At 39.6% G+C, this 72,089-nt stretch overlaps 1 protein-coding gene and 2 pseudogenes across 1 annotated transcript; all 3 read left to right on the forward strand.

Moving 5' to 3' along the window:
• The first annotated feature begins 5,571 nt into the window (after nt 1-5,571).
• Nucleotides 5,572-10,980, forward strand: LOC117724108 (uncharacterized protein C2orf78 homolog). Its single transcript, XM_034523706.1, has 3 exons — nt 5,572-5,578; nt 7,164-7,925; nt 9,140-10,980. The coding sequence occupies exons 1-3, from the start codon at nt 5,572-5,574 to the stop codon at nt 10,978-10,980; spliced, it is 2,610 nt and encodes an 869-aa protein (XP_034379597.1).
• Nucleotides 10,981-21,846: 10,866 nt separating this feature from the next.
• Nucleotides 21,847-27,933, forward strand: LOC117697354 (uncharacterized protein C2orf78 homolog; annotated as a pseudogene).
• Nucleotides 27,934-70,445: 42,512 nt separating this feature from the next.
• Nucleotides 70,446-72,089, forward strand: part of LOC117724251 (uncharacterized protein C2orf78 homolog) — a 5,414-nt pseudogene continuing 3,770 nt past the window's right edge.

Raw genomic sequence — 72,089 nt, forward strand, 5'->3', positions numbered from 1 at the left:
GAGAAAGGAGAGTATTTGGCAAGCCCAAGAGAGGAGGCCTTAGAGGAACAGGGTTTAGAAGAATTTGAAAAACAAAAAAGGGCAGAGCACTGAGTAGTATCCATAATTCTGCCTTCTTTGTTTGTCCCTTGGTGCGCCAATGTCCACGTGTCTCATTATGTTTTTTGTCCACATGTCTCATTGTGTGAATGATTGGTAGTCTAATGTTTCATGTTGTCCTATGTTTAATGTTCAAAGGATCATTAAAATTGCTTGATCCAACCCTTGGTCTGGTTTAACTTGGTTTTCAAAGGCAGTATTAATATGCAGAGCAGCGGCTGATAAGTTTGCTTGACACCTGTAGCTAAGAGTGGAACTGAGCTGGAAAAGCTTTTGTCACAGTTGATTGTCTTTATAATCTACCTTTAAAGGGACCAGCAGGTTTTTTCTTGGATTCAATAAGGAAGCTAAGAGTTATTTGTCATAGAAAAATCTCTGTGATAAGGTGCTTTTATCTTAAAATTACAGCTAGAGAAATCGAGAAATTTTGTTTGGTTTAAATATATAAGATGTGTTGCCACTTCATTTTTGTTTCTAATTGGTATTAAGGTATAAATACGTTCTACATGTCTTGGTTATATATTATTGGCCTAAAGTTATTGGGTATGAAAAAAACTTACACCCTTGGTAACAAAGGTTAGCTTAAGATTGGTAACTCAGGGCTAGAGTCATTCAGAAACCAAATGTATAAAGATAAGATTTAAGAATAATGTCTCTTTCGTGAAATATTAAAAGCTGCACTATCATGCATTCATATATAAAAATTGGCAGCAAAACTTTGTAACGTAAAGGTAATCTACTTGTTGTTGATTTTAGAGAAAATAGATTGCTTGCATCGTTAAAAATTGGTTTTGTTTCTCAAAATTATGGTTATACTCTAATGTTGCGAAAGAGGCTTAAAAATATAGTTAAACTGCCAATATTCCATTGGCTACAGTTGGCAGTTCAATCGAGAGTTTGAGAATTTTTGATTTACCCATGTTTATAGAGAAAAGATACAACACCTATCTTTTAGAGTTTAAAGTTTAAAATTAAAGTTTAAAAAAAAAATATTGCAGTAGTACTGGCCTAGCCAGGCCTCAGAGAACAGGCCTGAGATTAAGAACATTTACATTTGAATTAAGACAATGTAGACTGAGCTCAGAAGCCCAGGTGCTAAGCATCCCTTTTGTCCAGCGCCTAGAAATGTATTTACCAAAATTTGTCTTTTGCCTTCCTAAAAAAGATTGGTTATTAAATTAATCTAAAAGAACGTTCAAATTTAAGATTTATGAAATTAATGGGGCATTACAGCCTGACTTGCCTACTCCAGCTGCCATTCCAGTAAATACAGAATTATTATAGATACAAAAGATGTTTTTATACCATTCCTTTATATTTCTGGTAAAGGTGGGAGATTTACAGTCAGTAAATTTATTCGTAATTTTTAAGAGCCCATGAAGTGATATTGTTAGAAATGACTGTTTCAAAGAATGGTTAATTGCTTTACTATATATATATATATATATATATATATATATATATATATATATATATATTTGTTACTTTGATACTAGAAATTAGGAGTTTAAATCTTTTAGTGTATATTATTCATTGAGTGATACTTTATTAGCAGATTTCTCTAAAGAAATTTTTCTACAAGCCTTTGCTCCAATATAACGAGCTTTAAAATTTTTTTGGAATACTTGTTGCTCCAAATAAGATTCAAAGGCAGTATCTTTTCAATATTTGAGACCTCAGTTATACCCTAAGCAGATTGTGGCACAGAAAATTCTAATAAAAATAGATAGTTGGGGCTAGAGAGATGGCTCAGCCGTTAAAGGCTAGACTTAAAATAAAAAATATAGGAATTGAATTCCCAGCAACCACATGGTGGCTCACAACCATTTGTGGTGGGATCTAGCGCCCTCTTCTGGCTTGAAAGTGTATATACAAAAAGAAAATAGTTTGCTTTTAATCTTCATTTGTTTTTAATGATTTTTAAAAGTTGTTAAGAGATATTAATTGGCTACAACCTCATCTTAAGCTTACTATAGGAGGATTTAAACCTCTGTTTGATATTTTCAAGGGGATGCAAGTCCTAATTCCCCTTGACAACTAACTAATAAAGGAGAGATAGCTTTGCTGAAAATAGAGTAAGCTGTTAGTTATCAACAGATAAATTACATAGACTAATAAATAGTTGGCTGTTTGTGTTATTACTACTTATATGCACACAGTAGCCCTTTGGAAAAAGAAAGCATTAATGTGGAACAAACAGAAATAATAATACTAAAATGGGATATTCTGTAATAAATAATCACATATTGGGTTGAAATCAATGATATACAGCCAATGAGAACAAAACAAATATAAATGAAGCCAATAGTTGATTTTCTGAAGAAATCAGTAAGAGAGAAAAACCCATATGCAAACTATCTAAAAATCAAGGAGAAAATATACAAATTCACAATATCAGAAATAGCAATGTGGACACAAAATGCCCCCATAGAAATCCACAGTATTATTAGGACATCCTTTTAAACTTTTACTTCACCAAATTGGAAAATGTTAGAAAAATGGATAATTTTCAGGATAGATTCCACTTGATTATGTTAAATCAAGAGCAGATAAACAAAGGAAATAAACCTCTAACTCCAGTGTTATAGACTCAGTCATTAAAAGTCTACTAACCAAAATGAAAGCCTGGAAAAGATGCTTTTAGCAAAGAATTCTACCAGATTTTTAAGGAAGAGTTAATGCCAATACTCAATTTATTGCAGAAGCAAAAGGAACATTGCCCAATTTAATATATGAGGCCAAATTACCTGGATACCCAAACACAAGAATACTTGACAATGAGAGGAAATTATAGACGAAATTATAGACTAACTTTTCTTAGGGAAAATATGCTAAAAATGCAAGAAGATACATATAAAATGAATAAATACCCACATAAAACAACATCTACCACCACTGAGAGGGCTTCATTTTAGAGATGCAGAGATGATTCAATATATAAAAAACAGGAAATGTAATTTACAATATAAACAAATTTCAAGAAAAATTAACCATAGGAACATTTCATAAGATGAAGAAAAGGCCTTTGACAAAATACAACACCTTTCATGATAAAAAATATTTCCTAGAGAAACTAGGGATATGAGGGATATAACTCAACATAACAAAGGCAAGTTATAGCAAGTCTATTGATAATATCCAAGTAAATTGAGAGAAATACAAAGTGCCTTAATAACATCTGAAACAATGCAATTTTCCTACTCTCTTCATATCAATTCAATAGAGAAATTGAAATTTAGCTTGAACAAAAAGACAACTGAAGGACATCAAGAGGACACAACCAGGAAAGAAAGGAGTCAAGCTATCATTATCTGGAGACCACTTGATATTATCTATAAATGAGACTAATGTTTCCACCAAGGATAAATGGGCAAAGAGAAATAGAGAAACACATATCACAGTAACATTGTGTATTATGAAATACCTCGGAGTAACACCAGTCAGCAAGTGAAAGACTTGTATAATAAAAGCTTCAAGTGTGTGAAGAAGATACCATGGGATAGAAAAATCTTCATAATCATGGAACAGAAACATCAGCATAGAAATTTGGGTCATCCTAGATTCATGGCAATCTTCAGAAAAATTTGTTACAGACCTTGAAATGACAGTTCTCAACTTCATATGAAAACACACACACACACACACACACACACTATTGGATACAATAGACAATCCTTAATAATAAAAGACATTCAGGAAGTCTCACAGTATTCTATTTTACTTGGTACTAAAAAGCTATAGTAATGAAACCTGAATGATATTGGCATAAAATAAATACATTTATCAACAGAATTGAATTATGATCCAGACACAAATTTGTACACATGTAGGGTACATGACTTTGATAAAGAAGCCAGAAACATACACTGGGGACAAAAAAAACTTCAACAAATTATGCTAGTCAAACTGGATGTATGAATGTATGAGAATGCAAATATAACAAAAATGGGAGATACAACACAGGACAAAATGATGAAAGACACAAGAGTTATCTTTGTGTCAACAAAAGCCAGGTGCATTCCTATGTATGAAGATACACTGAGATGATGAAAAAGTTGGTCTTTATTCACAGATAAAGCAAAATACTTACATTACATTTTTTACATTTAACCCAGCTTACTGTACAAACACCTTATTTTGTTCTCCACCTATTCCAATTTCTCTACTTTAGCCAGAACTCAGATCCAAGCATGGGAGAGAATGCTAGAAGCCCAAGATTCTACAGAGTCTGTTGCAAGGAGAAAGAAACTGCTATAACTGCTATTCACCCTTCTACTGAAGACAGAGATAGAAGGAACCCAGACTAGGTAGCTCACATCCCTGATTCTACAAACAGTGAACATAGACAAAAAGAATGTCCCTGAGTCTGAGAGGGAAGAGGGAGATATAAACAGTAAGTTCCAAAACAACAGGAGTTACAGAGAAAAACCTATCTCTGGAAAAATTAAAGAAGAGTAGAGAAAATATGCAGAGGAAGCAGAGTGTGGGCAGGGGAACAGCAACAAATGCTGAAAGAGGGAACACAGGCATCCAGCCTCCACCTCAGTCCTCCTGTTGTTTGCTGATAAGTGCAAAACCCACTTTACATGCATCTGTCACATAAAATCAAGACCACTGTTTCTGGAAGTTTACTGTGCTATCACCCTTTAGTGTAAGGGTGCAGGATCAATCTGGTCCAAGGATCAAAGCCTACACAGCAGGAATGAAAAGAAAAGAACAGGGATCTGAGTCTAATCTGGGCCTAAACAAAAAAATAAAGAAAAAAAGCACTTCTGGACAAGAAACACAAAAAGGACACTCTTGGGATTCACTATCTCCTACAAGATACTTTCAATGCACTCAGCCATGCCCTTCAAGACAGTCACAAAGGAGTCCTTTGATCTCTTTGTTTGTTCATAGACACATGGAGACAACTCACAACTCAAAATGGTTTCTGAACTTAGTTGTCTCAACCTAGGTGACTCTCTTCTTCCTGCCCAAGGCTACTGTCCCTGTGTACAGTGTGAGCTGATGGGATACATTTTGTTGGAATGTGACACATCATATTCATGTTATTAATAACAGTTCATGAATATGATAAGAATCACTGTCATGATCTCCTAAGCTAAAAGGCAAGTCAAAAGCAACAACAGTCTGAAGATTACAATCTTTTACCAGCACATACCTCAGCCTTTGGGGTGCTGTTTCTCTCAATCCTGTCTTACAGCTCAGAATCTGTCCTTCCCATTGGCTAGTGACTGATTTATGACATCATCCTCCCTCCTAGCCTACCAACACCTGGTAGAATCCTGGGGTTTCCATGGTGCTGCCTGTAAACAAGTTTGGCTCACTACAGGTGACCTGTGACCAGTGGGCTCTGTCTGATACTGGACATACTCGCTAGTTTGGTCAGCTTATTGGATGAAGATTAACATTTATCTGGCTCCATTGTAGGGTAGAATACTGTTACTCTCCCTACAAAGCCCCCCGATCATGTCAGGTAAGGAAAGAAACTTTCCAACATTTTTTGGTCACATCCTTCCTTATTTTTATTATATGTTTAAATCTTTCGAATACTAGTGATGACATAGCTATAGATATCGCATGCTGAAAGCCATAGTTAGCTTTTGTTCTTACTAAGAACATTGGACACAAGGTTTACTCTCAACTGATTCTTTATCCACCTCAGGGAGATTACACTGCTACTATGGTCTGGGCTCTGTGCTGTTGAATCTTAAAAGACAAATGAATGTATGAGAGACTAAGAGGGGACTGGACTCTGAGAAGGTAGTTGTTTTAGTGAAAGAATTATTGAGGCTGTTACATCAAAGACAGACCGACAAGAACTGGGGAACCAAAACCCATCCCAACTATAAAGATGAAAGGCTAGAAATCAGAGAAATAAAGGGAGTCAAACCTGTAGAGGTGATCTTTAAGGAACATGAAGATAGTTTGGGACAAAATGTTGCACATACATTTTAAATCACACATTTTAAATCAAAGGGCTCTAGGCATGGTCATTTCCCACACTTTGTTTAGGACTCGTCTGGGTGCAGGTTCACCGTCATATACAGAGGATATTATCCCATGCTCATTCCTGACTCTTACAATCTGTCACATCTTGTACAGAGTTCTCTGATTTTTGTATGCACTGGTTGTGTTGGATATTATCAGTTGGGGTGGGAATTCCATCGTCAGTTGTTCTCTATACAACACTAACTGACACAGGTGGTAAATGCTCACAAGGCTTCTCCTCTTCAAGAGTTACAGACAATTAACAGGAACAGAGCAAGAGTAAATCTTATTCAGGGATCAAACTTCTAATATGTTTGCAAATCCCAGTGGGTCAGCCTTAAACCAATGTACACACCATGAAATGTTGCCAGTGTGTTGTATACATAAAGTCATAAACACATAGGTGTTTAAGAGTTATACTTGAATGAGATCATCAGTTATAGAAGGAGTGCCACAGACAAACGAATAGTTAGCAAAATAAATGACATAAATACAATATTTATAAACAAAATCCCTGATATGTAATTTTTGAAAACAAAAACACCCACAGAGTATAGACAAGTTTGGTCATCCTGGGACTCACCTATAAAGCAGCACTTTTAGATCCAGAGGCAGGTTGGTTTCTGTGATTTCAAGTCTGATCTATTCTATGTAAAGAGACCATGTCTCCTTATATAGATATATGAAGGACAGGGAAAAGGCAGAAACTTGAGAAACTAAAGTTCGCCTACCTCTAAACACTTCTACTCTAGGACACAGTTTTGAAGCAGTGTCACAGCAGGTATGAGAGCAAGACAAAGCAGTGCAAAGAAGGAATGTTTCTCAGTTGGAGCAAAGGCTGAACCAGTTCAACCAGGAATTCCATAACCACAAACAAAAATCAGGCAGCTCATCAAATGAATGTCATTATGATTTTTGCTTAGAATGAATCTGAGCATTTGCAATAGGAAGGTTGGAGGTAACTTCAGTCTTAGAGGATCCAAGCCAGTAAAAACTGGAGATAGCATTGCTCCCCACAGGATCTTAAAAAGTATGAACCTCACCAGTTTCCCACTGTCTTCTTCCTACAGACAATTACCAAAGTTCACCTTTCTTTGGGGCAGAAAGGGCTCTGCAGCCTTCTCTGCCTGTGCTGAGCAACTCCACACACTCAGGAAGGGTGTGCAACCACTCCAGGGTCTCCACCCCAGATGTGAGTTCAGCAAGGCTTCTGCCATCAGCATCCAGCACTTCTTTCCAGCCACTCATGGGTAATGCCTATGTTAACCCACATGCTGGCACAACCATGCTGTCAGTGATGACTGAGCATGGCCAGATCTCCACATCAGCACCCTCCTATCCAGGTGATCTCAAGTCAGAGTTCACTGGAATCATGGATGGGAGGAAAGATGTACTACTCCAAGAATTCAATGTGACAATCAATGACCAGGACACTACACTCTCCTCCCTGGCTAAGACAAACCAGTGTGATAAAATTTTAGATTCCAATGCCATACTTCCTTTTTATCCAACACTGCCTGCCAGCTTTGTCCAGGTCACACCACCGAAAATGCCAAATCAAGGATACAGACTGGAACCTTCCTATCAGGAGGGTAGCCATGTCTATTACTATGAGCATAACAGCCTGGGCCCTCTGATAGCTGAAGAATTTGGGCAGTGTTTGCCAGCCCATGGCTCTGTGTCCTACCCTGGGAGTCAGACCTCTGTGCTCCAACCAGAGATGGTGATGGTGCTAAAGGAGATTCAGCCAAGGAATGTCCAGATACCACTCTTTACCTCTGCCTTCTCCTATTCCACATCTGCTCAATCCATGCCATACAACAGTCTTCCAGGTGAGTACAGATCTAGGAGGGAAGGAGTGGGATCAGCACTCCAAGTAGACTAATCTCTACCTTTTATAGTGTACACTCCACACAGAGGAAGAATTATTATCCTGAAAGCTTCAAGCCAGTTCTGGCTTTCTACGTTTACCTTCAGACTCTATATAAACAGAGAATGCAAAGCCATAGTGAGTAACATACATCCTGTATTAAGTGATATTCATTGATCATACCACAGTCACACATGGAACTAAGTACCCAAGATAACTAGTCCCATCTACAAATATACTTCAATAGACCCCTTCTGGACCTATTGATCTTGTGTCTAGAACACACTGATAATTTTTTTTTTGGGGGGGGGGCTTGGTAACAAGGGATTTTCCATGAGTTTAAATCCTCCAGAGAATTGTAGCTCAGTATCGTCCTGGAGGAAGAATTCTTCCTTGATTCCCAGCACCTGTCTTGAAATTTTCTAACACTTAAAATTGTAAAGAGAGTATGGTATAGTCAAGGTACCATTTCTAAGTTGGCTAAAGCGGCTCTTTTTTTCTTTTGCTGTACTTCAGAGGTAACCCTGTCCAAGAACATGAGATCATATAGACATGCTCTCTACTACTGAGTCACACCCAAGCCCAACAATTTCAAACTCTCATACCATTTTCCATTCCACTTATAAGATTGTGAAACATGGGGCAGGAGGAAATCCTTGGTTGTTTACATGCTTGCCTTGTAGGAGTGCCTAAGTGGGTTGAGATACATACACCCACATAAAAAACCAGGCTTCTACAACTGTCTGTGTGATGACATTATTGAATAAAATTGGCAGGCTCGGGTTAGTGTTACTAAATTGTGGACCAGACAACCTGCATAATAGCAAAGTTCCATAAAAATGTAAAGCACTCTTAATAAAGACAAAAAGAAGGAAACTGCAGAACACACATCAAGGGAATTCAGGAATCTACCCACTATGGGTTTTCCTCTACAAACCACAAACACAGGAAGGAAAAATAATCTGAAAAATCATGACAAGCAATGGTCTGCAAAAAAAGTGCAGTCACCACATGTCTGCCAACAGAGGTACCATTCAAGCTCCTCAACAAGAGCTTCTAGGAATGCCCACGCACTGCAGCAGGGGCTGAATGCCATATGGTCCTATGAAATGATTTTGGGGGTGGAGAGCATCTCATTTACCCCAGACACTGACTTCTCCCTTCACTCTTTTCCAGTAGTTCAAACGGAGACATCCCTGGGATTGCCACCTTCAGGTCAGACACACTGTCAACTACAGAGTCTAGAACTCTGCAACAGCTGGGATCAGGTTTCCCAGATAAGACCAAAGGCTGTCAATGGAAGCAGGGCATTAACAGCCCCCATCCACAGTCCTTCAGAATTCCTAGCCTTGCCTCCAGCTCCAAGCCTGGAAGAAACAGAGAACAAAACCACGAAAGACATCAAAGATGAGTTTTTAAAGACTCTGGATGCCTATGAGGGCACAAAAGAAAAACAAGACACACCAATCATGGCTTTGGCACACCCTGACTTGCAGCAGCCTCTGCACTGCACGGATACTGAGAGCCTAAGTCAGAAGCCTGCTTCTGGTGATGCTCATTTTGTGGGCATCAGCATGGGTCTAAAAGAGCATGGGGACCTGCAGAATGAGATTGGATCCAGTTTTGATCTTAAAGATGTCACTACACTTGAGGCAGACATTCAACTTCCCCAACTCCTGAACAACCTCACAGACATAGACCGGGATCAGGCTTGTGAAAACTGGAGTATCATCAGGGGTCCACCTGACCAGGTGAGGAAGAATAAACATAAATCCTCTGAGCTGCTTGAGGAAGCTCCTCAGGCCAAAATCCAACACCAGGACCTGGTGGAGGGAGAACAGGCTGTGTGGGTAGCTGGGGCTAGTGACAGAGCTATTGAAAACATGGAAAAGAACCAGAAGAGCAAAGCTCCCAAAGTGGTCCCCAACAAGAACAGAAGAGTTAGAAAACAGGTGAAGGAAAGAGCAAGTGGACCAGGGAACATCTCTAAGAAAACAGAGGAGCTTAAGCTGTCAAGGAACAAAGTCAAAGGAGAAGAGAAGCCCACCATCCCCAAGACCAAGAGGAAGAGGAATCCACCTGAGCTCAGTCAAAACAGCTTCAAGAAGCCTAGAACCAACCTTGGCATGCACATGCTGGAGTCTGTGCAGGTCTTTCACCCACTGGGGAAGAAGAATGAGAGGAAAACTGGCACTTCCTCCTTTGGGGGTCTGAGAACCTTCACCAGCAACAAAGATCCAGGCACAACCTCTGTTGTTACTACAGCAGTGTTAAACATGCCATGTGAGGGTCAGGGTCCTCCCAAAGGTCCAGGGAAGATTCATAGAGTAGAGGGCAGTGCCAACAAAGACTGTCTATCTCCATCCACGTATGAGCTGCCCCCAGCTGGGAAGGTCAGGTTAGTGCCTCTTCCTTTTCCACCAACCCTGGACAAGCCTCAAGCCAGACCTGTTTCTAGAAAGCCTCTTTCCCTCACTTTACAAAGGCCCACTACAGCTTATCCTGTGCAGACTCACTCCCACTCAGTTCAACCTACGTCACTCAGGTCAGCCCAACCAGCTCCTCTCAGCACATCTTTGGTGGCTTCTGACAAACCAGCTCCTCCAGGCTCCTCCAGAGCCACACAACCTAATGTAGCCAACACCATCCAGTCTAGTGCTGCGACTTCCTTGGCCTCCTCCAGGCCTGCACCATACAGACCATCATCTCATACTTCATTTCAGAGAGAGCAAGTTTCTGCTGCCAGGAACAAGGTGCCATCACCTCCCAAACCTCAAACTCAATACCTGCTGCAAGACTTCAGCCGCCAACCAATTCCATGGAGGAAAGTCGACATTCTGGGACCAGTTGTCTCACAGCCTATCACAAAAGAGCAGAGGCCAGAGAGGGAGGCCATGAAGAGGCTGGCTCAACAGGAGCGAGAGAATGCTGTCAAGAAAACTTCTGAGAAACTGCAGCTTTTCCTTCAGAGGGAGAAGGATATGGAAATTTCTCAATATTATGGCTATGTAATGTAAGACCTGGCCAGATCACTTTGACTAGGTCCTTTTTGACATTGATTTAAGAGATATATTCACTGATACAGAAGTATAAAATGACAAAAAATATGTAAATATGTATATACATAGGTGCATGTGCAGGAATATAGAAGACTAAGTAGATATAGATAGAAAAAACATAACCACATGTATTTGAATGATTAGTAAAATTGCCTATAGAATGTGAAGATGATTACTTTATTATGATATATCTCTAAACTATGATGATTTATGTTTTATTATATTCTATATAAAATTAATGAATGAATTAGCCAGTGGCGGGCTATTGAAAACATGGAAAAGAACCAAAAGGCCAACGCTCCCAAAGTGTCCCCTAGCAATGACAGAAGAGTTAGAAGACAAGGGCAGGAAAGACCAATTAAACAGCAGAACAACTCTAAGAAAACAGAGGACCTTAAGCAGTCAAGGAACAGAGTCAAAGGAGAAGAGAAGCCCACCATCCCCAAGACCAAGAGGAAGAGGAATCCACCTGAGCTCAGTCAAAACAGCTTCAAGATGCCTTGAACCAACCTTGGCATGCACATGCTGGAGTCTGTGCAGGTCTTTCACTCACTGGGAAAGAAGAATGAGAAGACAACTGGCACTTCCTCATTTGGGGGTCGGGGAACCTTCACCAGCAACAAAGATCCAGGCCTAGACTCAGTTACTACATCAGTGCTAAACATGCCATGTGAGGGCCAGGGTTTTCCCAAAAGTTCAGGGAAGATTCAGAGAGTGATAGCAGTGCTGACAAACATTGTCTATCCTGATCCAATATTGTAATCTGAGAGGCTCTACCAGTAGCTGACTGAGACAGATCCAGATACTCATAGAGAACCACAGACTGACGTCTGGGACCCTTGTGGAAGAGTTAGGGGAAATGTTGAAGGATCTGAAGGGGATGCCAAACACATAGGAAGACCAACAGTGTCAACTAACCCCCCAGGGACTAAGCCACCAACCAAAGAGCATACATGGGCTGGTCCAAGGCTCCTGGCACATATGTTTCACAAGAATGACTGCCTTTCTGGCCCCAGTAGCAGAAGATGAGCTTAGGCTTGTAGAGACTTGATGCTCCAGAGGAAGATGATGTCCCACTTTAGCAAGGATGATGGTATGAGGGTACAATCTCAGACATAAAGAGGAGGCAGCTTGGGGTGAAGAACTCTGAGGATGTGGGGAAATATTTGGGATGTAAATAAAGAAATAATTAATTAAAAACAATGTTATCTAGCAGCTATCCAGAGAAGGCTGTCTGAAGAGGAAACACAGATCTTTTGAAATTTTTTCAGGCCTATTGATTTTGCTTGGAAAACCCAAGAATTACTTTTATTTTTTTTCTAGCAGGATTTATGACTTGATTAAAATTTTTATAGCAGCGTTTCTGACATTTATCAAAAACATTCATGAGCTATCCACATACCTTTTAGAATTTTTACTAGCAGAGAGAGCTATCTTATCCAGAGAGTTTTTACAATGGTGAAAAGCTGCCTGGAGAATAGCAGGAGAGAGAGAGAGAGAGAGAGAGAGAGAGAGAGAGAGAGAGAGAGAGAGAGAGAGAGAGAGAGAGAGAAGAAGAAGAAGAAGAAGAAGGAGGAGGAGGAGGAGGAGGAGGAGGTGGAGGAGGAGGAGGAGGAAGAGGAAGAAGAGGAGGAAGAAGAGGAAGAGGAGGAGGAGGAGGAGGAGGAGGAGGAGGAGGAGGAGGAGGAGGAGGAGGAGGAGGAGGAGGAGGAGGAGGAGGAGGAAAGAAAAAGGAAGAGGTAGAGGGAAAGGACAAGATGGCTGAGAGAAAGAAGGAAGGCCACTTAACACAGGGAGACCCTGCTGGGCACCAACCAGAAGCACCACATGGTCAATAAATGCAATGCACTGTGGAGGTCCATGCACCTCCACATTACTGCACCTAGGAGGCTGAGGCAGGAGGAAGCTGGATTGCCAGGTCAGCCTCAGCTTCACAGGGGAGACAAGAGGACATCCAAATGGAAAGGAACATTAGGATGTGCTCTTGGCAGTGCACAGAGATACGGAGCCTGCTTGCCCACTACTGTGTTTGTATGTGTGTGCGGTACAGCCATGAGTGTGAGTAAAGACAAGGGACAACCTCAGGTTCCCTCAGTCTACCATGAGATTCCTGCAGATGGAACTGAGGACCTCAAGCTTCACAGAAGTTGTCTTTGCCAGGTAAGACATCTCATTCACTGCCTTTTAAAGTTGTTTTGGTGAGACAGTATCTCTCTATGTAGCTCCAAAGGTCCTGGAAATTGCTATGTAGATCAGGGTTGCCCAAAACTCAGAGATCCTTCTTCCACTGCCTCTAGAGCACTGAACTTAAAAGTATGCCCCATTGTACCTAGGCCTTATCTGTTTGTAACATACTGAATTGTATACAAAAATCACTATTTTATATAACCAATATTGTGCTCCAATTCCAGAACATTCCATGGTCAGCAAGGCAGCAGTTGCTCTTGCTCTCTTTCCCTGCTTTGCTTTATGACTATGTAGTGTTCTTGATTCTAGACACTTCCACACATGGGGTCACATATTTTGTGGCCTGGGGGCTCCACCTTCCATTATTTTGTGACCTAGGGAGAGGATGTTCTGAGACACTGCTTTGCTAAAAGTCCAAGCTAGCTCAGAACTCAAAGTTTCTGTCTCAGCTTTCATGTGTGGTCACTACACAGTGCTCAGGAAAAACTGTTCTGCTGGGTTTTTTTGCTGCAGGTCCATGATGTATGGGATCACAGAAAACTCACCCCTGTTGATTCAGGCTGGCAGGTCTGGGAACTCCACAAAAGTCTACATGGTTCTGGAGAAGTCCCTGGTTTCCCTGGTGTAGATCTTGAGTCTCACTGGCATAACTCCCCAACTTTCTAGGCCAGTCTGGGCTATGGGGAGAAACAAATAACACCAAAACCACGATGAAGTTTCTGGGCATGAATGGTAAACTGATGATGCCAGTATTGGGGGGCTGAGTCAGAAGGACTACTGGAGTTTAGGAGCTCTAGAGTAGTCTGAGTTTCATTGTAGGATGCACAGGGAGGCTAGGGAAATTGTGTAGTTGATAAAATGCATGCTGAGGGAGTGTGAGGATCTCTGTTCCGATCCCCAGCACCTATGGGAAAGCCACAGCAAGAACTCAGACCTGTAGTCTGCCCTGGGAGGCAGAGGCAGAATCCAGGACAGGCAGTCTGGTCAAAATAAACTAGTGGAGTTAATTAAATGCACTATCTCAAAACTGTAAAGGGAGATCTAGGGAGGTGGCATTAGGGTAAGAACACTGGCTTTACAAGAATGAAGACTTAAGTTCGAATCATAGCACACACATGAAAATCTAGGTGTTCAGGTCTAAACCCAGTGCCAAGAAAGGGAGACACAGGAGGAGATCTAGGGTGTGGTAGCCATTAACCTGGATCCAGGTTTAGTGGGAGATCTTGTATGAAAGGAGTAAGGTAGAGTGTGATAGACAGAAAACCCAATGTCATAATACAAAGGGAAGAAGAGACAGAAACTGCCCTTACTCCCTTAGGGACAGTCCCCTATGGAAAATCTGGGGCTATACAGCCTGTCATTTCAGAAATGGCAGAGGTTTCCAGACAGTGGTCACCTCAGAGTCACACAGGCCTGCCTGCACCCATTTTTCACTGGGGTATCACTCCCTCAGCCTTCACCTGTTGTTTTGAGAGGGGGATGGGTAACAGATGCCTTGGTAGATACATCACGTCCAGAGCCCGCCCTTTCCTGGTAATGAGTTCCTAAGAACTTGAAAGCTGGAAGCCTCAAATGGTGGTGCACACAGCCTGGGCCAGCAGAGCAAGAGTTGCTACCACAACACAACAAAGACAAATGAGATACTTTGTTCTTAGCTGAGTGTGGGGTAGAACACACATGTGATCCAAGCTTTCCAGAGGCTGAGGCAGGGGTTTCCTTGAGGTTTGGAGCTTCTGGTCAGTTTTTGTCTAAAAAAACAAAATAGGCAGATATGGTGGCACAAACTTGTCATCACAGCACTGAGGAAGTCGAGGCAGAGGATTAGGAATTCACAGCCAGCCTCAGCTAAATGGTGAATATAATGTTAGCCCAAGAATGCGAGGCCTTGTCTCTCTCCCCATAAAATAAATAAATAAAAGAGTTGAGATCCATTGAGCTGCCTGTGGCTGTTTCCCAGTCACCCAAACCAATTGGCCTTGTTGTCACTCTCTCTTTGTAGGAGTCCTGTGTATCCAGCAGTGTGGATTACAGAAGCCCTTGCTCTTTTTTGGAGGGTCTAGATTTGGTTCCTGGCATCCACTTAGCAGCTCAAAACCATCTATAGCCTCAGTTCAAAGGAATCTGACTCCTTTTTCTGCCACCTGAGAGCACCAGGAAACAGGAATATAATATTCACACATGAAGGCAAATGCTTGACATACAGGCTGGGTGTGCTGGTGCACACCTTTATCCCAGCACTGGGGAGACAGAGACAGTCATATATGTATATGTATATGATGTATAAGTGTGTATATGTATGTATGTATGAGTTCAAGGTCAGCTTAGTATGCACAGTAATACCCTATCTCCATCAAACAAGAGAAATCCACATAGAAAATACTCTATGAGGCTAATGAGATTTCTCAGGTTAATAGTCCTTAGGAGGTGGAGGCGGGTAGATCTCTGGATGGGGCTAAACATGAGACATTATTTTCCCTTATTTTTTTAATCCCTATAAGTAATTTAGGGAATTGATAAAAAGAAAAGCTGAGACCCCTCCCCAGCCCCAGCTTCCCTGCATTCTTCCTCTTAGACTTCCTCAGGGACACTGTTTCGAGACAGACAGGAGAGAATACAAGTCTCCACTCACTCTGCAGACCTGTGTGGCCCAGATGTGTAAGGTCAAGGAGCGCAGAGGTACCTGGGCTGGGTAGACTTATTTGAACTTCCATGAAAATTGCCCAGGCCAGATGGATCCCAGTGCCTCGATTCCACCTGTCAGGGTGAGTAGAATATGGGGAGAAACTGGCAGACCACTGTGAGTGAGTAGGGAGCTGAGAACAGAGGAGGTGTCTCCCACACCCAGGCACGCCAAGAAAGGAATGTTCAGCTGCACACAGTGATGCACTGTGCTTATTACAGGACTGGTGAGGTAGGAGGTGGAGGATCACAAAGTCTAGGTCATCCTCGGCAATATAGGCAGTTGGAGAACAGCCTAGGGTCCAATAAACAATTAATTTAAAAAAATTGGCACTATTAACAAGTATGTCCTTGTTGGAGTAGGTTTGTCACTGTGGTTGTGGGCTTAAGATCCTCACCCTAGTTGCTTGCCTGGAAGCAAGATTGCCTCTAGCAGCCTTCAGATGAAGGCAAAGAACTCTCAGCTCCTCCTGACCTATGCCTGCCTAGATACTGCCATGTTCCTGCCTTGATGATAATGGACTAAACCTCTGAACCTGTAAGCCAGCCCTATATAAAAGTTGTCCTTTATAAGACTTGCCTTGGTCATGGTGTCTGTTCACAGCAGTAAAACCCTAAGACACTGATGTTCACTCTTTTTCAGCTTGGTTGCTTGCTCTGCCTCTTGACCTAGGGTTGATTTTATTTAGCTCTTGAATTAAAGGTATGTGTTAGAGTTGAGCTAAAAAAGTACTTGTCTACACTAAACCGAAAGTTCTGGAATCAAAAGCTGAGCCATACCAGTTCACAACATCAGGGTTTACAATTTAATCAAATATCTTTTAACATAGCCTCCATCACCCAGGCTGTTGCAAATAAACAGACCCTCCTGAAACACAGGGAGCACCCCCTAAACACATATATATGCTTCCTCAACTGCATTTACTTCACAGACATACTCAGACTTCCAAATCCATGCCAGTCTCCATGATAGGCATACACATTCCCAAATACAGTTGCTCCTCTTCCTATGGGGCCCTGGTCCTACTCTGGCTTCCCTGCTGATGTGGGTACTCAGCATTTAGCATGAGGTCCTGCAAGATCAGTAGAGGTGGGGCAAATCTTATTTACCAAATTCTAGGAAGGCCTGCCAAGGTCCCTGTGTCCATGGGTCCTTCTGGTGTCAGTGGAAACTGAAGCCAAGTTGGGAGCCCTCTGACATCTCCCTGGTCTGCTCAAGGTTAGGGCACAGATGATGAAGTAGGTGGGACAGATACTATGCGTCAGGCATCACAACAGCTATGAAAAGACTGTCCAGAGCTTGGTCTATGGCTAACCAGTATTGCTCCTGTTCTAATTTTCTTCTCTTTTTTTCCAGACTAATGAAAAGGGTGACTTGTAGGCATTTTCATGTGCTAGGCAAGTCCTGTGTTGCTGAGTTCCATTCCTTCCCCTTAATCTCCTTGACCTCCTTTTCAGCATCTCATTGCACACATAAGAAACCTGAGGCCTGTGAACAAACAGTGTGAGTTTTTCATTCACACCCAGTTAGTAGAGTGTTTCCCTAGCACACACAAAGACTCAAATCCTACTCAATTACCCCATGGAAAACAGGCAGGGTTGTGCACACCAGTAATCCCAGCACTCCAGACATTCAAGGTCCTCAAATACATAATTGTTGGTCTTGTTGAAGGTAATTTCACAATTACAAATCTTCAAACTTGAAGCATGCCATGACTTTTGACTCTTCTGCTATCTTCTCAAGAGCATTATTCGTGGTCAAAAATTTCAGGCAGTTTGAGCATGCAAGATTTCCACAGTGGATCTGTCTTTCAGAACTTGAATTACATCACAGCATTCGATTTTCTGCTGAGAAAACTGCTACTCTGCTGATGGACCTGCCTTTAGCATCACAGGCATGGCTTGTATTCTGTGTATTTAGAACTTTGTGTTAGTCTCCAACCCTGGCAAAATGGTTAATTGAAGTGCCTAGTCAACATATCAAAGTGGACCTGGACACCAGATTCTTTCAGCATCCCTCAGTCCCTACCTGTTAAAGGGTATGGCTGACATACCCCACCACCTACTCTAACCTTTATGTGCAAGATCTGGGTTATTCTTCTTTCAGATGCCCTTCCAAGGATAACACAGCCACTTTGGTTACTTGGCCTTTTTCAACTCCTGGCTTCTTGATATGGCTCTTTCACTTATTTCCTACCTCTCCTTACATGGCCCAGCTCATGGTTCTGAACACTGGTCTGGACACTTCAGAGGACCTTGTCTCTGAATATGGTATCTCTTTTATCTCCCCCACCATTCCATTTTCACTTTTTCTTGTTAAATGTTTTTATTTTTTACATACATTACATCTGGACTGCAGGTTCCCTTATCTCCAGTTCTCCCAGATACCCCCTCTACTTTCCTGCTCTCCTAGATCTACTCCTCTTCCATGTCCCTTCAACAACTACAACAGCAACCACAACAACAGAGTAGACCTCACAGTGATATCAATCGAACAATGGCAGAACGATTTACAATAAAACTATTCACAGTCATGCCAATGCTGGACAAGTTAAAAGGAAAGTAAGAGGAAAAGTATCCCAAGCACATGCAAAAGAGTCAGAGTTACCCCCTACTCCTGCTGATGGGGGTGGGTCTCATAAGAACACACAAGAATTCGAGTCATATTTGGTTTATTCTGGGACTCTTAGATGACTAACTTCTGGTTGTTGGCCATCCACACAGCCATTCACATGCAACCATAACATATATGTAGAGTACCTACACAGGGTCCAGGATTTTCACTTCCATCTATATGACCACCTATGAACCCTGGATACTTGATTCTGTGGGTTGTGTTCTCATGCTGTCCTCCACCCATTTTACTACTAGAATCCTTCCTCTCCATATACTTCAGTTTTCTCAATGGCTGAACTATGCCTCTTTGATGACAACTGGGCTTTTTTTGATTGGTAAACTTTTTATGACGGCTTCTACATCCTTAGGCATTATAAGATTATTCAGAATGTTTATTTGAACTTAATTTAGCTTTGGTAAATTAAAGCTTTGGTAGCATCTGTCTAGAAAATCATCCTTTTTATTAAGATATTCCAATTTTGTGGAATATAAGCTTTTGAATTAAGACTTAATGATTTTTTAATTTCCTCAGTGTCTGTTGTTATGTCTCCCTGTTCATTTGTGATTTTGTTAATGATGGTAGTGTCTGATTTTTAGTTTGTCTAAATGTTTGTCATCTTGTTGATTTTTTTAAAAAACCAGTTTTTGGTTTTGTTGATTCATTGTACTGTTTTCTATGTTTCTGGTGGATTAATTTCAGCCCTGAGACTATTTCCTGCTGTCTACTCCTCTTGGGTGTGTTTTCCTTCTTTTTTGTCTAGAGTTTTCAGATATATTTTTGTTAGTTTGAGAATTCTCCAATTTTTTATGAACACACTTAGTGCTATAAACTTTCCTCTTACCAATGTTTTCATTGTGTTCTTGAGTAGAACTTAAGGGTTCTTTGGAAAGTCAGTTGTGTTCAAAGGTCTTTTCTTGGGGAAAACATGTGAAGGAGTGTTGAAGGGGACACAGGTGAAAGGCTAAAACAAACTCATGAAGGAATGGTAGACTGAAGAAGGCACAAGAAAAATGATGTTCTGCTAAATCAAGAACATGAAAGGACACGTGATCAAGGATTCCTTGCTAAGGACAGGCATATAATGGTCCACCTTCCACTGAGTGGTTTAACTCCATTTATTGGGATGCCACAGAGAGAAACATATCACAAAACTCTGGTGGTGTGGTAGTTTCTTGCCACAACTGTGCGCTGATTGACAGAGTGATGTCAGCTAAGACAGACTCACATGATGAGGCAAGACACAGAGAGAATATAAGATGATTACAGGGAGTATTAAAAGGACTGGATAGACAATGATGAAGGCTAAGCTAGTTTTGCTTATAGAGCTAGCTGTGCAGTGCTTGTTAGTCTCCTGTCTTTGCAGATTTGTGCTTTGCTAAGAGAGGCAAACTTCTGGTGTTTCTGATGGTCCTTCCTGCTGACTTGTGCTGAGGATGAGGCCTGGCTGTCTCTGTTAAGTACTTGCTACCATTACTATCCTCATTTGCTATCCTCATACTACTGAATTGAACTGCTGCTATATCAGTGAAGTTTTTACAAGTGGATCAAGCTGTGATGCTGAACTGTGAACTGAACAGCTGACTTCCAGACAAAAGAGTCAGGAGTTGCTCCAAAGAACCATTTCTAGAAACGTCTACTTCCTCTTTATCCTTCTTTTCCCACTATCTCTTGTAGGAATGGGGCTAAAGGGGAGGTTTCCATGACTATGTGAGCTTTCTGTAGTTTTTGTAATTTTTTAAAGTCCAGCTTTAATCCACAGTGATCTGATAATATGCATGGGTTATTTCCATCTTATTTTATCTTTGAAGTTTGCTTTGTGACCAATTATATGGTAAATTTTGGAGAAAAGTTACATGAGGGGCTTAGAAGAAGGTGTATTCTTTTGTGTTAGGGTAAAACATTTAGTAGATACATGTTATGTCCATTTGAATCATATGATTGAATCATATATTGAATCATATATTTCTCTATGTAGTTTCTGTCTTATGACCTGTTCATTGGCGAGAGTGGGGTGTTGTGGTCTCCCACTATTAACCTGTGTGGTTCAATGTGTAATTTAAGCTTTAGTAATGTTTCTTTTGTGAATGTTGGTGAACTTGATTTTGGAGAATAGATGTTTAGAACTGAGATGTCCTGTTGGTGAACTTTTCATTTGATTACTGTGAATTGTCCTTCCCTGTCTCTTTTGGTTGCTTTCAGTTGAAAATCTATTTTATTAGGTATTAGAATGGCTATTCCAGTTCATGTCTTGGGTTCAATTGTTTGTAAAAGCTTTTTCTAGCCCTTTATATTGAGATAATGACTACCTTTGTTGGTGAGATGTGTCTCTTGTACACAGCATGATGAAAGGTTTTATTTTTTTTAAGTAGGAAAGGTTGTAAATTAGAATTAGTTTATTGGCAATAAATATTTTTATTGGATATTTCATTTATTTAAATCTCAGATGTTATCCTTTTTCCCCATCCCCCCATAAACCTTCTGTCTCATCCTCCCTCCTTCTTTTTGCTTTTATGCCATTTTATTTACATGCTTTGCTTGTTCTATGACTATATCTGTTTATTTTCTTGATTGTTTCTTCACTATTTGCATCTATTGTATTGATGGATTATTTTTATGCAATGATTATATTAGCCTGTGTCTTGGGAAATTGATTCCATTGATGGTGAGAGATATTAATGACCAATGATTGTTAATTCCAGTTATTTTGATATTAGTCTTGGTTGTGATTTTCGCATCAGTCTTGGTTGAGTGTGTCTAGGTTTGTGTGTATGTGTGTGCACATGTATGTGTGTTTGTCATCTATTGATTTTAATGGTACAAATTATTCATCTCTTGTGTTTTCCTGAATATAGTTGACCTGATTTTATTTGACTTTTTCTTCTGGTAGCCTCTGAAGGGCTGGGTTAGAGGAAAGGCATTGTTTAAACCTGGTTTTGTCAAGCAATATCTTGGATTCTCTATCTATGTAGATTGAGAGCTTTACTGGATACTGTAGTCTGGGCTGACAGCTCTGTTCTCTTAGAGTCTTCAGGACCTCTGCCAAAACATCTTCATCAATGAACTTTATAAAAGCATTGCCATGATATTTTAGGGTAAAAGTAATAAGAAGAGGGACAGCTACACCAAAATATTACTTCCTTTAACCAGCCAATACCTCAGCATTCATGGCTTCTGTTGGTCTCCTGCAATCTTCTCCACACAATCTAGTCTTTTACTTCAAAATCATACCTTCCTATTGGCTACTCCCTGATTCATGACATCACTTTCTCTCCTACCCTACCAGTATCTGGTAGAATCCTGGGGTTTCCATGGAGCTACCTGTAAAAAGAATTAGACCAGAGGCCACCTATGACCAGTGAGCACTGTCTGCTAGTGGACATACGGGCAAGTTTGGAGAGAAGATCAGTCAAGAACAACCATTTATCCTGCACCATCGTAATGTGGATTACTGCTAGTCCCTCCTATACTGGCCCTGACCATGTCAGGTAAAGAATGAAACTTTAAAACGTTGATCATATCTTTCCTTACTTTTGTATAAGTTTAAATCCTCGGGTGACTATGGACACTAGATCTACAGATATCTCAAGGTGAATGGCACCTTTAGCCTTGGTTCCTAATAACAATATGACTTTGGAGAGACTGTTTACTCTCAACTGATTCTTCTTCTGATTCAGGGAGATTGAACTGCAACTTGCTCAGAGCACAGTATAGTTGTATCTTAAGAGGCAGGTGAACAGAAAAAAAATCAGGTAAAAATGATCGTGTTAACTTTAAAAAAAAATAGTAGAACTGCTTTGAAGAATCTAGCACTACATACCATGATTGTGATGGTCTTTCTCCACTACTGCTTCCCTGTTATTGTTCAAATTCAAGGCTGTTCTAAATGTATCTTTCACACAGGTATGGTGGCACACCTGTATTCATATTATATATGAGTAGTATAAACAGTTTCATCAATGAACACAGCATGTAGTGGTTGAAATACTGAAGATCAGATTAAGTTTACCCTGCTCTACAGTGGCCCTGTCTTAACACAAACAAAATAAAAAAATAAAAAATAAAAAAGTGAGTGATTAGCATGCTTTTGAGAACTCAGTCTATCATAGCTAAAAAGAGAATGTGGGAGAATTTAAGAGGGGACTGGACTCTGTGAAGGCAGGTAATGTAGTGAAAAAAATCATGTGGCTGGTATATGAAAGACAGACCCACAGGAACTGGAGAGAGGAAAAAAGTCCAAAGTATAATGATGAGGGGATAGAAAAAGACATATCAAAGAAGTAAAAACTCAGAGATTATCCTATAGGAATATTGAGACAATTTAAGACCAAATATTACAGATAATCACGGATTTTAAATCAAAAGAATCAAGGTATTTCCTAAGTCTTGTCTAGGCAACCACAGTGTTGATATTTCTTTGGGTGCTGGTTCCCTGTCATATAGTGGACACAATACCACTCTGCATCCTGGTTCCTACAAACTCTCACATCTTGTGAAGAGTTCCAAAAGTCTTATGTACAATGGTTTTGTTAGATATTATTAGAGTGGGCTGTCATCACAGTCACTTGTTCTCTGTGTAGTACTGACACAAAACAGGGAATTCTTACAGTGCTTCCCCACTAGAAGAATTATAGGCAAGTAACAGTAACAGAGGAAGAAGTAGTCTTATTCAAGGTTAATTTCTAGTATGTTAGCAAATATCAATATGCCAGCCCTAAGCACACAACAGTACCCTGACATATTATCAGCATATTATATTTAGAAAACCATATACACATATGTGTCTGATTGTTACACTTAAATGATAAGAGGTACAAATTATAGAAGGAGTGATGGAGCACAAGAGGACTTAGAATGGGGAAGGGTGATTAAATAAATACAGTAATCATATATCAAATCCCTGATATATTATTTTTTAAAGCTCAGTGTAAAAGTAAGCATGGTGGCATTGGCAGATATCTATGAGACCACAGTTCTGGGGGCAGAGGCAGGCCAAGGCCATTCGTTGTGATTCTGAGGACAGCCTTATTTAAGTAGACAGACTCTGTCTGTTTACATAAAGATATGCACAAAACAGGGCAAAGGCTGAGGCATGAGAAGTTGTCTTAGGCTGTCTTACCTCTGAATACTGCTGTTACAGGACCCAGATATGAGGTCATATCACAGCAGGTATGAAGGCAATACAAAGCAGGTGAAAATGGATTGTGCTTAGATTAGCACAAAGGTTACCAAGTCAACTTGGAATTGATTGCCCACACAGGAAGAACAGGGATCAAGTGAGTGTCATCCTGTCCAGTACCAAGAATTAGTCTGAACCTTTGCAATTGGAATGTTTGAGGCAACACTGGTCTTTGACTCACTCCCCCAGGCATTAGAAACTGGAGATAGCACTACTTCCTACATGACACTATAAAGCATCCATCTCATTTGCCTATTGTCCTCTTCCTCCCTACAGAAAATTTCCAAAGCACACCTTTCTTTAGGACAGAAAGTACTCTGCAGCCCTCTCTGCCTGTGCTGAACAACTCCACACCCTCAGGAATGGTGTGCAACTACTCCAGTGTCTCCATCCCAGCTGTGAGTTCAGCATGGCTCCTGCCATCAGCATCCAGTACTTCTCTCCAGCCACTCATGGGCAGTGCCTACCTTAATCTACATGCTAGCACAACTATGCTGACAGTGATGACTGACCAGAGCCATGTCTCCAACTCCATACTCTGCTGTCCAGGTATTCTTCAGTGGGATATCACAGGAAGCACAGACAGGAGGGCAGCTACATTCTAAGAATTCAATGTGACATTACTGACCAGGACACCATAATATACTTATCTATGATAGTCCAGTGTGATAAAATTTTAGATCCCAATGCCATAGTTCCTTTCTATCCAACATGGTCTGCCACTTTTGTCCAGCTAACTATCTCTGGTGCTAAATCAAGGATACAGCCTGATACATTCATACCAGGAGGGTAGCCAGGTCTATGACTATAAGCACAACAGCTTGGGATCTCTGATAGCTGGAGAACTCAGACAATGCCTTCATGCCTATGGCTCAGTGTCTTACACTGAGAGTCAGGCCTCTGCCCCACTACCAGAGATGGTGATGGCACTTAAAGTAGATTCAGCACAGAAATGTCCAAACATCTCTCTCTACCTCTGCCATCATCTATTGCACATCTGCTCAAGCCATGCTAGACAACAAACTTCTGAGTAAGTATTGAGCTAGTAGGTGAAAAAATGGGATCAGTATTACAAAGAAACTTATCTCTACCATTCAGTAATGAACATCCCACACAAAGGGAGAATGTTGGTCCTTCCAGGTTAAGCAGAGCTCTGGCTTTCCATCTCCACTTTCACACTCTATCATGAGAGAGAATGCAAGGCATAATGAGTAGTATCCATACTGAATTAAGTGTTGTTCAAAGAGCATATCACACTCACACATCAGTGCCCAATGTGATCAGTCTCATGCCCCGACAACACTGTAATAAACTATTACCTGGTATGCTGCTCAGAGTTCTAGTGGACACCAAAGAACTGTGTGTGTGTTTGAGACAGAGACGGGGAGAGAGAGAGACAGAGAGAGAGAGAGAGAGAGAGAGAGAGAGAGAGAGAGAGAGACAGAGACAGAGACAGAGACAGAGAGACAGAGAGAGACAGAGAGAGAAAGAGAGGGACAGAGAGAGAGACAGAGAGAGAGGCAGAGAGAGAGAGAGACAGAGAGACAGAGAGACAGAGAGAAAGAGAGAGAGAGAGAGACTGGATAGTCCATGAGTCAAAATCTTTCTTCAGAGCCTTCCAGCTGACAATCTGTCCTGGAGGACATACTCCTCCTAGATTCCAATCACTTGTCCTGGCACTCTCTTACACTTAAAATAATATAGGGTGTTAGGTGCACTCCATGTACCATTGCTAAGGGAGTCAAACTGCTGCTTCTTATTTTGTTTTGCTGTGTATTTCAGAGGTGATCCATGGTGAAGAATATAAAATTACTTACACATTTTCTCTAATACTGAGTCACACTTAAGCCCAAAGGTTTCAGTTTCTTAAACCAATTTTTATGTCACTTGTAAGAAGTTTGAGAAACACGCGGCTGGAGGAAAGCCTCTGTTGTTAAAATTCTTACCTGGATTTGGATACCTAAATCCACCTAAAAATCCAGGATTTTGATGGTGTCTGTGTAATGCTGTTGGCATAAGTTCTTAGAGACAAGTAAGTTCTCAGGAATCATTGGCCAGATAACCCACCTAATAGTAAAGCTCTGAGGAAATGAGAGGCAATGTATCTTTTTATACAAAGGGGAAGGCCAGTGAGGGCCACACCTCAAGAGAATTCTGTAACCTTCCAATGTTGGCTATGTATATACACACCACACAAAAATACAGGAACACAAAATCATCTCTGAAAACGTGACATGGCATGGATAGCCAAAACAAGAGAGCAGTCACTACCATTCTGAAAACATAGCAGACAGCTCAGAGAATGCCTGCCCCATGGCTGCAGAGGCCAGTTTCCTGTGGTGCTACAAAAGAAAGAGAAAATGTCACTTACCATGTACTGAATTCTTCCTTGACTCTTTTGCAGTGGTGGAACTGGAGACATCCCTGGGAGTGTGCCCTTCAGGCCAAACATTTTGTCTGCTGCAGAGTCCAGAATTCTACATCACTAGCACCCAGGTTTCCCTGAAGAAGACACCATCTCTTGGTGGGGACAGGCCATTAAAAATACCTGTCCATAGTCCTTCAGAATCCCTGTCCTTGCCTCCAGCTCCAAGCTATGAACAAACAGAGATTAAAAACATGCATGAGATGCCTTTGATGCCTCGGGATGCTTATTAGGACACTAAAGAAAACCAAGACCCAACACTCTTCCCTTTAGCACACCCTGACTTGCAGTAGCCTCTGCACTGGCCTGACACTGGAGCCTAAGAATGAAGTCTGCTCCTGACAATACCAGCTTGGGAGGCATCAGACTAGGTCTGGAAGATAAAGAAAAACTGGACAGTTTGATGGTGTCCACTATGGAATTTGCAAATATCACCACACTGGTAGCAAATATTCACCCAACTCTTCAACTTCCTCACTGGCCTAGATCAATTTCAAGATACTGTAGCAACTGAATCCACAGACTCCACAGTCATCTGGATGGACCAGGCCCAAGACAAAATCCTCAGTGAGCCCTCTGACAAGGTGAGGAAGGAAGACCATAAAACCTCTGAGCTGATTTATGGAGCTACTCAGGCCAAAATCCAAAGCTGCAATTTAGTAGAGGCAGAGGGGACTATGGCCAGTGTTGGGGCCAGTGATGGGGATATTGAAAGTATGGAAAAGGACTTGTAAGACAAAGCTCCCAAAGTGTCACCCATTAGGCCAGGAAGAGCTAATGGACAAGGGCAAGACAAGACCAAATGGAACAAAGAAAATAATTCCAAGAAAACAGAGGAGCTTAAACAGTCAAGGAACAGAGTCAAAGCTGAAGAGAAGCACACAATCCCGAAGTCCAAGATAAAGAGTGATCTACCTGAGCTCAGCCACAACATATTTAAAAAGCCTTGAACCCACATTGGAATGCACATGCTGGAGTCCATGCAGGTCTGCCACCCACTAGGGAAGAAGAGTGAAAAGAAACCTGGCATTGCATATTCTTGGATTCTGGGAACTTTTAGCAGCAACAAATATTCTGGGCCAAGCCCAGCCACAACAGTACTACACGATATGCTACATGAGTGCCAGGGCCGTGACAAAACTCTAGGCAAGGCTCATTGAGTAGAAAGCAGTGCTTTCAAAAAGTGTCCATCTCAGTCCCAGTATGAGCTGTCCCCAGCTAGGAAGGTCAGGATAGTACATCTGCCTTTCCCATCCCTGGACCAGCCTCAAGCCAGACTTGTTCCTAGAAAGCACCTCACCCTGGCTTCACACAGGCCCACTGCAGCTTACTCTGAGAGGTGTCATTTTCACTCAGCTCAGGTTACCACACTCAAGCCATCCCAACCACCTCCTGTCAGCAAATCTTTGATGGCTTAGTGCTAAGGGAGCTCCTCCAGATTCTTCCAGTGCCACACAAGCTAAAGTAACCAACAACATCCAGATTAACACTGTGCCTCAGTCAGGAACCTTGAGGCCTACACCCTATAGAGCATCATCTCCCACTTCCCCCCAGAGGGAAGTGCCATCACCTACCAAACCTCAAACTCAATATCTGCTGCAAGACTTCACCCATCAACCAATTCCATAGAGGAAAGTTGACATTCTGGGACCAGTTGTCTCACAGCCCATCACAAAAGAGCAGAGGCCAGAGAGGGAGGCCATGAAGAGGCGGGCCCAACAGGAATGCCAGAATGCTGTCAGGTGCACCTCTCCTGGGAAACTTCAGATTTTCCTCCAGAGAAAGAAGGATATGGAAATTTCCCAATATTATGGCCATGCAATGTAAGAGCCGCCCAGAACTTTGTAACAAATTGCTTTTCAGTGTGGACAAGGATAAATATAGACAATGATACATATGTATACATGGAATTTCAAGTATTATGTAAATGTGTAGTGACATAGTTACATCTGTAGTTATGTAAATATTTGAAAAGTAAAATTGACTGGAAAAATTTAAGTCAATTCTTTAATCCATAGTATAGAGAGAGGACTTGTTTTTATTCTCATAACTTTGATAATTAAATTTTAGGTTGCTCAAGTAATATATGTTACACATCATATGAAATAAAACTGATATTTAATTTAATATTAAATAAATCCATCAATAGCTAGAGGGTAATAAAATTATTCTCCTTGAGTTTATGTTTATTGTACTAGTCACTGAACATGGTATGTTTCCTAAAATTTATACTGTAACCTAAATACACTCAAGCTAGGAACTCAATGAGTTCCTCTCACTTCTCACCTGTCACCCCAGCCCTTAAACATTATTATGGAACAGAACATACAGGAAAGCCTAACATGAAATGTAGGCTTTCATGTACATGCAACCTAACATTCATAAACAAGAAAAACATCAGGATGACTATGTTTCAGAAATGGGTTGAATTGGATTCTGCAAACACCCATTTAATATTTTATTTTGATATACATGTTCACTCTGCATATATTCTTTGGCAACACGTGTGTATAGTCCCAATTCAGGGCAGAAAAGGGAAACAGAACTTGGTTCTGAAATTGAGGAAGGTGGAAAGGCATCATGAGAGTGCTAGTAACTCAGACTGGGGACTCTGCAGGAACAATATGTGTTCTTATATGCTGAGACATCTACCTGACTCAGGCTGATGCAGAATCTTGTAAATAAAATGACTTTATTTTCTTTATGGCTCAAAACACTTTTTTATCCATGTCCATCACATTTTCCTCACCCATGGTGATGGTTTGGGAAGCCAAGCTTGGTTCCCTAAGGTATTAAAGAAATAACTGCAATCATCACTGATGCACATGGATCTCTCCAATATGTTTAGTTCTTAAGAATGGTATTCTTGCACCATTTGGTTGGCCGGGTTTTGGCTTTTGGAGGACCCTGCAAATTGACAACCAAACAGGCTAGAACACTTCAAACCACCACCAGCAGTGCATAAATTCCTGTGTACTCCCACAGAGGTGTTTGTTACTCCTTTTCTAATTGACCTTAGATGACATTTCCTGAAGTTTTACTGTAGAATCTTATTCTTTTTGAGTCTGAAGACAATTTTATTTATTTTCAACCAACTGGGTTGCCTTTCTTCTTATGATGTAGATATTTTATCCTAATTGTAAATAATCTAGATACTAAGATATCTATAGCAAATATTTTCTCCTGTTCTTGAGGCCATCTCAAATCCTTTCTTAGCTGGGAAGGATCCCTTTATATCCCAGATAAACTATTTTTGAACCATCAGTATTTCTCACATGGCTGGAGGTCTTCTGCATTTTTGTCTATCCCTGTACCTTGACGTCTATGTGCTACTCTGTGCTCTGACAGTTTCAATCTTGTTACACTTAGGGCTCTGATGGCATTACCTTTTTCCAGAGTGATACTTTGGCAAGCTAATTATGTGTTTACCTTTAATTATTATTTCCTTTTAGTCTCTCTTCATGGCGCTAGATGTCCTGAAACTAACTATGTAGACCAGAATAGTGTTGAACTCACAGGAACCTGCCCCCTTCTGCACCTAAGTCTGTCTGCCCTCCTACCTCCAGAGGGCTAGACCTAAAGGAATACTATACCATGCCAGGTAGAATCACATTTCTTTCTTTATATAAGGATATCTAATATTCACATCATTTGATGAAGAGGTAATATTTTAGCCAAAGTCCATTTTTGCAATCTATCTTAAAACACAAAATATTTAAATAAAATATTTACAACTGGAAATCAAATCAGAATCATTTATCTAATATCTTGTTTATGTCATTAGTAGGCTGTATTACCTATCATAGCAGTGACAAATGACCTCATATGGGATGTGGTTTTTCCATCTAGTATATTTTGTACTTTCTGTTAATGCCAAGATTGCTTTTTTCTGGAAAAAAAAAACGACATCAAAATTTTATTGGTTTATTGCATCCAAACTTTGATAGATTTTCATAGATTAGCTATTTTCAAAATATTACATTGAAAACACCTGTAATACTGTTCAATCAAACCAGGGCTATTTGCTGTCTAAAGTAACTGTTGGAGAGAACATTCACAAGGCCAGCAACAAAAGGCCCAACCACCTGAATCACATTATCTTCACTCGGGCAGGTTTGGGTAGAAGGGAATGATAGAAAGCAATAGATTAGGGAGGTCTATAATTATATCATTCATCATGTGCTGTTTAACTCCAGATATGTGCACTGGCATGGAAACACTGTGCTTTTGATGTAAGACCACATGATTCTTTGAATTTCCTCAGTGTCTGTTATGCCTCCCTTTTCATTTCTGATTTTATTTGGATAGTGTTCCTCTGTCTTTTGGTTAAGGGGTTGTCTATCTTGTTGATTCCCTCAAAGACTTATTGATTCTTTGTATTGTTTTGTTTCTAACTGATTTCAGTCCTGAGTTTGATTATTTCCTGCCTTCTAGTCCTCTTTGGTGTAATTGCTTTTTGTTTCTAGAGCTTTCAGGTGTACATTTATATTTCTGGTATAAAAACTTTCTAATCTCTTTATGGAGGCACTTAGTGTGCTATGAAGTTTCCTCTTAGTGCTTTCATTGTGTCGTATAAATTTGGGTATGTTATGTTTTCATTTTCATTGAACTCCATAAAGTCTTTAATTTCTTTATTTCTTCCTCCTCTGCTTATCGAGGAGAAAGCTGTTTAATTTCCATGAGTGTGTAGGTTTTCTGGTCTTTCAGTTTCTATTGAAGTCCAGCTTTAATTTGTGGTAGTCTGATAAGATAGAAGGCATTATTTCAGTTTTCTTGTATCTCTGAGGCTTGCTTTGTGATCAACTACATGATCAATTTTAGACAAGCATCCATAAGAAAAAAAAAAAATATATATATATATATCCCCATCCCCAGTCCTCAATAATGACAGAACAAACTGACCACTTCTTAAAAATCATCCTTGTAAAACTGTTACAAGAACTTCACCTTGATTGTGTAAATCTGCAACTGGCTCTTCTCGTGTCATGTGCTCTCCTCATGTGATCTCTTTCCATCTCAAGGTAATTTCCTTATTCCCTAATGGTTCAGAGGACACCAAGATCATACACCTTATTTTAGTTCCAGAAAAATGAGGCTTCACTCTAGCAGCTATATTTGACTCTACTGGATTGGCCATAGATTTTTCCAACTTTTACTTTTGTTTGCATCTGTCTAGGGTAACTGTTACATATTGAGATTTCAGGGTTGAGAAACGCTCACTTATATCAAACATTCCTTCCAAATAGGGCTGGGAAATTGTTTTATAGAACAATTAGAATTTCCATAATCCCTATATCCATTCCTTCATTTGATGACTTTTCCGTCTTTGTCTTCTATGGCCAGACAAATAGTTATTATAAAGAATAAGCAGACAGATATGGAAATTTCACACAGTGGTAATGTCAATACCATTTGCCACATTTGCATCCTTACTCTGATTCTGTTGACAAGAGGGGTCCCTCTACATCTATATCCAGTACTCATAGAGTCCTAAGTGGGAAAAAGGTATTGCTAAAATACTCTACTGTTACTTCAAAACCTGGTAACAAGTAAGCATGATCAGTATCTAAAGAATATCCTAATTACATAACCCCTGGAGATAGTGGAAGTAGAAGACATAATTATACATTCTGCCAAATTTATTACCTCTTTAACACCCTCTCTCCTAAATAATATAGACCCATTAGTTTGTCTCCTGCTTTTGACTGGCTCCTTAATGTCACACAACCTTGACACTTTGGAGATTGCTGGCAGTTTGTTTCTCCTGAGACTAGCTCACAAATGGCACTTACAGCTTCTCCTGTAACCCTGTCAAATAACCTTACCTTGCCATTCACATCATCTTCAGTGATCCTGGGGTTGCCATGACTCCCCACCTTTCTCATATTACTCTCCTTGCCATGGCAAACTGCTCAAAGACATTCAGGATACATTTTATAGGGGCATTACATCCCCTATACTGCAGCAAACTTTAACCCTTCATAGCCCACTTCATCCTAAGTGCCCAACACTCCATAACACTTGATTCTTCTGGCATTCATGCCTACCATTGCCTACTTGCTGGTTGGTTGCATGCTAATATTTCTATTTCCCAAGTTGAAAATGATATATGGAGAATAACCCCCTACCATTTCTGGTCCTGGACTCAAGAAATGCCTGACATAATGAAAGAGCATTTTAAATCTTGCCCCTCTTCACTGTCATAAAATATAACTGCATGTGTTGTCACATGGACAACAGGGCTGACCACTTCCTAGACCTTGCATCTTTGGTTTTCTTCCAGTGCATCTAGGAACTGCAACAGGTGCCCAAAATCATACTCATTCTTCAAGTATAAATTGAATCACTTGCTATGGTGGTACTCCAAAAAAAAAAAAAAAAAAAAAAAAACCAAAGGGATTTAGATCTTCCCATATCTGAAAAGGTGTCCTATTCCTTTTCCTCACAGTGGAATGCTGCTTCCATGTAAACCAATCAGAAACAAAAAACAAAAAACCAAGCAGAGCTTCAAAATATAAGGAATAACTCAATGTGTCTAACCCCTGGATCTTTGACAACCCTGTATGTAAGAGAACACTTCTGTTCCTGACCCTACTCCTTCTCATTTTTCTGCTTTTACTAATCACAACATGCTTTAGAAGTGTCTTCTCTACATTTTTCCATAAAAAAGTAAAAAGAAATTTCAAAGTAAACAATCAGTTACTGTTATAGAAATACCAAACACCAGCCATAGCTGGATGTATTAATAACTTTGATTCTCCTATTGTAAATGTTGTCTGGTAGGATTACTGCCTCTATCAGCTAACCTAGGCCTAGTCCTAGAAGCTTCTAGCTTCTGTAAAACCTTATCTAGGCCTGGAATATTTCAGTCTCTAAGACTTACTGCTGAATAAGCTTACATTTCATATTCATTTTAAGCTCTGACAGGCTTGTTCAACCAGGTCTTCTGACTCAAACTTATCTCTCTGCTGAATTATAAATCTGGCTTTTCTCATAGCCTCTGAATTGCTCCCTTTGACCTCAAACTAATTCTGAAATCTTTTCTAATCTTCTGGCTCCTTTCCATTCTCTTGATTATTTTGTCATTACCTTTGTCTATCTTGTTCTCTCTTCAATCTTTCTCCTTAAAACACTCCTAGTGAAACTGCTTTATTATTCCTTTCTGTGTTGCTCTGCTCTCTCTCAAATCTTCTGGTCTCCATGAATTCTACTATATTCCTATACTGTACTTTCATCTTCCTGTACTGTCTGTCTCTCCCTTAGGTAGCTTTACTCCTTACTCTTCTCATGAGAGAGTTGGGCATATGCTATTCTATTAAATCTTTCCCTGATTCATCACATTTTCTGCTACTCACACATCATTTTCAAACATGGGTACTTCCTTAATTGTTTGGAAATAAAGGTGACTACTCTGAGTATTTATGTATTCCTGTCCTAGTGATTAAATGTATGTGCTAAGGGGTAAGCCACACTCTAACTTTTGAAACAGGTTCTAATATCCTGTAACAGCTGAAGACTCATGATTACTGAATATGCCTTGAATATTCTCTGATGGTGAATTTCAACAGTGTCCAAAAGAATACAGCATGAAGTAGTCTAAAAAGCAATGCACTCTCGTTCCCTGACTCAACATCACCCACCACTAGTTCCTCATGTTTTAAAATAATAAACAAAAAGAGGAATGTTACCAGATATTTCTACTAGCCTACCCTCAGGGACCAAGTGACAGCAGCATACATTATTACTAGTTGCCAAGATGTGATACATTTCCACTGTCACAATGAGTCATGGATTCTGCCAATCACACGTACTATACCATTTAGAAAAAGCCAGTGACCCTTTTTCTTGTTCTCTTTTTCTTCTACCCATACACAGAGGCAGCCTCTGCATATCTCATTCCCCCAATAAACCTCCCACATCAGATCTTTTACACGTGACATCTGCTGCTTAAATCACAAAATCTTCAATTTCAGAAACAGCTCATAAAATGACATTAAAAATGGAATACATTCCTGAAAAATATCTTGAAAAATTCATCAATGAAAATCACAGGCTATACAGTTTGTTCAGCAGCAAAAAAAAAAAAAAAAAGAAAATAGTAATTGGCTATTAAAATTTAGAGTAGGGGCCATCATTCATATACCAACTGCCCTAACTTTAAAATGATTAACTTGTAACCCTATTTGTGTAGACCAAAGCTCTTAACTATAATACATTAGATATGCTTGAACAACTAATAAAAGAACAGTTAGAAACTAAACATTTTAAGGAAATTACTAGTTCTTTCAATTCTCTTGAATTTGTATTTAAAAAGATCTGGAGATGGAAAATGTTCTTTAATTTGAGAGCTCTAAACAAAGTAATTCAATCAATTGGGTCTTTGTAGCATGGGATCCCTTTACTTTCTTTATTTTCTAAAAAGTGTCCTATCACGGTTATTGATTTGTTTTTTTCCTAACAAGATACAGACAAATTTGCTTTTACAGTGCATACTTATAGTTATGCCCAGTCTTTTAAACAATGCCAACGGAAAATTCTTTCTCAAAAAATGTTACATACTCCAATTTTTTAGGTCAGTATTTTGTGTATCAATGACTGAAAGTATTTTCTAAACAAATTTTCTCAATCCATTATTTATCAATATATAGATGATATTTTATTGTCTGCATCTAATACAGACACCTTAAGAAAGAATGTTTAATTATCCACAGAGGCTTTTTTATTTATTGTGAGGATGCATAATATTCAATATAGATACAATCCTCAACATAATTAAGCATAGCTTAAACAAAAAGGGGAAATGTAGCAGAATTTTAGCAGAGTCATTATATGTGGCATGAATTTCAGAGTGACGGCACATAGGTTTTGAAGTAGCCTTTTGCAGTGATTGTTATTTGAAATATTATGGGGTTGGCCCTTTGAAGAATTTTCAGAGCCCTTGGATAACTTAGACCAGAGGCATACCTGACAAATCAGGAAATCTCATATGCCTTAGAATTATATAGGTAATGATTTACTCAAGAAAAACTCTAGATCAGATAAGAAGGTTTGGTATGAGGAAATTGACTTGCTATAATTGTCTTTTTGTGTAATAAGAAACAGCACTTCAGATTTTAACATGTTAATTCCCCTGCTGCCTGAGAATGCATAGCCTCACAGTGTCATTCTTTCTTTCATTCTACCACATAAGTTAGAATACCAATACCTGACCACCTACTTAGAGAGAGCAGGCAAGTTCCAACAGATACAAGAATGCTTGAAATAATCCTCTGTATTCTACCAGACCACCACTGATTAAAGCTAGACACAAACAACAATAACAACAGAGAGCTTAAAAATTTATGAAAATTGAACAATTCTCTTCTGAATGAAAAGTGGGTCAAGACAAGAAGATAGTAATAAAATATTTCTAGAATTCAAGGGAAATGAAGAAATAGCAGTCCCAAACTTGTGAGACACAATGAAATGAGTGCAAAGAAGAAAGTTTATAGCTCTGTCTTCTGAATAAATAGAAAATATTTGATACTAGAAATTTAACAGCACACAAGAAATCTCTAGAAGAAAAGAAATGGCATCTAGGAGAGATAGAGTGTAAAAATGATCACTTTCAGGGATGAAATCTGAAAGAGATACAAAAAAAAAAACCAAAAATCAATGAATGAAACAGGTGAATCATTGAGAAAAACAAGATAAACAAACCATTTTTTCCTTTGGGGTTTCCATCCCCTTCAGCTCCTTCAATCATTCTCCTAAAACTTCCATAGGGGTCCTTGATCTCATTCTAGTTGTTAGCTGTTTCTGCCTCTGTCTCAGTCAGCTTCTGGTAGACCCTCTCAGAGGATAGCCATGCTACTGTTTGCAAGATAACATAGCATCAGTAATAGTGTCAGGGTTTGGTGCCTGCCCATGGGATGTATCCCAAGTAGGGCTACTGACTGGCCAGCATTTCCTTTAGTCTGTGCTCCATTTTTGTCTCTGCCTTTCTTTTAGAGAGAACAATTCTGGGTTGAAATTTTTGATGGTGAATTGGTGTCCCCATCCCTCAACTGAGGGCCATGACTAACTACTGAAGGTAGTCTTTTCAGGTTACATTTCCACACAGTTGGACACTTTGGCAAAGGTCATCCCCATTGAGTTCTGGGAGATTCCCACATCCCAGGACTCTGAAACTTTCTAGAAGTCCCTAAAACCCCTTGCAGATGCACATTTCCATTAATTCTCCTGGCCTTCTGGGGTGAAAAAGCCACCAACCAAAGAGCATATATGGGCAGGTCCAGGCCCAAGGCACATATGTAGCAGTAGACTGCCCTGTTTGGCCTTAGTGGGAGAGGTTGTGCCTCAACTTATAAATACTTGATGTTTCAGGAAAAAGGATGCTTGTGAAGAGAGTTAGAGGTAGGCCAGTGGGTGAGGGGAATGGGGAAAACATCCTGTTAGAGTGAAAGGTTAGGAGGATGGGGTGAAGAACTCTGGAGGTGAAATTTGGAATGTAAATAAAATAATACATTTTTAAAAAGAAAAAAAAAGATAGTGAGGAAATTCAAAGTATTATAAAGCATACTTAAAAACTTTACCAAAGCTCCCCTTCTACCCCTCTCCGGATCCATCCCAGTAGCGGGAGCAGCAGCATCTGCACCCTTGGAGAGACTGTATCCTGAGACATCTCTGGGAGGCCAGTGTCCACAGGGAGGCAGGTAAGGCCAGTGGCACACCGCCCTACACACCAGACACATAGCTGGGAGTAGGAAGCTGTCAGGACCCCCCACACAGGTACTCAACCCCCCTGCCCCCACATAACTCCACTCCCCATCAGCCCCTCTCCAGATCCATCCCAGTAGTGGGAGCAGAAACCCAGTGGGGTCTGCACCCTTGTGGAGACTTTATGCTGAGACATCCCTGGGAGGCCAGTGTCCTCAGGGAGGCAGACACCCAGAGGGTCTGCACCCTTGTGGAAACTGTATCCTGAGACATCCCTGAGGCCAGTGTACTCAGGGAGGCAGGTAGGGCCACAGCTGCACACTGCCCTATGCACCAGATCCACTGCTGGGAGTAGGAAGCTCTCAGGACCCCCGCCCAGGTACCCAAACCCTGTCCTTGTAGAATTCCACTCCCCTTCTGCCCCTCTTCGGATCCCGGTGGAGGGAGCAGGCATCCAGCAGGTCTGTACCCTTGTGGAAACTGCATCCTGAGTCACCCCAGAGAGGTTGATGTCCTCAGAGAGGCAGACACCCAGTGAGTCTGCACCCTTGTGGAAACCGTATCCTGAGACATCCTAGAGAGGCCACCAACCTCAAAGCAGGAGACACCATACCCAGAGTCATCCTAGAGGAGCCACAGAACCCAGAGCAGCAGTCACCTTATCCTGAGACATTCTGGAGGAACCACTGCACTCAGAGCAGCGAATACCTAGTTGGTCTGCTCTCAAGAAGACAACTTACCCTGAGACATCCTAGAGGAGACACTGCACTCAGAGCAGCTGGAGCTCAGGATCACAGGATCACAGAGACATCTGGACCCTGAGGAGTTCTGACACAAGCAAGATAACTGGAAAGACAGTCCCCAGTCAGAACCAGTGAGAGAGGGTAGCACTAGAGTTAACCAAATGGCGAAAGGCAAGTGCAGGAACATAAACAACAGAAACCAAAGTTACTTGGCATCACCAGAAACCAGTTCTCCCACCATAGCAAGCCCTGAACACCACATTACACCAGAAAAGCAGGACAAAGAATTAAAATCACTTCTCATGATGATGTTAGAGGACTTTAAGAAGGTCATAAATAACACTCTCAAAGAATTTGAGGAGAACACAGGTGAAAAGATAGAAACCCTTAAAGGGAAAACACAAAAATCCCGTAAAGAATTGCAAGAAAAAACAACCAAACATGTGAAGTAATTAAACAAAACTGGCCAGGATCTAAAAATGGAAGTTGAAACAATAAAGAAATCTCAAAAGAAGACTACCCCGAAGATAGAAAACCTAAGAAAAAGACCAGGGGTCATAGATGCAAGCATCACCAGAAGAATACAAGAGATAGAAGAGAGAATCTCATGTGCAAAAGATACCATTGAAAACATTGACACAACTGTCAAAGAAAATGCAAAATGCAAAAGCTTCTAACCCAAAATATCCAGGAAATCCAGGACACAATGAGAAGGCCAAACCTAAAGATAATAGGTATAGATGAGGATGAAGACTCCCAAGTTAAATGGCCAGTAAATATCTTTAACAAAATTATAGAGGAAAACTTCCCTAACCTAAAGAAAGAGATGTCCTTAAATATATAAGAAGCCTACAGAACCCCAAATAGACTAGACCAGAAAGGAAATACCTCTGGTCACATAATAATCAAAACATCAAATATACGAAACAAAGAAAAAATACTAAAAGCATTAAGGGAAAAAGTTAAAGCAACATATAAAGGCAGACCTATAAGAATTACACAAGACTTCACACCAAAGACTATAAAAGCCAGAAGATCCTGGACTGATATCATACAGACCCTAAGAGAACACAATTACCAGCCCAGACTACTTTACCCAGCAAAACTCTCAATCAATATTGACGGAGAAACTAAGATATTTCATGACAAAAGCAAATTTACGCAATATCTTCACACAAATCCAACCCTTCAAAGGATAATGGACGGAAAACTCTAACACATGGAGGGAAATTACAATGTAGAAAAAACAAGAAAGTAATCTCCCAACAACCGCAAAAGAAGAAAGTTACACAAACATAATTCTACCACCTACAAAAAAAGTGACAGGAAGCAACAGTCATTTTTCTTTAATATCTCTTAATATCAATGGACTCAACTCTCCAATAAAAAGACATAGGTTAGCAGACTGGATACATAAGCAAGACACAGAATTTTGCTGCATATAGGAACCACACCTCTGTGACAAAGACAGACACTACCTCAGAGTAAAAGTATGAAAAACAATCTTCCAAGCAAATGGTCCCAAGAAACAAGCTGGAGTAGCAATTCTAATATCAAATAAAATTGATTTTCAACCAAACCTAATCAAAAAAGATAAGGAAGGACACTTTATATTCATCAAAGGAAAAATGTACCAAGATGAACTCTCAATTCTGAATATCTATGCCCCAAATGCAAGGGCACCCACATACATAAAAGAAACTTTGCTAAAACTCAAAGCACATATCACATCTGACACAATAATAGTGGGGGACTTCAACACCCCACTCTCAGCACTGGACAAATCATGAAAATAGAAACTAAATACAGACACAATGAAACTAACAGAAGTTATGAACCAAATGGATTTAACTGATATATATATATATATATATAGAACATTTCACCCTAAAACAAAAGAATATACCTTTTTCTCAGCACTTCATGGTACCTTCTCTAAAACAGACCATATAATTGGTCACAAAACAGGCCTCAACAGATACAAAAAGATTGAAATAATTCCTTGCACCCTATCAGACCACCATGGACTACGGTTGGTCTTTAATAATGACAAAAAACAATGGAAAGCCCACATACACATGGAAACTGAACAACCTTCTACTCAAGGATGACGTGATCAAGGGAGAAATAAAGAAAGAAATTAAAGACTTTTTAGAATTTAATGAAAAGGAGGACACCTCATACCAAAACTTGTGAGACTCCATGAAAGCAGTACTAAGAAGAAAACTCATAGCTCTAAACACCTACGAAAAAGAAACTGGAGAGAGCATACATTAACAACTTGACAGCACACCTGAAAGCATTAGAACAAAAAGAAGCAAACATACCTAAGAGGAGTAGACTGCAGGAAATTATCAAGCTCAGAGCTGAAATCAACCAAGTAGAAACAGAAATAACTATACAAAATATCAACAAAACCAGGAGGTGGTTCTTTGAGAAAATCAACAAGATAGATAAACCCTTAGCCAGACTAAACAAAGGCCACAGAGACAGTATCCAAATTAATAAAATCAAAACTTAAAAGGGAGACATAACAACAGAAATTGAGGAAATTAAAAGAAATCATCAGATCCTACTACAAAAGCTTATACTCAACAAAATTGGAAAATCTGGATGAAATGGACAATTTGCTAGACAAGTACCAGATACCAAAATTAAATCAGGAGCAGATAAACCATCTAAAAAGTCCAGTAAACCCTAAAAAATGGAAGAAGTCATTAAAAGTCTCCTCACAAAAAAAAGTGCAGGACCACATGGTTTTAGTGTAGAATTCTATCAGACCATCCAGGAAGACCTAATACCAATCCTCTTCAAGCTATTCCATCGAATAGAAACAGAAGGAACACTACCCAATTTGTTCTATGAAGCTACCATTACGCTCATACCCAAACCACAGAAAGACCCAACAAAGAAAGAGAACTACAGACCAATCTCTCTTATGAATATTGATGCAAAAATACTCAATAAAATTCTCACAAACCGAATCCAACAACACATCAAAACAATTATCCATAATGATCAAGTAGGCTTTATCCCAGGAATGCAGGCACGGTTCAATATTTGAAAATCCATCAATGTAATCCACTACATAAATAAACTCAAAGAAAAAAAACCACATGGTCATCTCACTAGATGCTGAGAAAGCATTTGACAAAATTCAACATCCCTTCATGTTAAAAGTCTTAGAAAGATTAGGAATTCAAGGAACATACCTAAACATAGTAAAAAGCAATATACAGTAAGGCAGCAGCCAACATCAAACTAAATGGAGAGAAACTTGAAGCAATCCCACTAAGATCATAGACTAGACAAGGCTGCCCACTCTCACCATACCTATTTAATATAGTACTGGAAGTCCTAGCTAGAGCGATTAGACAACAAAAGGAAATAAAAGGGATACTAATAGGAAAGGAAGAAGTCAAAATTTCACTATTTACAGACCATATGATAGTATACTTAAGTGACCCTAAAACCTCCACTAGAGAACTCCTAAACCTGATAAATGACTTTAGCAAACTGGCTGGATGTAAAATCAACTCAAACAAATCAGTAACCTTCCTCTATTCAAAGGATAAACAGGCTGAGAAAGAAATTAGGGAACTAACACCCTTCAAAATAGCCACAAATAATATAAAATATCTTGGAGTGAATCTAACCAAGCAAGTGAAAGATCTGTATGACAAGAACTTCAAGTCTCTGAAGAAAGAAATTGAAGAAGGTCTCAGAAGATGGAAAGATCTCCCATGCTCCTGGATTGGCAGTATTAACTTAGTAAAAATGGCCATCTTGCCAAAAGCAATGTATAGATTCAATACAATCCCCGTCAAAATTCCAAATCAATTCTTCATAGAGATAGAAAGAAAAATTTGCAAATTCATTTGGCATAACAAAAAACCCAGGATATTGAGAACTATTCTCAACAATAAAAGAACTTCTGGGGGAATCGCCTTCCCCTGACCTCAAACAGTACTCAAGAGCAGTAGTGATAAAAACTGCATGGTATTGGCACAGAGACAGGCATGAAGATCAGTGGAATAGAATTAAAGATCCAGAAATGAACCCACATACCTATGGTCACTTGATCTTTGACAAAGGAGCTAAAACCATCCAGTGGAAAAAGGACAGCATTTTCAACAAGTGGTGCTGGCTCAACTGGAGGTCAGCATGTAGAAGAATGAAAATTAATCCATTCTTATCCCCTTGTACAAAGCTCAACTCAAAGTGGATAAAGGACCTTCACATAAAACCAGATACACTGAAACTAATAGAAGAGAAGGTGGGGAAGACCCTCAAATACCTAGGCACAGGGGAAAAGTTCCTGAACAGAACACCAATGGCTTATGCTCTAAGATCAAGAATCAACATATGGGACCTCATCAAATTGCAAAGCTTCTGTAAGGCAAAGAACACTGTCAATAAGACAAAATGGCAACCATCAGATTGGGAAAAGATCATTACCAATCCTACTTGCAACAGAGGTCTAATATCGAATATATTCAAAGAACTCAAGAAACTAGATGCCAGACAACCATATGACCCTATTAAAAATGGGGTACAGAGTTAAACAAAGAATTCTCAACAGAGGAAACTCAAATGGCTGAGAAACACCTTAAGAAATCCTCAACATCCTTAGTCATCAGGGAAATGCAAATCAAAACAACCCTGAGATACCACCTCACAGCAGTCAGAATGGCTAAGATAAAAATTTCAGGTGCTAGTAGATGCTGGCAAGGATGTGGAGAAAGAGGAACACTCCTCCATTGTTGGTGGGGTTGCAAGCTGGTACAACCACTCTGGAAGTCATTCTGGCAGTTCCTAAGAAAATTGGACATAGCACTACCTGAAGACCCAGCTATACCACTCCTGGGCATATACCCTGAAGATGCTCCAACGTATAACAAGGACATATGCTCCACTATGTTCTTTGCAGACTTATTTATAATAGCCAGAAGCTGGAAAGAACCCCGATGTCCTTCAACAGAGGAATGGATACAAAAAAAATGTGATACATCTACACAATGGAATATTACGCAGCTATTAAAAATAATGAATTCAAGAAATTCTTGGGTAAATAGATGGAACTAAAAATAGCATCTTGAGTGAGGTAACCCAATCACAAAAGAACACACATGGTATTTACTCACTGATAAGTGGATATTAGCCCAAAAGGTTGACACAACAAAGATTCAACTAACAGGCCACATGAAGCTTATGAAGAAGGAAGAACAAGTGTGGATACCTAGGTCTTACTTAGAAAGAGTAACAAAATACCCAAGGGAGCAAATAAGGAGACAAAGTGTGCGACAGAAACTGAAGGAGGGTTTTATGGAGACCATTCCACCTGGGTATTCATCTCATGTGCAGTCACCAAAAATAGACACTGATATGGATGATAAAAAGTACATGATGACAGCAGCCTGATAAGGCTGTCTCCTTAGAGGTCCCCCAGAGTCTGACATACCCAGAGGCAGATACTCACAGCTAACCATTAATCAGATCAAGGGTTCCCAATGGAAAAGTTAGAGAAAAAACTGAAAGAGCCAAAAGGGTTGATGCCCCCACGAGGAGAGAAACAATACTAACCAACCAGAGCCCCCCAGGATCTAAACCACCAGCCTAGGAGTACATAAGGAGGGACCCATGACTCCAGTGGTATATGTAGGGGAGGATGGCCTTGTTGGGCCTAGGTGGGAGAGGAGATCTTTGGTCCCATGAAGGCTGAACCCTGAGTGGGGGGAAATCTGAGGGTGGGGAGTAGGTGGGGCACACCCTCATAGAAGCAGGAGGAGAGGGGATGGGATAAGGGGTTCCTGGGTGGTGGGGGAATGGGGTAAGGGGATAAAATACTAAATGTAAATATCATATTCAAAAGGTGGGGGAGAAAAGCTGTTAGAACCAACATCTTTAATAAAATGTCAGCCCTCTAAAAAATTACCTTGATACTAAAATTTGTTATGAGAATTGTACATTGCAGAATACACAGCCTTGGTATATCTACTCATTAAGCAAGTTATGCAGACCTGCTCAAACCTCTTAGGTCCTGGAATTCCAACTGAATGCAGTGAAGACACAGCATCAGAGGCTTATCAATTTACTCCTCCCCCCACCCCTCTTCTAATATCTCAATGCCCATAATCAGCTTGAAGAAGTTAATAAAGAGTCAGCACCCCTATTCCCTGGGCTTGGGGATTAAGATGGTTAATATTGGGCTGTCTTTCTAGGGGAAAGTAGTGGCTTTTGTGGGAATAGGGAGGAGTAGCTAGGATTTATTGCATAGCCATAACCTATTGGTAGAAATCTGTATAATTATTATCAAGATGAAGTTATAATTTCTTAAATGGTACGAGATTTACTCTGATTTCAAATTTAAGGTTTTCTTTGGTATGAGCTTCTTATTGACATAAAAGTGAGATAAATATTGATACTCTCATAGGCATTGTGCCTATATAACACATTTAGGAATACAAGGCCTAGACACAGTCCTTCTTTATCTTTTGCAACTGATTGGAAATAAATAGCCTCTGAGTTAAGGGACTATAGTAAATTCATGGCTTTGAGTTTCTTATTAGGGTGTTTTCCATATTTTATTTAGAAATAGCTGAGTGGAGTTAACAGACAACAGTCTAGATTACCTTACATGGATAGTTGGTTTTCAAAACATCATAAGTCCACAGAATTGACGATACAAACATTTCTGTATTAATGTTCATTTTGATTAGAGATCTGTCTGCTCCTGACAGCGTCCTGTCTTAGATTCTAAGAAGAAATTGAGCATCTTTGGAGTTACTCCAGCTGTGGTGAGACAGCCACTAGGCAAGAATTGCCTCTTTTCATCTACAGAAAAATTACTGTCCAGAAAAGGACACTCTTGCAGAATAGTCAACTGATTATATCTGCCTAGACAGAGTAATCAGCCCTTAATAATTCTGCATCACTAGGTCTGTCAGATGATCCTGGGCCAGAAGGCTGAAGATCAGATGCTCCAACGTTTGATAGTATAGGGAGTGTCCAGGTGTTCAGTGGTCTCTATAAATTGTCTTTAGAAGCTATGCTTTGTGCTTCCCATAATTTTAGTTAACTCAGTCACTCTGGATTTCTGACAGGGTTGAAAACATATAGTCCCATAGCCAATCCTGGCTATTTACTTTGAGAGAAAAGATTTGAGTGGATGGTTTTCAGCAGACATTCATTCTAAACCAAAGAAAAAAGCCAGGTCCAGAACTAAGTGTTTTAGTTAGTAGAGACGACAGAGGTTCTGGTTAGTCAACAAAATGATGGACTGGGTATTAGGACTATCTTGTACCTCACTGGTACAAATTGGCATAATTATGCTCTAATTATATTTTGAGGGAAAAGTTTTATTTTAACAAGAGTGGTGATATGTAGGAGAAGCTAAAGTGAGAGGTGTACCGAGAGGAAAAGAAGGAATAAGGAGAGGAGGAGAAGAAGGAGAGAAGAAGCTAGGTGATGAGAGAGAGAATGAGAAAGAAAGAGAGGGGGGGATATGGAGGCAGTTGTTCATGTGTCTTCACCAGTCAAAGATAGTTGATATATCTAGGCAGGGTATTAGGTTAAACTTCTGATTGAGCATTACCAAACTTATAAAGCCTTTGATTAACATTTTTAAAAAGTATAGAAAAGCAAAAAGAAATAGGGGGCATAGGATAGGGGTTTTCTGAGGTAGGGAAATGGGGAAAGAGGATGGCATCTGAAATGTAAATAAAATATCCAATAAAAAATAATAATAATAAAACTTTACCAAATAGAAAACTTTAAATAAAATGGATAATTTTTTTAGATCAGATAAATAAAACAAATGAACCTATAATCCCCAATGAAATAGGCCCAGTCTTTAAAACTTTCCCAAACAAAATAAAATGCAGGGCCAAATTGTTTTAGCACAGAATTCTAACAAAACATTTTAGTAATTGTAAAAGCCAATACTCCCCAAATGATTGTAGAAAAGAAAGGTAAGATATATTGTCCAATACATTTTCTGAGGCCACAGCTAGGCAGATATCCAAACTAAAGAAAGATACAAAATAACAAATACAGACTAATGTTTAATGAATATAGATAAAAAAAATTACTCAATAAAATACTTGCAGACTGAATTTAAGAACACTTCCAATTGATCATCCACAACCATTGACTTGGCTTTTTCCTAGAGATGCAGGAATGGTTTAGCAGAGAAAGACTAGTAAACGTATTGCATTATATAAACAAACTACAAAAAAAAACCCCACAAGTTTATTTCTTTACATAGTACAAAACATTTGTCAAAATCCACACCATTTCATGGTAAAAGTCTTGGAGATGCTAGAGATAAAGGAATATACTTCACCACAATTAACGCAAGTTATAAGAAAAACTCAGAGAAACTGTGGAGAAAAACTCAAAGCAATTTTGAACCAGACAAGGTTCCCCTCTTTCTCCATATCTATTCAATATAGAATGTGAAGTTTTAGCTAGAACAGTAACACCACTGAAGGAGATCAAGTGGATACAAACTGGTAAGGAAAGAGTCAAGGTGTTGTTATTTGCAGATGATATGATTGTATCTGTAAGTGACCCTCAAATTTTTTCCTGGGAAATTTGACAGCTGTTTAACACTTTAAGCAAAGTAACTTGATACATGATTAACTGAAAAACTCATAGCCCTGTTAGATACCAATGACAGGCAGACTAACACTGAAATTAGGAAAACTACATATTTTCACAACTGCCTCAAATAACAGGCAACACTATCCAAGCAAGTGAAAGACTTGTATGATTAAAAACTTCAAATCTCTGAAGAAGATACCTGCTGATGGAAAGAACTTCAATGCTCATGGACTGGAAGAATTAACATGGCCATCCTTTAAAAAGTAATCTAGAAATTCATTACAATCCCCATCAAAATTTCAACACAATTTGTTACAGATCTTGAAAGGACAATTCTCAACTTTATAAGAAAACACACACAGGAAAAAAATAACACAGAGTACCTAACAAAATCCTGAATAATAAAAGAAATGATGAAAGGCCCATCATATATGATTTCAAGAGCTACAAAGGAGCTAATTAATCCATGTCATTGGTATAACAAAAGACACACTAATCAATGGAATAAAACTAGGACACAGACATAAGTACACACATACATACTTGATTTTTGATAAAGAAGCCAGAAATATATACACTGGCAAAAACACACCATCTTCAACAATGGTGCTGGTCAAACAGGATGCATGTATGTAGAAGAATGCAAATTGATCCATACTTTTCCCCCACAATACACAAAACTTAAGCACAATTGAATAAAAGACCTCAACATAAAATGAGATACACTGAACCTAACAGAGGAGAAACTGAAGAATAGCATTGAGTTCATTGGCACTGGATATGGCTATTTGCAAGCACTAAGATCAACAACTCTTAAATGGGACCTCGTGAAACTGAAAAGCTTCTGTTAGGCAAAGAAGGCCTTAAATAGGGCAAAAGTGAAGCCTACAGAATGAAAAAATATTCTTTGTTGATTCAACATCCAATAAAATATTAAATTCCAACTCTCCTTGCTCAGGTGCAGGCCACATCAGTTAGAAGAACAGTTGACTGACACATCTTCTAGCAGAAATGCCCTAACTCCCTTGACTCAGTTTCCACTTCACTACCTGCCTTGCTGCTGGACTCTGCCTAGAAGACTTCACATCCTCAGGTCCGGGCTACAGAAGTAACAACAATAGCTGCAGGCTATACCTGTAAGAGAAAGATATGCCCTACTACACTAAAGTCAAGCTAGCAACCAGATATCTAGTTCCCAACATAGACAGAGGCTCCTTATTGGATCAGAAGTTATGCTGGCTGCCTAAAATCCAGGCCACAACAACCAGAAGACTAAAAAGGAAACAAACAACGAAACAATTTACTGCTACAGTAAAGACAAACTCAAAAATCAGCATGTAAAAGTATAATCATTCAAAGCCCAGATGCTTAAATACCATTATAAGAACATGGTGGGGCCCGGATACGGGTGGCTGGAGCAGTTTCCCAGCCGATCTGCTCCCCTCTGGAAACTGAGTCCAGAGGCACCCTAGGGAGGGCAAGGACAGCAGAGCAGCAGGTAGGAGAACCCGCACACCACCCTAGGCCTTAGAAGCACAACTGGCAGTAGGGAGACCCCAGGGTGCACCTGGCATCCAGACCCTGCCGCTGCGGAAAGCCACTCCCCTTCTGCCCCTGGCCCGGATACTGGTGGCTGGAGAAGTCTCCCAGATGATCTACTCCCCTCTAGAAACTGAGTCTGGAGGCACCCTAGGGAGGTCACAGGTCACAGACCACAGAGCTGCAGAGATACCCAAGAGAGGTCAAGGACTGCAAAGCTGCAGGCATCCTAGAGAGGACACAGCCCACAGAGCTGCAGAGCGGGGGACACCATATCCTGAAGCATCCTAGAGGAGCAACTACATTCAGAGCAGCAAACACCTAGCTGGTCTACTACGATGGAGACACTATATCCTGAAATATCCTAAAGGAACCACTGTACCCAAAGCAGCTGGAGCTCAGGATCATAGAGTAATCTGGACCCCGAGGAGTTCTGACACAACCAAGATAACTGGAAAGGCAGACTCCAGTCAGAACCAGTGTGTGCTAGTAGCACTAGAGCTAACCAAATGGCAAAAGGCAAGAGTAAGAATGTAAACAACAGAAACCAAAGTTACTTGGCATCACCAGAACCCAGTTCTCCAACCATAGCAAGTCCTGAACACTACATCACACCAGAAAAGCAGGACTCAGAATTGAAATCACTTCTCATGATGATGATGGAGGACTTTAAAAAGGACATAAACAACACTCTCAACGAATTTGAGGAGAACACAGGTAAACAGGTAGAAGCCCTTAAAGAAATGCAAGAAAACGCAACCAAACAGGTGAAGGAATTACACAAAACCATCCAGGATCTAAAAATTGAAGTAGAAACAATAAAGAAATCTCAGAGGGAGACTACCCTGGAGATAGAAAACCTAGGAAAGAGATCAGGAGACATAGACGCAAGCATTATCAACAAAATACAAGAGATAGAAGAGAGAATCTCATGTGCAGAAGATACTATGGAAAACATAGACACAATGGTCAAAGAAAATGTGAAATGTAAAAAGCTCCTAATACAAAACATCCAGGAAGTTCAGGACACAATGAGAAGACCAAACCTAAGGATAATAGGCATAGATGAAGGTGAAGACTCCCTATTTAAAGGGCCAGTAAATATCTTCAGCAAAATTATAGAGGAAAACTTCCCTAACCTAAAGAAAGAGATGTCCTTAAATATACAAGGAGCCTACAGAACCCCAAATAGACTAGACCAAAAAAGAAACACCTCCCATCACATAATAATCAAAACATCAAATATACAAAACAAAGAGAAGATACTAAAAGCAGTAAGGGAAAAAGACAAAGTAACATATAAAGGCAGACTTATAAGAATTATACCAGATTTCTCATCAAAAACTATAAAAGCCAGAAGATCCTGGACTGATACCATACAGGCCCTAAGAGAACACAAATGCCAGCCTAGACTACTATACCCAGCAAAACTCAAACAATATTGATGGAGAAACCAAAATATTCCATGACAAATCCAAATGTACACAATAGCTTACCACAAATCCAGCACTTCAAAGGATAATTGGTGGAAAACTCCAACACAAGGAGGGAAACTACAACCTAGAAAAAGCAAGAAAGTAATCTTCCAACAACCCTAAAAGAAGGTAGCTATACAAACATAACACAACCGCCAATAACAAAAATAACAGGAAACAACATTCATTTTTCCTTAATATCTCGTAATATCAATGGACTCAATTCTCCAATAAAAAGACATAGACTATCAGATTGCATACATAAACAGGACCCAACATTTTGCTGCATACAGGAAACACAGCTTTGTGAAAAAGACAGACACTACCTCAGAGTAAAAGGTTGGAAAACAATCTTCCAAGCAAATGGCCCCAGGAAACAAGTTAGAGTAGCGATTCTAATATCAAATAAAATCGTTTTTCAACCAAAAGTAATCATAAAAGATAAAGAAGGACACTACATATTCATCAAAGAAAAAATGTACCAAGAGGAACTTGAAATTCTGAACATCTATGCTCCAAATGCAAGGGCACCCACATACATAAAAGAAACTTTACTAAAGCTTAAAGCATACATTGCACCTCACACAATAATAGTGGGAGATTTCAACACCCCACTCTCAGCTATGGACAGATCGTGGAAACAGAAACTAAACTGAGACACAATGAAACTAACAGAATTTATGAACCAATTGGACTTAACTAACATCTATAGAACATTTCATCCTAAAACAAAAGAATATATTTTTTTCTCAGCACCTCATGGCACCTTCTCCAAAATAGACTATATAATTGGTCACAAAACAGGTCTCAACAGATACAAAAAGATTGAAATAATCCCTTGTACCTTATCAGACCACCATGGACTAAGACTCGTCTTTGACTTGGACAAAAACAACAGAAAGCCCACATACACGTGGAAACTGAACAATGCTCTACTCAATGATAACTTGGTCAAGGAAGAAATAAGAAAGAAATTAAAGACTTATTAGATTTAAATGCAAATGAGGACACATTATACCAAAACTTGTGGGACTCACTGAAAGCAGTACTAAGAGGAAAAGTCATAGCTCTAAGTGCCCACAAAAAGAAAATGGAAAGAGCATACATTAACAACTTGACAGCACACTTGAAAGCATTAGAACAAAAAGAAGCTAATATACCCAAGAGGAGTGGACTGCAGGTAATATTCAAACTCAGGGCTGAAATCAACGAAGTTGAAACAAAAAGAATTATACAAAATATCAACAAAACCAGGAGCTGGTTCTTTGAGAAAATCAACAAGATAGATAAACCCTTAGCCAGACTAACCAAAGGGCACAGAGACAGTATTCAAATTAATAAAATCAGAACTGAAAAGGGAGACATAACAACAGAAACAGAGGAAATTTTAAAAAAAAAATCATCAGATCCTACTACAAAGGCCTATACTCAACAAAATTGGAAAATCTGGATGAAATGGACAATTTTCTAGATAGATAGCAGGTACCAAAGTAAAACAAGGAGCAGATAAACCATCTAAACAGTTGTATAACCCCTAAAGAAATAGAAGCAGTCATTAAAAATCTCTCCACCAAAAAAATTCCGGGGCCAGATGGTTTTAGCACAGAATTCTATAAAACCTTCCAGGAAGACCTAATACCAATTCTCTTCAAACTATTCCACAGAATATAAACTAAAGGAACAATACCCAATTGGCTCTATGAAACTACAATTACGCTCATATCTAAGACTCACAAAGACCCAACAGAGAAAGAGAACTACAGACCAATCTCTCTTATGAATATTGATGCAAAAATACTCAATAAAATTCTCACAAACCGAAACCAAGAACACATCAAAGCAATCATCCATCGTGATCAAGCAGGCGTTATCCCAGGAATGCAGGGATGGTTCAATATTCAGAAATCCACCAATGTAATCCACTACATAAATAAAATCAAAGAAAAAAACCCACATGATCATGTCACTAGATGCTGAGAAAGCATTTGACAAAATTCAACATCCCTTCATGGTAAAAGTCTTATAAAGATTAGGAATTCAAGGTCCATACCTAAACATAGTAAAAGCAATATACAGCAGGCCAGTAGCCAATATCAAACTAAATGGAGAGAAACTTGAAGCAATCCCACTAAGATCAGGGACTAGACAAGGCTGCCCACTCTCACCATACCTATTCAATACAGTACTGGAAGTCCTAGCCAGAGCAATTAGACAACAAAAGGAAGTCAAACAGATACAAATAGGAAAGGAAGAACTCAAAGTTTCACTATTTGCAGATGATATGACAGTATACTTAAGTGACCCTAAAACTTCCACCAGAGAACTTCTAAACCTTATAAACAAGTTCAGTAAAGTGGCTGGATATAAAATCAACTCAAACAAATCAGTAGCCTTCCTATACTCAAAAGATAAACAGGCTGAGAATGAAATTAAAGAAATGACACCCTTCACAATAGCCACAAATAATATAAAATATCTTGGAGTGAATCTAACCAAGCAAGTGAAAGATCTGTATGACAAGAACTTCAAGTCTCTGAAGAAAAAATAGAAGAAGATCTCAGAAGATGGAAAGATCTCCCATGTACCTGGATTGGCAGGATTAATTTAGTAAAAATGGTCATTTTGCCAAAAGTAATGTATAGATTCAATGCAATCCCCACCAAAATTCCAAATCAATTCTTCATAGAGATAGAAAGAACAATTTGCAAATTTATTTGGAATGACAAAAAAAAACCCAGGATAGTGAGAACTATTCTCAACAACAAAAGAACTTCTGGGGGAATCACTGTTCCTGACCTCAAACTTTACTACAGGGCAATAGTAATAAAAACTGCATGGTATTGGTACAGAGACAGGCAGGAAGATCAATGGAATAGAATTGAAGACCCAGAAATGAGCCCACATACCTATGGTCATTTGATATTTGACAAAAGAGCTAAAACCATCCAGTAGAAAAAGGACAGAATTTACAGCAAATGGTGCTGGTTCAACTGGAGGTAAACATGCAGAAAGATGCAAATCAATCCATTCATATCTCTTTGTACAAAGCTCAAATCCAAGTGGATACAAGATCTTCACTTAAACCAGATACACTAAAACTAATAGAAGAGAAGGTGGGAAAGACCCTCGAATACCTAGGCACAGGGTAAAAGTTCCTGAATGGCTTATGCTCTAAGATCAGGACGACAAATGGGACCTTATAAAATTGCAAAGCTTCTGTAAGGCAAAGGATATTGTCGATAAGACAAAACGGCAACCAACAGATTGGGAAAAGATCTTAACCAATCCCACATCCGACAGAGGGCTAATATCCAAGATATACAAAGAACTCAAGAAGTTAGACTCCAGACAACCATATAACCCTATTAAAAATGGGGTACAGAGCTAAACAAAGAATTCTCAACTGAGGAAACTCGAATGGCTGAGAAGCACCTTAAAAAATGCTCAACATCCTTAGTCATCAGGGAAATGCAAATCAAAACAACCCTGAGATACCACCTCACACCAGTCAGAATGGCTAAGATCAAAAACTCAGGTGATAGGAGCTGTTGGCGAGGATGAGGAGAAAGAGGAACACTCCTCCATTGTCGGTGGGGTTGCAAGCTGGTACAACCACTCTGGAATTCAGTCTAGTAGTTCCTCAGAAAACTGGACATAGCATTACCTGAGGACCCAGCTATACCACTCCTGGGCATATACCCAGAAGATGCTCCAACATATAATAAGGACATATGCTCCACTATGTTCATAGCAGCCTTATTTATAATAGCCAGAAGCTGGAAAGAACCAAGATGTCCCTCAACAGAAGAATGGATACAAAAAATGTGGTACATCTACACAATGGAGTATTACTCAGCTAATAAAAATAATGAATTTGAGAAATTCTTAGGTAAATGGATGGATCTAGAAATTATCATCCTGAGTGAGTTAACCCAATCACAAAAGAACACACATGGTATTTACTCACTGTTAAGCGGATATTAGCCCAAAAGCTTGGAATAGCGAAGACTCAACCTGCAGACCACATGAAGCTCATGAAGAAGGTAGACCAAGAGGGGATGCCTCAGTTCTACTTAGAACAAGTAACAAAAATACTCAAGGGAGCAAATATAGAAACAAAACATGGGACAGAAACTGAAAGAAGGGCCATCAGGAGACCATTCCACCTGGGTATTCATCCCATGTACAGTCACCTAAGCTAGACACTGATGTGGATGGCTGGAAGTGCATGCTGTCAAGAATGTGATATAGCTGTCTATTTAGAGGTTTGCCAAAGACTAACACATTCAGAGGATGATGCTCACAGTTAACCACTGATATGATCAAGGGTTTCCCAATGAAGAACTTATAGAGAAGACTGAAAGAGCAGAAAGGGTTTGTGACCCCAGGAGGAAAGCAACAATACCAAACAACAAGAGCCCCCCCCCAGGGTCTAAACCAACAGCCTGGGAGCACATAGGGAAGGACCCATGACTCCAGTGGTATGTGTAGGGCAGGATGGCCTTGTTGGGCATAGGTGGGAGAGGAGTTTCTTGGTCCCATAAAAAACGAACACGGGGGGGCGGAATCTGAGGGTTGGGAAGGGATAGTGGGGGGATAGGTGCGGGCACTGCCTCATAGAAGCATAAAGGGTGGTGGGAAAGAAGGTTTCTGGGCAGTGGGAGGAAATAGGGTAAAGGGATAAAATCTAAAAGGAAAATATAATACCCAATTTTTTTTAAAAAAAAAAAAAAGATGAAAATAAAAAGGGAAAAGGAGAAAAAAAGAGTAAAAAAAGAAAGAAAAAATAGGAGATTTAATAACATAAAGGGAAGGATCTAGAAATTTAGGAGGCAATTTATGTTAAAGGAAACAGCATCAGAGAAACTGGAAAATCACACCCTCATAGAAGCACAAGGAGGGGGGATGGGATAAGGGGTTCCTGGGTGGTGGAGGGAATGGGATAAGAGGATAAAATTTGAAATGTAAATATTATAACCAATTTTTAAAAAGGAAAAAAAGAAAAGTGGCTAGAACCAACATTTTTAAAAAAATGTCAACCCTCTAGGAAAAATTTTTTTTTCCTAAACTAAACTAAAACTTGTTCTGAGAATTGTATATTGCAGAATACACAGCCTTGGTATATCTACTCATCGAGCATACTGAGCAGACCTGCCCAAACCTCTGATGTCCTGGAATTCCAACTGAATGCAGTGAAGACACAGCATCAGAGGCTTATCAATTTACTCTTCCCCCCCACCCTCTTCTAATATCTCAACGCCCTTAATCAGCTTGAAGAAGTTAAAAAAGGGTCAGCACCCCTATTCCCTGGGCTTGGGGACTAAGGTGGTTAATATTGGGCTGTCTTTCTAGGGAAAAATAGTGGTTTTGTTGGAACAGGGAGGATTAGCTAGGACTCATTGCATAGCCATAACCTATTGGTAGAAATCTGTATAATTAATATCAAGATGAAGGTATAATTTCTTAAATGGTACAAAATTTACTTTGATTTCAAATTTAAGGTTTTCATTGGTATGAGCTTCTTATTGATATAAAAGTGAGATAAATATTGATACTCTCATGGGCATTGTGCCTGTATAACGCATTTAGGAATACAAGGCCTAGATACAGTCCTTCTTTAACTTTTTTAACTGATTTGGGATGGATACTCTCTGAGTTAAGGGACTATAGCAAATTCATGGTTTTGAGTTTATTGTTAGGGTGTTTTCCATATTTTATTTAGAAATAGCTGAGAGGAGTTGATAGACAACAGTCCAGGTTACCTTACATGGATAGTTGGTTTTCAAAATGTCAGAAGTCCATAGAATTGACGCTACAAATACTTATATATTAATGTTCATTTTGACTAAAGACCTGTCTGCTCGTGACAGCTTCCTGTCATGAATTCTAAGAAGAAATTGAGCATCCTTGGAGTTACTCCAGTTGTGCAATGACAGCCACTAGACAAGAATTGCCTCTTTCCATCTACAGACAAATTACTGTCCAGAAAGGACACACTTGCAGAATAGTCGACTGATTATATCTGCCTAGACATAGTAATCAGCCCTTAATAATTCGGCATCACTAATGTCTGTCAGATGATTCTGGGCCAGAAGGCTGAAGACTTGATGCTCCAATGTTTGGTAGTATAGGGGCTTTCCAGGTGTTCAGTGGTCTTTATAAATTGACTAAGTTTTAGAAGCTATGCTTAGTGCTTCCCACAATTTCAGTTAACTCAGTCATTCTGGATTTCTGACGGGGTGAAGACCTATAGTCTCATAGCCAATCCTGGCTATTTACTTTGAGAGAGAAGATCTGAGTGGATGGTTTTCAGCTGACATTCATTCTCAAGCCAAGAAAAAAAGCCAGGTTCAAAACTAAGTGCTTTAGTTAGGACAGATGACAGAGGTTCTGGTTAGTCAACAAAATGATGGACTGGGTATTACGACTATCTTGTACCTCACCGGTACAATTAGGAATAACTATGCTCTAATTGCACTTTGAGAGAAAAGTTTTATTTTAACAGGAAGGGTGAAACTAGGTGATGAGAGAGAGAAAGAGAGAGAAAGGGGGGGGCATGGAGGCAGATGTTCACATGTCTCCACCAGTCAAAGATAGTTTATATATCTAGGATGGGTATTGGGTTACACTTCTGATTGAGCATTACCAAACTTATAAAGCCTTTGATTAACATTTTTTAAAAAATGTATAAAAGCAAGAAGGAGGAGGGGGAATGGGATAGGGTTTTCTAGGGAGGGAAAATGGGGAAAGGGAACGGCAGCTGAAATGTAAATAAAATATAGAATTAATTAATTTAAAAAAACAAAAAAACAAAAAACAACAACAACAACAAAAGAACATGGTGAACAACAGATAAGACAACATAACACCACTGGAGCAAGAACTTAATATTTCAGTGCAGCTGAGGCAAAAGAAAATCACCATAAAACCAACTGTAGGAAATCTATGAAAAAATAACCTTGAAGCAATCAAGGAAAACAAAACAATTGAGGAAATCAAGAAACACATTAAGAATTCCAAGAAAGCCAAGAAAACAGACACATACATGTAAAGAAACAATTTAAGACCTGAAAATTAAATCAGAAATAAAAAAGAAACACAAACTGAAGAAATCCTAGAAATGGAAAATCTAGTTAACTAAAGAATTGTTATACACACCAGCATCAACAACAGAACACAAGTAATAGAAGACAGACTCTCAGGTATGGAAGATAAGATACAATAAACAGATTCATTGAACAAAAAATATGTTAAATCTAAAAATTTTAACACAAAACCCCCAGGAAGTTGGGGACAATATGAAAAGACAGAACCCTGAGGATTATGGGTTTACAAAGAGTAGAATTCCAGCACCAAAATTCAGAAGATATACTTAAAAATCATAGAATAAAAGTTTCCTAAGCTAAAGAAGGCCATGCCAATAAAGATATAAGAAGCTTACAGAACACAAAATAGATTGAGCAAGAAAAGAAATACCCTGCGCCACATAATAATCAAAACTCTACACATATAGAACATGGAAAGAATATTAAAAGATGCAAGAAGAAAGAAACAAGTAACATAAAGGTAAGAGACCTACTGGAATTAGATCCAGTTTCTTAAGGTAGATTGTAAAAGCCAGAAATGCCTAAACATATGTTCAGGAGACTCCAAGAGACCCAGGATGTAAGCTCAGACTACTATACCTGGCAAAATGTTCAATCATCATAGATGGATAAAACAACTAATTTCACGAGTAATCAAATTTAAACATCTTCTTTCTGAAAATTCAGTGCTATTGAAAGTACTAGAAGTATAACTCTAACACACGAAGGTTAATTACACACACAAAAATACAGGCAATAAAAAATATCACCCAAGCAAAAACAAAATAAAGGAGACATACACACACAAAAAAAAACATACATGAGGTTTCTTAGAAAACAGGAAATAGTTCTACCTCAAGATCCAGCTATATCACTCCTGGGCATCTACCAAAAAGATGATTCATCATCCATAAAGATATTTGCTCAGTTATGTTCATAGGACATTTATTCCTAATAGCACAAAACTGGAAACACTTAGATGCCCCTCAACTGAAGAATGGATAAAGAAAATGTGTCATATCTACACAATGGAATACTATTCAGCTGTTATAAACAAAGACGTTAATTTTGCAGGCAGGTTGAAGAAACTTGAAAATATCATCCTAATGAGGTAGAATAGTCTTAAAAAATAATCATAGTATGTACTCACTTATAAGTGGATATTAGTCATAAAATACAGGTGCCATGCAACAATCTACAGATGCAGAGAAGCTAAACAAGAAGCTTAACAAGAAGAACGGTATAAGAAAGGATGTATGAATCCCACTTAGAAGAAGGAATAAAGTACTCATAAAAAGCATATGAAAGGAGGGCAGTGGGTGTGAGAAGGATGGGAATGGGAATAGAAGGTTTGAGGATCAGGTGTGAGGAGGGACAGAAGAGACAGCCAGATGGCCAAGAAAATGAATGGGAAACTGCAATTATGGAGTTGGAGAGGTAGCAGGCATTAGCAGGATGAGATAAAAAACCAGGGAAAAAGGAGGTGGCTAAGAATCAATGGGGATGACCTTAGCTGTGACTCATAGCATTGAAGATATGAAAAATGAAGGGGCTACCTCCTTTAGCCACACAGGAGCCCTTGCAGGGACACCAACCCACCCACAAAACATTCAACCACAAATTTATCCTGTCTACAAGAAATGCAGAGATGGGGGATGGAGCAGAGACTGAGGGAATCGCCAAACAATAACTGGGCCCACTTAAGATCCATCCTGTGGGCAAACACCAATCCCTGACACTATTAATGATACTCTGTTAAGCTTGTACACAGGAGTCTAGCACAGCTGTCCTCTAAGAGATTCTACCCAGGAGCTGACTCAGGTGCAGACACCCATAGCTCAACAGCTGATGTAGCTTGGGAACAATTATGTAGGAACAGGAGGATGGATTTTGGGCCCTCAAGGGGATAGGAACTCCACAGGAAGATCAACAGAGTCACCTCACCTGAACTCTTGGGGCTCTCAGAGTCTGAACCACCAATGAAGGGTCACACACTGGCTCAACCTAAGCCTTCCCACACCTATGTAGCAGATGTGCAGCTTGGTCTACATATGGGATCAGAAAAACTGGAGCCAGGACTATCCCAAAAGTTGTTGCCTGGATGTGGGATATGTTCTTCTAGCTAGGATGCCTTGTCTGGTCTCAGAGTGAGAAGAAACACCTAGACTGTCAGAGATTTGATGTGCCATGATAGATGAATATGGTAGTGAGGGGCTCACTGGCTGAGAGGAGAACAGGAGAAGGAAGGATTGGGGGAGGTGGTGATCAGGAGGGGACAGTGATCAGGGTGTAATGTATATAAGAAATAGAAAACATTTCACAGGTACACTGAGGCTTTGGATTATTCAATTATCTGTGTAAATCCATACAATACTAAACCAGAAGAAACTAGGCATTTCACACTCTAAAGTCTTGACTGTCTCAATTCATCAATTTACTTTGGCATGCCATCCAATAGGATCAACAATGGATGTGGTATCTGCATTTACAAAAATTCTAGGTCCCTTGCTTGATCCTTGTGGCTAGGGCAAACACCTAGCTAGTCTGCTCCCATGAAGAACCCATATTCAGAGACCTCCTACAGGAGCCACTGCACTCAGAACATCAGACATTAGCTGGTCTGCTACCATGGAGACAACATATCCTAAGACATCCTAGAGGAGCCACTGTACTCAGAGCAGCTGGAGCTCAGGATCACAGGATCACAGAGACATCTGAACCCTGAGGAGTTCTTACAAAAACCATACAACTAGAAAGATAGGCTACAGTCAGAGATAGTGAGTGCCAGTAGAACTAGAGTTAACCAAATGGTGAAAGGCAAGTGCAAGAACCTAACCAACAGAAACCAAAGTTACTTGGCATCATCAGAACCCAGTTCTTCCACCATAGCAAGCCTGAACACCCCATCACACCAGAAAAGCAGAATTCAGAATTAAAATCACTTTTCATGATGATGATAGAGGACTTTAAGAAGGTCATAAATAACTCCCTTAAAGAAGTACAGGAAAACACAGGTAAACAGGTAGAAGTCCTTAAAGAGGAAACAAAAAAATTCCTTAAAAAATTGTAAGAAAACACAACCAAACAGGTGAAAGAATTAAACAAAAACATACAAGATCTAAAAATGGAAGTAGAAACAATAAAGAAATCTCAAAGGGAGACTACCCTGAAGATAGAAAACCGAGGAAAGAGATCAGGAGTCATAGATGCAAGCATCACCAACAGAATACAAGAAATAGAAGAGAGAATCTCATGTGCAGAAGATACATGGAAAACATCGACACAACTCTCAAAGAAAATGCAAAAAGCTCCTAACCCAGAATATCCAGAAAATCCAGGACACATGAGAAGGCCAAACCTAAGGATAATAATTATAGATGAAGGTAAATATTCTCAACTTAAAGTGCCAGTAAATATATTCAACAAAATTATAGTGGAAAACTTCCATGAACTAAGGAAAGAGATGTCCATGAATATACAAGAAGCATACAGAACCCCAAATAGACTAGACCAGAAAAGAAATACCTACTGTCACATAATAATCAAAACATCAAATGTGCAAAACAAAGAAAAAATACTAAAAGCAGTAAGGGAAAAAGGCAAAGTAATGTATAAAGTCAGACCTATAAGAATTACACCAGACTTCTCACTAGAGACTGTAAAAGCCAGATGATCCTGGACTGATATCATACATACCCTAAAAGAACACAAATGCCAGCCCAGACTACTATACACAGCAAAACTCTCAATCACTATTGATAGAGAAACCATGATATTCTATAAAAAAAAAAAACATATTTACTCAATATCTTCCCACAAATCCAGCACTTCAAAGAATAACTGATGGAAAACTCCAACACAAGGAGGGAAACTACAAACTAGAAAAAGCAAAGAATAAACTTCCAACAACCCCAAAAGAAGATAGTTACACAAATATAATTCCACCTCTAATAACAAAAATAACAGGAATCAACCATCATTTTTCCTTAATATCTCTTAATATCAATGGACTCAATTCTCCTATAAAAAGATGTAGACTATCAGACTGGATACATAAACAGCACCCAGAATTTTGCTGCATACAGGGAACACACCTCAGTGAAAAAGACAGACAACCTCAGAGTAAAAGGATGAAAAACAATATTTCAAACAAATGTTCCCAAGAAACAAGTAGAAATAGAAATTCTAATATCAAATAAAATTGATTTTCAACTAAAAGTATTCAAAAAAGATAAGGAAGGACACTTCATACTCATCAAAGGAAAACTCTACCAAGATGAACTTGCAATTCTGAACATCTATGCCCCAAATGCAAGGGCACCCACATACATAAAAGAAACTTTACTAAAGCTCAAAGCATACATCACACCTCACACAATAATAGTGGGGGATTTCAATACCCCACTCTCAGCAATGGACAAATCATGGAAACAGAAACTAAACAGAGACACAATGAAACTAACCAAAGTTATGAACCAAATGGATTTAACTGATATCTATACAACATTTCATCCTAAAACAAAAAATATACCTTTTTCTCAGCACATCATAGTACCTTCTCTAAAATAGACCATATAATTGGACACAAAACAGGCCTAAACAGATACAGAAAGATTAAAATAATCCCTTGCACCCTATCAGACCACCATGGACTAAGGCTGGTCTTTACTAATGACAAAAACAATGGAAAGCCCACATACACATGCAAACTGAGCAATGCTCTACTCCATGATGATTTGTTCAAGGAAGAAATAAAGAAAGAAGTTAAAGACTTTTTAGAATGTAATGAAAATGAGGACATACCATACCAAAACTTGTAGGACTAAAAGAAAGTGGTACTAAGAGAAAAACTCAAGAGCTCTAAATCCTACAAAAAGAAACTGGAGAGAGAATACACTAACAACTTTACAGCACACATGAAAGCCTTGAACAAAAAGAAACTCATACACCCAAGAGGAGTACACATCAGGAAATAATCAAACTCAGGTCAGAAATAAACAATTAGAAAAAAAGAATTATACAAAATATCAACAAAACCAGGAGATGGTTCTTTGAGGAAATAAACAAGAGAAATAAAGCCTCCCACACTAACCAATGGACACAGAGACCATATCCAAATTAATAACATAACTAAAAAGGGAGACATAACAACAGAAACTGAAGAAATTTTTTAAAAAATCATCAGATGCTACTACAAAGGCAAATGCTCAACAAAATTGGAAAATCTGGATGAAATGGACAATTTTCTAGAAAGATACCAGGTACCATAATTACATCAGGAGCTCTAAACAGTCCCATAACCACAAAAGAAATAGAAGCAGTCATTAAAAGTCTCCTCACCAAAAAAAATCCAGGACCACATAGTTTTAGTGAAAATTCTATCAGACCTTCAAGGAAGACCTAATACCAATTCTCTTCAAACTATTTCACAGAATAGAATCAGAAGACACACTACCTAAATTGTTCTATGAAGCTACAATGACATTCATACCTAAACTTCACAAAGACCCAACAAAAAAAGAAATTCAGACCAATCTCTCTTGTGAATATTGAAGCAAAAACACTCAATAAAATCCTTGCAAACCGAATTCAAGAACACATCAAAACAATCATCCACCATAATCAAGCTTTATCACAGGAATGCAGGGATGATTACATTTGAAAATCCATCAATGTAATCCACTATATAAACAAACTCAAAGAAAAAAAACCACATGATCATTTCACTAGATGCTGAGAAAGCATTTGACAAAATTCAACATCCCTTCATGGTAAAAGTCTTTGAAAGATCAGGAATTCAAGGCCCATACCTAAACACAGTAAAAGCAATATACAGCAAGCCAGTAGCCAACATCAAACTAAATGGAGAGAAACTTGAAGCAATTCCACTAAGATCACGGACTAGACAAGGCTGCTCGCTTTCATTCTGCCTATTCAATATAGTACTGTAAATCCTAGCCAGAGCAATTAAACAACAAAAGGAAGTCAAGGGATACAAATAGAAAAGGAAGAACTCAAAATTTCACTATTTCCAGATGATATGATAGTATACTTAAGTGACCCTAAAACTTCCATCAGAGAACTCCTAAACCTGATAAACAACTTCAGCAAAATGGCTGGATATAAACTCAACTCAAACAAATCAGTAGCCTTCCTCTACTCAAAGGATAAACAGGCTGAGAAAAAATTAGGGAAATGACACCATTCACAATAGTCATAAATAATATAAAATATCTCGGAGTGAATCTAACCAAGCAAGTGAAAGATCTATATGACAAAACATCAAGTCTCTGAAATAAAAATCAAAGAAGATCTCAGAAGATGGAAAGATCTCTCATGCTCATGGATTAGCAGGACTAATTTAGTAAAAATGGCCATCTTGCCAAAAGCAATCTACAGATTCAATGCAATTCCCACCAAATACCAAATCAATTCTTCATAAAGATAGAAAGAGCAATTTACAAATTCATTTGGAAAACAAACAAACCAGGATAGCGATAACTATTTTCAACAATAAAAGAACTTCTGGGAGAATCAACATTCCTGACCTCAAACCATACTACAGAGCAATAGTGATAAAAACTGCATGGTATTTCTACAGAGACAAGTAGGAAGATCAATGGAATAGAATTGAAGATCCAGAAATGAATCCACACACCTGTGGTCACTTGATCTTTGACAAAAGAACTGAAACCATCCAGTGGAAAAAGCACAGCATTTTCATTAATGGTTATGGTTCAACTGGAGGTCAACATGTAGAAGAGTGCAAATCAATCCAATCTCATCCCCTTGTACAAAGCTCAAGTCCAATTGGATAATGGACCTTACTTAAAAGAAGAAACACTGAAACTTATAGAAGAGATGGTGGGAAAGACCCTCGAATATGTAAGCATAGGGGGAAAGTTCCTGAACACAACACCAATGGCTTATGTTCTAATATCAAAAATTGATGCCAGGTGGTGGTGGCGCACGCCTTTAATCCCAGCACTTGGGAGGCAGAGGCAGGTGGATTTCTGAGTTCGAGGCCAGCCTGGTCTACAGAGTGAGTTCCAGGACAGCCAGGACTACACAGAGAAACCCTGTCTCAAAAAACCAAAACCAAAAAAAAAATTGACAAATAGGACCTCATAAAAAAGCTTCTGTAAGAAAAAGGACATTGTCAATATCACAAAACAGCACCCAACAGATTGGGAAAAGATCATAAACAATCCTAAATTTGATAGAGGGCTAATATCCAATAAATACAAAGAATTCAAGAAATTAGACTCAAGACAACCAAATAACCCTATTTAAAAATGGGGTACAGAGCTAAACAAGAAATTTTCAACTGAGGAAAATCGAATGGCTGAGAAGCACCTTAAGAAATGCTTAACAACCTTAGTCATCAGGGAAATGCAAATCAAAACAACTATGAAACTCTACCTCACACCAGTCAGAATGCCTAAGATTTAAAACTCAGATGATAGTAGATGCTGGCGAGGATATGGAGAAAGAGGAACATTCCTCCATTGTTGGTCAGATTGAAAGCTGGAACAACCATTCTGGAAATCAATCTGGTGATTCCTCAGATTGGACATAGCATTACCTAACGACTCAGCCTTATCATTCCTGGGCATATACCCAGAAGATGCTCCAACATATAACAAGGACATATCCTCCACTATGTTCATAGCAGCCTTGTATATAATAGCCAGAACCTGGAAAGAATCCAGATGACCTTCAACAGAGGAATGGATACAAAAAATGTGGTACATTTACACAATGGTGTATTACTCAGCTATTAAAAATAATGATTTTGAGAAATTGTTAAGTAAATAGATGGAACTAGAAAATATCATCCTGAGTGAGGTAACACAAATTACAAAAGAACACACATGGTATTTACTCACTGATAAGTGGATATTAGCACAAAAGCTTGAAATAGCCAAGATTCATCTCACAGACCACATGAAGCTCATGAAGAGGAAGATCAAGAATGGGTGCCTCCCTCGGTCCTACTTAGAAGTAGTAACAAAATATTCAAGGGAGAAAATATGGAGACAAAGTGTGGGAAAGAACTGAAAGAGGGGTTGTCTGAAGACCATTCCACCTGGGTATCCATCCCATGTGCTGTCAGCAAAGGTAGATGCTGATGTGAATGTCAGGAGGTGCATGCTGACAGGAGCCTGATACAGCTGTCTTCTTAGAGGTCTGCCAGAGTGTGACATATTCAGAGGCAGATGCTCACAGCTAACCATTAATCTGATCAAGAGGTGCCCAATGGAGGAGTTAGAGAGAAGACTAAAGGAGCTGAAAGGGTTTGTGGCCCCATGAGGAAAGCAAAAATACCAACAAACCAGAGCTCCCAGGGTCTAAACTACCAGCCTGGGAGCACATAGGGAGGGCCCCATGGCTCCAGCTGCATATATGTAGGAAAGGATGACAGTGTCAGGCATAGGTGGATGAGAAAGTTCTCTGTCCAGTGAAGTCTAGACACCCCAGTGTGAGGGAAGTCATGGGTGGAAAGGTGAGAGTGGGAGGTGTGGGGGCATATCCTTATAAAAGCAGGAGGATGGGGGATGCCATAGGAGGATCCTGAGTGTGGGGGGGGAAATGGGATTACATCTGAAATGTAAATAAAATATTCAACAAAGCATTTTTAGAAAAAAAAACAATACTTCTGAAATTATTCCACAAAATAGAAAGAGAAGGAACATTGCCAAATTAAGTTTATGGGGCCATTGTTGCCTCAATACCCCCAAACCACAAAGATTCAACATAGACAATTATACACGAATTTCCCTCATTGATATTGCTGCAAAAATACTCAATAAACTACTCATAAAACAAATCTAAGAGCACATCCAAAAGATCATCCACTATGATCAAGCTGACTTCATCCTAGAGATGAAAGGATGGTTCAACATACAAATATATCATTGTAAACATAATAAAAACAATCTGAAATGAAAAAATACAAATGGTAGTCTCATTAGATGATTATTTTGATTCAATATAATACATGAAGTCTTATAAGAGCAACAAGACAACTAAAAAAGATCAAGTGTAAACAAACAGGAAAGGGAGGTTACTTGCAGGTAATATGATAGTATACAGAAGTGACACCAAAAATTCTACCAGGGAAATCTTACAGTTGACAAAACACTTTAGGGCCATGTCTGGATAAAAAAATAAATAAATTTAAAAAAAGGAAGGAGAAGAAAAGAGAAAATCAAAACAAACAAATAACAAAGAATAACAATAACAAATAAACAATAACACAGTAATTCTCCTATATACAACTAATATGTAGGTTTATGTGGGGTGGTGGGCTGTAAGAGACAGCTGGGACTTGGTGGAGCACAGGCCTTGAAACCCCAGTCACCCTAAAGGGATGGGAGGAGTTCAGCCTTGCTCCTGGGCCGTGGTTCCTTTCACTTAGCATCAGCTAACCAAAGCCCCTCCCAAAGAAAGGTTTGTGGCCTTAGGTCACATAGCACAAGTAGAGGGTGTAACTACAGGTTGCAGAGCCTCAAGAGATCTCCATATTAATGAAACACCTATAGGCCAGAGGGCATGGGTAAGTTCCTAAATCCTTACAGCAGTCTTGTCCAGCTTAGCTGTCCACTGAAACTGTATTCCAGATCTTTCCACTTGAAGGTCAAAGGTGCGGGCTATTCTTGTCTAGAGGAATATTAAAGAAGGTGCCATTTAAGTCCAAGTCTTTGTACATTTGTCTGTTGGGCAGTAAAAAACTCAGAGGGGTATATGGATTCAGAACTGTTGGGTCAATGTCTCTCACCATCAATTTGCTTTCTGCAGGGCTTGCATTGATCTATAGTCTTTTATTCCAGGTTTTTAAACTAGTGACAAGGGTGTAATCCAGCAAGAGTGACATGGAATGTGGATACTATACTCTTGAAGTCAGTTAATATAGGGCTTGATACCCTGAAGGGCTTCTTGTGACCAAAGATACTGCCTTAGTCTTACAGGACTAGCAGTAATGTAAAGATCTACCACAGCTGGTGGTGGGTGAGAAGCTAGGTCTGAGGGTTATTTTCAGCCCATACAGGGGAATCTGGGCAGTATATTCTCCTCCTCCTCCTCCTCCTCTTCCTCCTCCTCCTCCTCCTCCTCCTCCTCCTCCTCCTCCTCCTCCTCCTCCTCTTCCTCCTCCTCCTTCTTCTTTTTTGTTTTTTTTTGACACAGGGATTCTCTGTTTGGTCCTGGCTGTCCTGGAACTCACTCTGTAGACCAGGCTGGCCTCAAACTCAGAAATCCACCTGCCTCTGCCTCCCAAGTGCTGGGATTAAAGGCATGTGCCACCCCTGCCCGGCTCCAATATATTCTTCTGGGAGGGATTGTAAAAGACTGTTTCTTTTTCTTTGGCTGCTGGGGGTATTCATTCTTCAAAGAGAAGACACAGAGAAGAGCTGGGTTCACCTGGACCACACTCTTGCCTCCAGGATAGGCAAGAATTTGAGCTGCCATTTTAGTCAGTAGGTCTCTCACTAACAAGAGATAAAGCCATTCAGGAATGACTGGGAAAAAAGTAAGAAATAGTCTTTTTGCCCAAGTCTATGTACCATTTGGTAGACTATGCATAAGGCTTGGTGCCCATAGCAACTCAAAATAGGGTCGTTTGGGTCACCATGGCTCACAGGCGCATCTGTAGGACCAGGTGGTGAGCTCCAGTGTCCAACAGAAAGTCAACTGGGCACCACCTACTTCTAACTTTACTCCGGGCTCTAGAGAGGACTCCAAGTCCCATTCTTTTAGCTAGAGAGTTCAAGGTGGGCTTACGCTCCTAGAATTTCCTAGGATTCTGGGAGCATTGATCCTTTAGTGTCCCACTTCCTGGCAGTATTCAAACTACTCTATGAGGGGCCTCAAATGAGGTGGATGACTAAGCTAATTTTTGCTGACCTTGAGTCAGTGGAAGTCTTTCCCATCCTCCCTGTTGTCCCTGGGTGTAGGACACTGCTTGTGAGGCAGAGGAATCCCAAAGCCGAGTGTTCCAAGCCAGCGGGTCCCACATTCACAAGAAGGTCTAAGGTTCCCACAAAGGCTGGAAGCTTGGCAGCAGGCCCAGAAGACACATGGAGTCCAAGAGATCCAAAGCCTTTATTTTTCATGGTGTGGTTCATGGGTCTGGATGGTGTGCACCACTACCCTTAAGCCAGAGGAGAGCTGACTTAAAAGGGGGAGGGGAAAAGAGGAGGGAATAACTTAATTAGCTATGCCCCCTGGCCTTTATTTAACTCATTAATATATAAATCTCTCAAGGCTGAAGCCTGTTGGTCATGTCCTCTAGCAGTGACTGACAGTGCAGTTTAATGGAGTTTTATACCACGTGTTAGAACCTGGATTCTGGGAGCATGGCAGAACAGATGCCCCTCCCTTACAGGCATATTGGGTCTCCGGGCTTTCCAGCCAGCTATTCGACCAAACCAGCCATCCTATCATGTTCCTACATCTGAGCTGCCACCAAAATCGTTGCCAATTTCTTAGCTTATATGTCCACTGGACTTTCCCAATTGTTGAAGTTTTTTGAGCAGTTCCATGATTTAAGACTAATTCTTACTTTCCAATCCTTCAGTCTTCTGGATCTTCTTCTGGATATCTGGTGATGACTGACCCACAATGTCCAGATTGATAAGCTGTTGATACTATGGCACATCTGGGTTGATCAGTGTGTAAGTTCTGTAGGCATCCAGGAGCCACTCCAGGAAAGTGGCTGGAGGCTCTGTACTATTTCACTCACTTAAATTAGTAGGGTGCCTGATTGTCACCTGGAGAACTCTCATAAGAATCTGATGAAAACTTATGAAGTGCTTATCTTCAGCTGAATTGGTGTCCCAGTCAGGAATAGTCTTCGGGAAGGCAGCAACAATATCTGCTCAATTCTTGGAACGTCTGCTATCCTTTCCTGGGAACAATATGTGGGCCTCCCACCCATTGTGATCCTGTTCCTCTGAAGTAAGCAGAATCTGAAGAAATTGTTCAGTGTCTTCCCAAGAGGGTGGTAGGTGAGAAAGATAGTCTCAAGAAGAGAAATCAAACCTGAGGTTTCTCAGAACAAGTGGGATTATCAGCCTTCCAGTCATAAATATCACAGGTGGAAAAGGATTTGTAGACCATAAAATGTCTCTCATCTGCAGCAGAGGGAGGTGTTATGATGTGCAGCAAAGGTGTTTCCACAGAAGAATGGAATAATGTTCCTGACCTTGTAAGAAGGGGCTAGTTAAGGGGGTGAAAGAGGGGAGAGCTGAGAGAACAAGACTGGCCTGGTGGAGGTGTGAAGCTTCTTAGAGCACTCAGTAGGGAGGACAAAGAAAATCATTGTCACCCTATAAAATTAGAATGGCAGGAATTCATTTGTTGTAGTCTTGGACAGCCTCCTTGACAGTGTAGGTAATCACCATTGTCTGTCAGATCTTGTCCTGAAAATTCCCAGAAATGGCAGATGACTTCTCCTCCTCTGTGGGCTAAGGGGGTGAAGAAATATAACCCTTCAAACATTTAGGAGGGTTAAAGAGAAGAAAATGCTAGGCCATAACATCGGTGACCTCTTCCTCACCCATACACAATAGGGACCTAAAAAATATCTTCAAGAAATTGTGCTGGTCAAACTGGATGTATGGATGTATAAGAATTCAAATATAACAAAAATAGGAGATACATTACAGGACAAAATGATGAAAGACACAAGAGTTGTCTATGTGTCAAAAAAAGGCCAGGTGCATTCCTGTGTGTGAAGATATAATGAGATGATGAAAAAGTTGGTCTTTATTTACAGATAAAGCAAAATACCTACATTACCTTTTTTTTTTCATTTAACCCAGCTCCCTGTACAAACACTTTCTTTTGTTCTCCACCTGTTCCACTGTCTCTGTTTTAGCCAGAACTCAGATTAAAGCATGGCAGAGAATGCTAGAAGCCCAAGATTCTACAGTCTGTTGCAAGGAGGAAGAACCTACTGTAACTGCTACTCTCCCTTTTATTGAGGACAGAGAAAGAAGAAACCCAGACTAGGTAGCTCACAACCATGATTCTACGAACAGTTATCCATGGACAAAATGAATATCCGTGAGGCTGAGAGGCCAGAGTGAGCTCTCACACTACGAGCTTAAAAAAAAAAAAAGAAATAGGAGTTACAGAGAAAAACCTATCTCTGGAAAATGAAAGAAGAGTAGAGAAAATATGCAGAGGAAACAGTGTGGGCAGGGGAACAGCAACAAATGCTGAAAGAGGGAACACAGGCAGCCAGCCTCAACCTCAGTCCTCCTGTTCTTTGCTGATAAGTGCAGAACCCACTTTACATGCATCTGTCACATAAAATCAAGACCACTGTTTCTGGAAGTTTACTGTGCTATCACCCTTTAGTGTAAGGGTGCAGGATCAATCTGGTCCAAGGATCAAAGCCTACAAAGCAGGAATGAAAAGAAAAGAACAGGGATCTGAGTCTAATCTGGGCCTAAACAAAAAAATAAAGAAAAAAAGCACTCCTGGACAAGAAACACAAAAAGAACACTCTTGGGATTCACAATCTCCTACAAGATACTTTCAATGCACTCAGCCATGCCCTTCAAAACAGTCACAAAGGAGTCCTTTGATCTCTTTGTTTGTTCATAGACACATTGAGACAACTCACAACTCAAAATGGTTTCTCAATTTAGTTGTCTCAACCTAGGTGACCCTCTCCTTCCTGCCCAAGGCTACTTTCCCTGTGTACAGTGTGAGCTGATGGGATACATTCTGTTGGAATGTGACACATCATATTCATGTTATTAATAACAGTTCATGAATATGATAAGAAACACTGTCATGATCTCCTAAGCTAAAAGGCAAAGCAAAAGCAACAACAGTCTGAAGATTACAATCTTTCACCAGCACATACCTCAGCCTTCAGGGATGCTGTTTCTCTCAATCCTGTCTTATAGCTCAGAATCTGTCCTTCTCATTGGCTAATGACTGATTTATGACATCATCCTCGCTTCTAGCCTACCAGCACCTGGTAGAATCCTGGGGTTTCCATGGTGCTGCCTGTAAACAAATTTGGCTCACTACAGGTGACCAGTGACCAGTGACCAGTGGGCTCTGTCTGATACTGGACACACTCACTAGTTTGGTCAGCATATTGGACAAAGACTAACATTTATCTGGCTCATTTGTAGGGTAGAATACTGTTACTCTCCTTACAAAGCCCCCAGACTATGTCAGGTAAGGAAAGAAACTTTCAAACATTTTTTTATCACATCTTTCCTTATTTTTAGTATATGTTTCAATCTTTTGAATACTAGGGATGACAGGGCTATAGATATCTCCTGTTGAAAGTCATAGTTAGCTTTTGTTCTTACTAAGAATATGACTTTGAACACACAGTTTACTCTCAACTGATTCTTTACCCACCTCAGGGAGATTACACTGCTACTATGGTCTAGGCTCTGTGCTGTTGAATCTTAAAAGACAAGTGAATGTGTGAGAGACTAAGATGGGACTGGACACTGAGAAGGTAGTTCTTATAGTGAAATAATTATTGAGGCTGCTACATGAAAGACTGACCCACAGAAACTGGGGAACAAAAAACTACCCCAGCTATAAAGAAGAAAGGCTAGAAAACAGAAATAAAAGGAGTCAAACTTGCAGAGGTGATCTTTAAGGAACACAAAGTTCCTAAAAGTTTGAGGCAGAATACTGCAGGGAACCACACATTTTAAATCAAAGGGCTCAGGGCACTGTCATTTCCCATGCTTTGTTAAGGCAACCATGTTAGAACTCGTCTGGGTGCAAGTTCACTGTCATATACAAAGTATATTATCCTACTCTCATCCCTGACTCTTAGAAACTATCACATCTTGTACAGCATTCTCTGATTCTTGTATGTACTGGTTGTGTCACATATTATCAGTTGGGCCTGGGAATTCCATCATCAGTTGTTCTCTGTACAACACTCACTGACTCAGATGGGAAATGATCACAAGGCTTCCACTCTTCAAGAGTTACAGGCAATTAACTGGAACAGAGGAAGAGTAAATCTTATTCAGGGATCAACCTTCTAATATATATGCAAATCCCAATGAGTCAGCCCTAAACCAATGTACACACCATGAAATGTTGCCAGTGGGTTGCGTACATAAATTCATAAACACATATGTGTTTAACAGTTATACTTAAATAAGATCATCAGTTATAGAAGGAGTGGCAAAGACAAAGGAATAGTTAGCAAAATAAATGACATGAATACAATATTCATAAACAAAATCCCTGATATGTAATTTTTAAAAACAAAAACACCCACAGAGTATAGACAACTTTGGTCATCCTGGGACTCACCTATAAAGCAGCACTTTTAGATCCAGAGACAGGTTGGTTTCTGTGATTTCAAGTCCAGCCTATTCTATTTATAGAGACTATGTCTCCTTACAAAGATATATGAAGGACAGGGAAAAGGTAGAAACTTGATAAACTAAGGATCTCCTACCTCTAAACACTTCTACTCTAGGACACAGTTTTGAAGCAGTGTCACAGCAGGTATGAGAGCAAGACAAAGCAGGGCAAAGAAGGAATGTGTCTGGGTTGGATCAAAGGCTGAACAAGTTCAACCAGAAATTGCATGTTCACAGAGGAAGATCACTCAGCTAATCAAATGACAGTCATTTTGATTTTTCCCAAGAATGAATCTGTGCACTTGTAATAGGAATGTTGGAGGGAACTTTAGTCTTAGATGATCCCAGCCAGTAAAAACTGGAGATACCATTGTTCCCCACAGGAACCTAGAAAACATCAACCTCACCATTTTCCCACTGTCTTCTTCCTTCCTATAGAAAATTTTCAAAATTCACCTTTCTTTGGGGCAT

The sequence above is a fragment of the Arvicanthis niloticus genome, chromosome 1 (genome assembly GCF_011762505.2).
Source record: "Arvicanthis niloticus isolate mArvNil1 chromosome 1, mArvNil1.pat.X, whole genome shotgun sequence".
In the NCBI taxonomy this organism is placed as follows: Eukaryota; Metazoa; Chordata; class Mammalia; order Rodentia; family Muridae; genus Arvicanthis; species Arvicanthis niloticus.

What these genes read in the sequence shown, in the direction of transcription:
- LOC117724108 (XM_034523706.1), top strand. An exon ending in GCCATACAACAGTCTTCCAG is followed by an intron (nt 7,926 to 9,139) that starts GTGAGTACAGAT and finishes ACTCTTTTCCAG; the next exon opens with TAGTTCAAACGGAGACATCC.